Source organism: Cygnus olor, chromosome 2, assembly GCF_009769625.2.
Source record: "Cygnus olor isolate bCygOlo1 chromosome 2, bCygOlo1.pri.v2, whole genome shotgun sequence".
In the NCBI taxonomy this organism is placed as follows: Eukaryota; Metazoa; Chordata; class Aves; order Anseriformes; family Anatidae; genus Cygnus; species Cygnus olor.
In genome coordinates this window covers 67,835,169-67,907,257 of record NC_049170.1, presented here as the reverse complement: position 1 = coordinate 67,907,257, position 72,089 = coordinate 67,835,169, and the positions used below count along the sequence as shown (strand labels likewise).

Genomic DNA, 72,089 nt, shown 5'->3' with positions numbered 1-72,089 from the left:
AGATGACACACAGATTTAATATATTCATCCTGGATATTACTCTGAAGTAAGGAAAGGAATATGAGCCCCATTTCACAGCTGATAAAGTATGACAGACCAGCTAGTGCCTGTATTTAGAGCTCCTGTCTCCTAATTTCACTGTCTGTAGAACCCTGGTGACACTGAATAAACTTATAGAGGGACCTATAGTAGGGACTTGAACTGGGTTCTACAATACAGCTGCAAACATCAAACTTCTTTTTTTCCTATATATTTTCTGAGAAAATGTGCTGGCTCATCCTTAGTTTAGATGGCATGTGTTTTTTTTCCTTGGAAGGATTATGCTAACCTATTGGATACATCAACAATATTTACCTACATCTCTAACATAGCCTGCATAATCATCTAGTTTTAAGCAGAAAAGTGAATATAAATGACTTCTTTATTTTGCAGAGGTGGGAGACAGGAATGTTTTAAATACATATATTGTTCCATCTTACTACATTTCTTTTCTAAGTTTTTCCTCTCTTTTTATTTCTGTCCCAATTTTTCTTTCTTATGTCTTGTTTGCTCCCAGACGTCATTTTAAATGGTTTTACCAGTATATTTTTCCTTTTATTGTGTCTTCCTATGTTAGTACCATCAAATATGTGCACCGATACTTACGTTTTTTTGTTTAAATCTGCTTTTCAGTCCCAAACGTAGTGTGCAAAGTCATTTGGTTTTAATTTTTTTCCCAGTTCATTCAGTGTTTTGAAAGAGACTTTTTCTAGTTGTAGCATCCCTTACCGAACTTAGCTGGGATGAACCATGCTCTGTCTCCTCCTGTTGACTATGGGAGGGATGCAGCACTTCACTGACATGACAAGGGTTTAGGTGTGATGGGCCAATGAGTCTCTAGCCATTTAATGAGATGCTAACAAAGAGTTACCTTTGTAAAGGAATAGTTTAACAAGGAATTTAAGCAAAGATTTCTTCTTAATAACTACATGCACACACACACACAAAGTGCTCTGCATGCAAACACTGATGCTGGGAATGTTTCAATTTCATATAGAGCTGAAATCAGCACTGATCTTCCTAAATCTATCCCAGTAACAAGAGATATGTGTATCCATTGTATATGAGATTAATCATGGTTCTAACAACATGATCAGAAGTTTCCCATTGATTTCAGTGAAGCCTGGGTCAAATTCTGAGCTACTAACTTAAGTTAGTAGCTCAGGAACTTAATTTTTTTTTTTTTGGTTAAGTCAAATTTGTTAAGGATTTAATCTGGTTTACCTTCTTCTTTTTTGTCATCCCAGGACTCATGCAGTAGAAATGAGACTATTTAGCTTGTACACCCCAAGTTATACAACATGTACTTGCCCACGTACACATGGGCAAGTAGAAGCAGGTTAGGGACTTCTCCTCCAGATTTTCTGCTAATTTATGTTAAAACTTTGGAAATACTAAAGTAGTCCTGGCTGAGGACTGACTGGCAAGTTTCACCCTGCTGTGTTGTTGGGAGAGAGAGAGGAGAATACCATCTTCGTTTTGTAGCATCCAGCCCAGGTTTGGTAGGCACCAACAGGGGACTTCCAGAATCCCCTCAAAGGTTTGAAATGTGTCAGCTCCAGAGACACACAGCAAGACCTGCAGTCCCATTAAGACGGTGCTAAAATGTCTCCTGAATGTCTGTTTCTTTTCTTCTAGTGATGGTGGCAGGTTGCTGATCACTTCAGACCAGGACCTTTGGTCAGTAAGGAGCTTGCTTTCCCCCAAGGTTGAATTCCTGTCAACGAGGTGGTTCATTGACATTTTGCTGTGAAGATGGAAGAAATGTGCCTGTAGCAACAGAGCAATGGCAAGGTCAGTGAAACCGAGGGGAGAAATAAGAGAGTTTGCAAGGTTTTTGCTCTCACTGGGGGAAATTAAAGGTGGCTTATATTATAAAATATTAAATAGTGATTTAATCAGCAGTGAGATATGTAAGTGAGCTTAATTAGAAATACATATTATTCTTTGACTTTAACGCACAAAATGAAAAATTAAAGCAATCTTGGAGGATATGTAATCAGCGAGGAATAATATGTTGGAAAATGAGCCTGATGTTGTAATTGGTGTATGCAATTAAAATTAATTAATTTTAGTTAGCATACATGCATGCAAATATGAAATCAATGAATTTCAGATATTAAACTCATAATTATAGTGATACTATTGCCAGAGCAAGTGACAGAGGACTTAACTTTTCAATGGTAAATACTTCCACTTCAGATTTGAGGTCTGTTCTCTTTGCTATCGTGTCAAGCTGAAACCTAATGATTAAGACTATCTGAACAACCATGATTTAAAAAAAAAAAAAAAGGTGTTCAGAATCCCCCTCATTTTGACTTTTACTTCCTAGGCTTTCAGCTATATCAGTCATGCCCACCTATGGGATAACTGCAAGATACTTTTCCATCAAGAGCAATTTGAGTTTAAGAAGTTCCCACCTAGACACTCACTGGTTGATGTGCTTCTCCCCCAACAGATTGCTCTCCTTGTCTCTGCTGATATAGACTTGCAGAACTGTGCTGTAAGCCAACTCATGAAATCATCCAGGTTTAAAAAAAAAGAAATCCTTTTTCTGGTTTCTATGCAGATTATTTCATTCTTTAATAGCTACTCACCAAATAAAACAATTTTATTTATTTTACCTACAAGTAAAACCTACTGTGTCAGCAATAAAATTGCTCCAATGTAAGGAAATTATACAGAGTAGCAGCCCTCTCATCTCTGGTCAAAATTTGCTTCAAGTCTTTTCAGTTTCTTGCTTTGAAGCCTTGACATATTGTTAGAAAAAGCTTCTGCTTCTCTGAAAGTCATGCAGGGTAACGTAGGAGCAATTTTAGCACAAAATTATTATATTGCTGCTGAAATGAATAAAAATTCTAAAACAGCAGAAGCATAACGCCGAAACCACAGCTATTATTACATGTTAGATCAGGTATATCATCTCTGACATTTTGGATCCACTTTAGCCTAGCAATCAGCACCACATTAATCCTCTTCAGATTATATATGCTATCCAAAACAGTAAGCAGACCTCCATTTGCTCAAAGTGTCATTTAAAAAAGAGGGGGGAAAAAAGCCGTTAAAATACTTTTAAAGTAAGCTTTCCTGTTCTCCCATGATATAAATGTACATGGAAGGAGAATTCAAGGACACTCTCCAAGAGAAACAGAAATGAAAGATTGAATGATGAGTGAAAAGGAGGACAGAGCTTCCCCGCTTCCACCCATGTATCTCCATGTACACAGCCCGCAGGGCTGCCTAGTGCCTTTGTTTTTCAGTTACTTCAATATCCTCACCTCTTCTGGCATCAATCTGTTCATTGAAAATACATCCCCTTACCAAAGCTTCTAGCTACTTAAAAGCAGCCAGTTCTCATACACAAAGTCTTTGTGAAGGGTTGCCCAGGTTGCAGGAATGAGGTGGGTGGGGAGGGGGTAGGAATCTCTGTGAAGCAGTTACCCATGTGCTGTTGCCAGCACACCTTTGTGTTGTGCTCAGTGCTTGTTGACTGAGTGAAGACAGCTGAAGCTGCTTGCACTCCAGGTTCCTCTGCCTCTTTTAGGTACCTGCAGGTATTTGTCTCATTGTCCCTTCCCCCTCTTTTGCACTGTAGCATGTTTGTACGTGTTGTATATTAAATGCAAATTAATGTATTGAAAGAATGGTAATTAGGTGATGCAAGTAGCCTGTGCAGAAAGGTCATGTTTGTGTAAAAACAGCACCTTGTGAGAAGAGTTACACAGTCACTAGGAAAAATATCTGATTTGTCTAAACATTACCACTTTTATCTGCTGCATGCAATAGCAACAGGAATCAAAGCAGCTAACTTTCCATCATCTCAAGACAAAGGTGCCTGTTTGATTCAGCTTCAAGGGCTGCATGCACAATCAGACCCCTGGAGATACTGAAAGGCAGGAACCAGAGAGATGCTTCAACACAGTTCAGAGGGAGGAAGCTGCCTGCCTGGAAAGAAATAGAATGAGAAGGGAAATGAAAAATGGGATGGGACATGAAGCTGCTCAGAGGTCACGGAAAGGTCTAAAATGGGAAGACAATATTCAGAAAGACACTTAGAATGGAGGTATGGTTGCTGTTAAAACAAAGCAGTCATTACTTAGGTTTAATGAAGCTGATTTTAATCAAGAAGGAATTGAACAAACTGTTTGATGATTGCACATTGTAATGTAGTAGTGTAGTGTGACAGCGCTTTGCAAAATGGTGTGAATTCTGCCTCCCCACACATGGAGGTGCAGCAGGCAACCTGCACGGCAACACAGCTCCTTCCTCCGTGTCAGGAGTCAAGGCTCGGGGGCCTTCCTGCCCTGGCAGGTGCAGAGCTCAGGTGCTGGTATGGGGAGCAGAAGAGTGCCTTGGGCACCGTGTAGTAGTCAGCTAGAAGTGAGAGGAGTCAAATGGGGAGCAGCTGGGTGATTAAATCTCCTTTATTCATGAAGCTTCAGTGTTCTCAAATGATCTCTCTGCATATTTTTTTTTTTGCTGAGATGTGCCACTCAGTCTCCCACATGTGCATTGGAAGACAAGTGTGGTCATCCCAAATTCTGGGTGAAGTGTGCCTGCGCTTGTGCTGTAGAGTCCCTGGCATACAGAGGAGCAGACAGCTAAGAGGAAGTTTGGCACCCTGGCCACCCTGCTGTCACCTCTGACACCACAGAGTCACACTGAGCATCATCCTGGGAATCAGAACAGGACAGACAGGAGCCCAGGGTGCACAGAGCAGTGTGGATGGGCCCCTGCAGGGAGGTGCTTGAAAAATAGGATAATGCAAAAGTAAACACACAGCTGCAGTCCTCTGGGGTAAAAAGTCTTGTTATTATTATTAATTTGATTTTTCCTGAGTGAAAACAAAGGGACCAGTCTCTGTTGGTATAAGATGCAGATGTGTTATTCCCATCAAATTTTACTATCATGAGTCTGAAGGTAGAGTTTATGGCAGGCCATTATTCCAGTTTTATGCCCTGGTAACTTTTACATAGTTCCTTACGAAGGAATGCTTTTAAAGTCACCTTATTTTGCCCCCTCTTCCATCAACAACTGTTGTTGTTAGCTGGAATAAAACCAAATTCTGATGTGTGAAAATAACATGCTCTTTTTTCTTTTCAACGTAGGGAGATTAAAGGAAATAATGTGATAATTATTAATTTTGCTCTTTTAAGTGAATCTGCATGTTTTTCATCTGTCCCCACTCCTCATTTTGCTGCAAAAGATGTTTTCTTCTTAATTCATGTTCATCTTATATCTATATTTTACAAGGCTGGGAATCCCTGTCCTGTTCCTCCAACCAAAGAATAAAATAAATGCAAGAGACAGAATCTTGAGTATCCATAAGGACCTGAGGAAGGAAGAGGTGGGTCAGCCCGAAATGTCTAATATCGTAGGATATTATGGGATCACTGCCACAATTATATCAAGAGAAACAAGCTTTCCTTGCTATTTGTTGAGTCACCTGATCCCTCAGTCAATATCAACATTTTGTTTGTATGATCAGAAAGTACTTTATTGTTTGCATTGCATTGTGCTAGTCATTGGTAAGTTTAATCATAAACTTCTAATGCTAGGAAAAAGATTATGTAAAGGCAGGATGCAGTGTCATTAGTTCAGTGGTATTCTAGGAATCTAGCTGCTTTTCTCCTGCAGAGGTTTTGTGTCTCAGCCTTCTGCTGAGGTCCTATTGCCATAACTGGGACTGAGGCTTTGGCAGCAACTGAGGATTGCTCCTGGAGCAAACGTGTCTCACAAGCAAGAGAGTAGTATTAGCAAAACAACATGGGGGAAAGTTATATGGGTGATTGTACACTTATTCTTGCGTAAGTCAAGAAGCCAGGTGATATATGTAAGTAGACGATGGATTTTGCATCAATCAGGGATTGGAACAGACTCATATTTAATCATACTGTATTGTCACTTCTCAGAACATGAAACATGTAATGGCACTTTCCAAGCGTATAGGCTGCAGGAAAAATAGGTTTCATTAACTCCTCTTAAATTTGCATTTTGACCCTAGGTAATAGTGGAGAACAATGATGACCACAGATGTTGAAAAGCCAAACTCCTGCCAATCAAGAGATTTTCAGAAATTAGTTATCTTAATGTACTTTTACTTTTCTTCTGCATATATTGGATTAAGTCTTCAAAGTTTTCTTTGCTTTCAGGACTGCTGGAGAGCTGCTTTTAAAAATGTGTTTAAATTAAAACTGAATGGATCATTTAATCAGGTGCCTCCAGGAGTAAAAAGAAAATGACAAGTATTAAGTGACTAGTATAAAAAAAAAAAAAAATCCAGGAGTTGGCAGTGTAGTCTCTCCAGCCTGCACTTACTGAAATCCCTGGACCAGAATTGCCTTTTGGAGGAGGTACTTCCAAAAAGTGTCAAGAGCTGGAGACGAGGGAACAGAGGTGGAATGTGTCTTGTAAAAGAAGGAACTAAGGATTAGCAGGGGAATTGCATTCCTGTTACTGGCTGACTCTTAAGAGATTTGTAGGCTGGTTAACTAGTCTTGTGTGGTGTCTATGCCAGGATCCTAAATATTTTAAGCTATTCCGTTAATGCCACTGTTGATGAGAGGATGCATGCTTTCTTGACAAGTCTACATGCCTGACTGGGCACACAACCTTCTAGTCCATGCTGCTGGGGGCCGTGTATGCAGCTTCCCTGGGACAGGACCAATATGGGCCAGAATGTTTTACTGGTGCTTGAGGGAGTGTTCCAGCAGCTAAGCATTTCCAGAGAACAAAGGCCTTTTCTTTAGGGTGTGCCCTCTCACTAGATGGGCTTTGGGGCTGAGATGATGCTGGTGCCATATACCCCAGGATGCTGCTGAGTGTTTTTGCAGGCAGGTAACAGGAGACAACCAAAGGATGCCTGGAAGTGTTTCAAGTGGCACAGTGCATCTTATATCTAAGTTGTAGACAGAGCATTTTCAGCTGGTTAAAGCAGGTGTACGCACCAGACTCTTAGCTGGGCAACTACGGGCTGATTTACCCTAATTTAACTTCACTGCAGTTTTGGGGGCTGACACTTCAAATTGTGGCTACTGAGGATCTGGGGATCTTGCACTTCACATTCAGGGGTCTTAATAACCTTGGATTGATTTAAGATGCACAAAATGATAGTAGTAAATCATTAAAGAGCCAACCAAAGGGTACAAAGGACTACTGCAGCTGTGATGGTTTATTTAAAATGCATTATTATTGAACATAGAGGTGGCAAAACATCCTTTTGCTTTTTTTTTTTTTTTTTTTTTGGTAATTTTGCCAATCTTCAGCAGTTTGGGCAAAATTTTTTCATGCTAGGTGTCTGCCTCAGGGCGATTTATTGATAATTTTGCTGGCACTATGTTTTTGCTTTGTGTTATTTTTAAGAGGTTTATATACATTTTTACCTTCTCCAGCTGTAATGTTTCTGTTTGCTTTTAAAGCTGAATTTCTTTTACTGTTATTATTCCATACAGGAAGAATGGAAGGAAAGCCTTTCATTGTCACTTGAAGGTTAATTGGGGTGTTCTTTGGAGCATGCATCTTGGGACAGTGATGCCCAGATGACAAAAGAAAAATGTGCTCCTTCCAAGGCAACGACCTGGTAAAACAACAGTTCTTGATTGGGCTGAGAATTTGGGCTGAATTCCCACTTTTCTTGAAACAAAGGGAGAATTCTCCAACTGCAATGCAGATTCTTTCTCGTGTGTTAAACCCACCTCAAAGATCACATGCAAATCTGCTCATACCCCTGTGCCCATTTATCACCGCAGATCTGATCACTGCCAGCATTTGGAGTCTTTAATCTGATAAAGCTGACAGAAGATGCTTATGCATACCATTAGGAAGGCAATATTCCATATGCTCTCTAATTGGTTTGGATTTATATTATTTCAAATTTTTATTATTTCTTTTCAATTTTAATTTTTCAATTGATTATTTCAATTTATTGATTGAATTTATTGAATTTATTGAATCAATATAGATTATTTCAATATTTAAATGTTGTTGAACGTAATTTAGATGTGTCAGACTCATAAGTAAGCTCTGGTGGAAGTTCGTTATTGAAAAAAGATGCATCCACCAAGACTTTATCTGGATCCAGGCCCAAACTCAGCATTTTGCTTACCTCACGTGTAACTTTTGTCCATTCACTGTACTCCTATGTCCACTCATCTCTGACAGACACATTTGTTTTATCATGTCCCCTTCATTATAATACCTTTCTCCCGTGTCACAGAGTTTGTATATATATTTGTTTATTTGAGAGATTGATAGCTGTTTCAGAGTGTGGAATCATCATAAGTGGAGTAAACAAAACACTTGTAAGGATGCTGAAAGATATGAACAGCATCATCCACTTTAGCGACTGCCAGTCTAATGACACAGAACTTGATAACTGCCATCTTCTAATCTGGCTGTAGGGATCGGCAGTAGTATCTAGTTAGGGAAACAAGTGAAAAGTGAGCTCTTTCTTCCCCTAACTGCGATGCTTGATCTGCGGACACTTTATGCTGAGAGTTTTTATTTCTTGTTAGTCCCATTTAATCTCTCATGTGAAGGGAAAAAAATTGGAAGGCAACATAAAGGTTTGTGACTGGATGTTTTTGTGACATATTTCTGTTATAACAGTAGAAGTCACCCTGAAGAAAGTCATGCACAATCACAGATCAGGTGTATAAACTGCTAATGCTTTTGACATGTATGCGCTCAGATGGCAAGGTGTGTAACAATTGGCTTAAGCTGCAAGAAATTCACTTATTCTCACCATGCCTCTCTGTGAGAGAAGTTTTCCTATAGTTGTCTTACAAATATTAGTAAGCAGAATTTAAACACAACACAGAATTTAAACCACAACTGCACTTTAAGGGTCCAAATGGTTTGTACCTACAAGGCTTTATACAGCCTTCTCCATTTATAAGGTGCAGAAATTCTGTCATGTGTTACAATCTTGCTTTGATCTTGGCCTTGACCTTTGAAAGAGGAACTACTTTTCCTGTAGGCAGTTTCCTTGATTCCAGTAGGTTTGTGCAGTTTCTTCAGGACATGATCACAAAGCAAGCTGGCAGTAATGGCAGAAATGCTATCTAAGGACAAATAAGTAAGAAAAGGTACATGGGTAGAGGTATGTATTTTACTAGACTTGCACAAAAAATGATTAAATAGGCAAGCGTGTGCCTGACAGCTTGCCTTGCTTATGATGACCATCTGATCTGAAGGGAAGACGCCTACAATAGATGTGTTGTAGACATCTATAGAACAGTGACCTCGCAGGCAGGCATGAAAAATGACAAATAGGACTTCTAAGCATGTTTCAGGCAATTGGATATGGCCTCAAACCTCACATATTTTTCTCAGATTTTCCATTGGTTTAATCTTTTGAAGTGGGAAGAAAAGAGCTCTTGTTGGATGCTGAGAGGGAATATTTAACATACTTTCTGTCTTAACAGTGATCTTCTACCATACACCATATCAAGGAGTTACAATAATAAAAGCCTTTCTATGCATTTCTTCTTTTCTTGAAAAGGTTGGTATATTTCATAGCCTGCTCACCTCCATCTCTGGGCTGAAGTAAACAGTCTTTGTTGCTGGGTCTTCTTTTTCTCTCTCTTCGCTTCTCTTGCAGCTTGACGCACTACTGTCAGTGACATTCTTAAATATTTTACTTTCTTCTCTGGCTTGAAGCTCTGTAATAGTTAAATAGTTTCTCATCTTGTGCTTAAGAATAGAAAACCACCTTCATATTCAGGTAGAAAGCTTTTTCCAAACTGGTGGCCCAGCCAAGTCCTTTGAAGATAAACCCTTTGAAGCTGTTCACCTAAGCTGTTTCATCTTTGCCTGATTTTGTTTATTTGTTGTTTGTTTCCTGAAGATTTCAACTCTTCTGTCCCTTTGGTTTAACTCTGGCCACACAGGTGGGATAATGTCACTTAGATAAATACATAATATAGTTGTCCTCACCAAGTTATTTAGGTTCCACCAGTGGGGAGAAAAGATTTCTCCCCATAAGAGTCTCCATAAGACTTCAATGACATACAGTCTTTTCTTTATATAAGGTAGGAAAAAAGCATTATATGATCTGCATTTGAAGTCACTTCGTATAAAAACTTTTGTTTCAAGTGACTTTTCTTACTGCTTGTATCATCGTCTTTGACTAACCAATTTTATCTGCTTTATGCGAACTGCTTTTCTTTCCTTCAAATATATTAGACTGAAGTGCATTGCTTTTGAAATGGGTACTACAGAATACAACCACCATCACCCTTTAAATATTATATTTTTAAAGGTTTTTCTTCCCCTTAGTTCATAACCAGGGCAATCTTTTTTTTATTATTATTTTTATTTTTTGGTTGGTTGTTTTTTTTGTTGTTGTTGTTGTTGTTTGTTTCTTTGTTTTTAATTCTGAGAGGTAGATATACTGGACATTTTGCAGATGGTCATCATAGCAATAGTGTCAGAAATCACAAGGAGGTGCTGGAACAACTCATTTTCCTCACCCTGGATAAAACTCCATCCCTCTAGATGCATTTCTGCATGTGTGATGTGTATATGAGTGGAAGATAAACTTATCAATAAGTAGTCATGATATATGGTAAGTTTGTAGTAGTAAAGACTGATTTGCACATTTTTAGTTACATATAGCAGCATTTTAAAATCTGCTTGCCTGTGGGATATATCAACTGCTTAAGAATAAAATGACTTCTTCCTCGGCCATGGGGCAGGTTGCATGCTGCAGTCAATAATAGCAGAATTTAACTCAAGCAAATGGCTGCGAAAACAGATATTTTCTCCAAATAGCAACAGTTTGATCATAATATTCCAGGCTCATCAAGGAATTTATAACTCACTAAGATAATTAATGACTTTAAATGGGGGGAAAGGGCATTTGGATTTAGAAGGAACCACAACTTAGATTTCAGTTTAAATTAATCACTGCTATTGTTTAAAGGTCTCAGTGACACTGGGGAAAAGGATGAACTTATTTGTGTTTGGAATTTTAATAGCAGTTAGAATTCTCCATAATAAACATAACCAAAATACTATCTCTTGTCAATCAAACTGACTGATCAGATCAGCAAGGGTGGATAGCCAAGGAACAATACCCTCTTGACTGACAGATGCCCACAAACTCTTTTGAGTATATGGGCAACACAAAGAGAAATTAAAATATTTTCTAATTCTTTAGGGAAAGGATTGTAAGAAAATGTTTTCTTTATTCATAGTAGGATGATGCAAGTGAAGTTCATCTTAAACAGTGAAAGGTGAGGGAGCTTTTCCTATGGGCCTCCAGGCATTTTGATCTCTTATATTTCAAGGATGTATTTTTGCACGCTTAATCCAAATTCATCCATGGCAGAAGGGACAGCCCTCTAAGGAGCACTTACTTTCCCCATCAGCTTTCACCCATGAAGTTCAATGGCAGGAAGTTTTGTAGGAGCATGAGTACAGAGGTGAAATACATAGGACCCCTAATCTTTTTGAGTGTACTGGCATTCCCAAAGTGACTCTGTGTGTGGCAAACTGTCTTTTCTAAATGTCACAAAATGGCTGGCTGGGCTCTGTGGTCCCATGAGTGGCTGCACAGCTCTTACGCAGTGCTGTATATTGCAGTCCTTGTGTTACCTTTCAGTTACACTGTTAAAAATGCTAAACCTCGTAATGCAGCACAGGAGAAAAATTCATCCAAGCTGATTTATTCAGACAGCTCTATCTTCAAATAGTTCTGAATAACAATGAAACTCAAAGCATTACATTTTGCTTGGTGTCAAAGCAAATAATTTGCAGAATCATTAATATCACAGAATTTCCACATCCACTACTGGTGTAGCAGGAGCTGATTGAAATTTTTCTTAAGATTACTCCGATATCCCCAAAAACAAACAAACAAAACTACCAAAGTTGGCAAATCTGCTGTGATCTCTAAGATCATAAAAAAAAAAAAAAAAAAAAAAGTTGATTCTGGACGGTTTGAAGGATTTGACTTGTATGACAGAAAAATCAAGAGCACCTGAGCCATGTGGTTCCAATCAAATACTGTTTTTTAATATAGTCAGCTGAAAGACCACAAAGTTGAAAATAAACATAGATCGAATGCATACTTCAGACTGTGAGCAAAGGGATGCACATGAAGCACAGTGTAATGCCATAGGCAGAAAGATTGGATTTAATGCTGGTCTGTTTTGTGATAGCACTTCTCAGACTGTGTATATCCTGGCAACACAGCCTCTGGCCCCAAATACTCATAATCTTAGTATAAAATGTGGGCGCAGTTCTTTGATTGCTGAGAAATGGAGTCCTGAGCAGGGCTATGGAGGTGCTGTTCCCTTTGTTCTATAACATTTGTGAAATTGCTCCAGCGATTCAATGCCAGGTTAAAAAATGCAACTCCAATTTCTCTTTCTATGTACAAAGAAAACACCATAAATGTAATTGCAAGTAAATCGCAAAAAATTGAGAGCGAAGGTAATTAATCAGTGGGATGGATTACTAAGGGCTGCAGTAGAATTTCCATGCTTTAGAAATTTTTCATCAAAGTTGCAGACCTTTAGGAATGTTATATTTAACTATGAAGCATTGGGCTTGATTACAGCAATTACTGGGAGAAATTCAATCTGACGCAGGAGGTCAGACAAGTTGCTCTCAATAGGCTTGTCTAGCCTTAAATTCTGTGGCCCTATGGATTTTTTACACAGCTGTAGTGTGTGCAAACTGATGTAATCTTACTGATATTGCTTCCTGCATTCCTTCCTGCCTCTCATGAATAAACATCTCCCTCACGGAGGACTTTCCAGTGCAACCAAGTATGAGTTTATTTCTAAAAACTGAATAACTGCAGGTGGGAAAACTGCTGTTTGATTCGTGCTGGGAAGCTGTGACCACCCCCTTTCTGCCAGAACACAGGGTCCAGCCCTGAGGCTTATAAGATGCCAGCCTAGTGCACAACTGGATTTGTGTCTTTGTGAGAGCAGAGGTGGAGGAGAAACAGATCTTCATGAAGTTGCTCCGTAGGATGCCTTGTTCTCTCGGGAAGCGTGGGTTGGGAAGTGAGAATTAGTCCCATGGTAGATGGATTTGCAGCCCATCAAAGATTAAAGAAAGATGTGATACAGAACAGAGTTGTGCTGGCTAATTATATGGCAGTGTGATTGCTTCATCTCTCTCTCACTAGCCAGCCATTTGACATGTGTGTACATACACTACCACATAAATGCTTATTTTGTATGTACACTGCTCACTGGCAGAGGTAATAAACACTGACCTCTGTGTCCTCTGGTCATTCTTTCAGTGGACACCTAAGGACATAATATGGCATACAGCTTTGGAATAAGGCTAGCCTGTAAAAGCTGCAGGATAAAGCATATTGCGAGTGTGAAATTAATTACCTTACTAAGGCTAATGCCAGACTTCATATTGGAAAGCTAAAGTAGGCCAAGGTGAGCTAGGGATGTAATTACAATGGAGATACAACTGCTGTTTAACTCAGCAGTAAACCTAATAAGAGTCAAACTGCAGGTGCTGACACAACTGTCATAAGCAGTGTCCCGTTTTCTTAACCATGCATGAGGATGCAGTAGAGAATGTGATGGCTATAAATGAACAGATGAATTAAACATGGTCCTGGATTGAAATTGAGGTCTTCCTTTCCTGCAGGCTTAATTCTTGTTAATAGTTTGCCATTTCTAAACTGTCATTGTTTTGATGAAGGAATGCACTTGTGTTAATCAGGTTGCCAGTGTGTGTTTATGGCACAGAGGAAAACTCACTGTTTTGTTACCAGGTCTGAGGTACCCTGGAGAACTGCAGGTGGTAGTGTGTTTAAACAGATTTGATTTCCTCTTTTCTAAAAGAAAAAAAAAAAAAAACTATTGTTATTATGCTGTTTATTTATTCTTAGTTTTGCTTTGTGTACATGTTCTTGCATTTCTGAACTTTAGTTGCAAATGTTACAAGAATATTTTTGGTGATAAGTGGTTTCCCTCAAGCTGCAGTTTCCAGTTCTCACCCAGCTCTAGATTTGCAGGGTATCTGTGGGTGAACGTGAGAATTAGGAAGTGGGAGAGAAGTTTCTGAGAAATGGTTTATACAGGAAAGACCGTATTGGACTAACTGAGGTGTGGACAAAGACTTCAGCAATAAGGATATTTTTACATGATGAAACAAGATGCCTATAGACTCAACGAGATCTTAACTGAATAAAGCCTTTTCTCTGAAGGGACAAAATGTTCCTCTACACTTCTCCCTCTCTGTTAAGCAAAACAGTTCAGCTACTCTTTCAAATATTGGATTCAGGTTCCCAACTTTAACACATTCACAGACCACTTAAGAACATTTTCACTCCCATCCCCAGCAGTTGCACAGATCTCATTGACTTTGGCGATACGAGGTTATGTCATTGCACTGTGGTGTTACTTCTTGTCCTGCAAGAATGCCACTTACTTAAGCACAAAAACGTAACTGTTGTCAGGAAAACAACCATCTGCTATTCTGAGTGGATGTCTGGTGAACTGTTTGGTTTCTGCATGCCAGGAAAGGTGGATATATAGCCATGGATTTACTTGCAGTGGCTAACAATTTGTTATGTTGCAACAAGAAATAGAGCAGAGTCCTGCAAAACCAAACGTTTGGCTGGATTACTCTATTGTGGTATTACTTAATGCATAGGTATAGTATACCTGGAAAATACATCATTGTAGTCGGTATTGGAAAATGCTTCATTTCTAATTGGTACCTCTACATAAATCTAGTCCAGTGCAGCATTTCCTCTGAAACCCCTGTTAGTCTAAATGTCCCTCCTCCCCTGTGAATAACATAATTTGTCAGGGAAAAATTGCTACATCCTTCTGCTTAAGTGTTGTGAACAAAGACAGTACCTGCAGCTTGTGCCCAAGGTCATAACGAAATGCTAGTGTCTTCTCAGGCTGCATTGAGTACCCATCTGAGGGATGTGCACAGGTAAGCTGCTTGTGACATTAAGACCAAAAGGCTCAGTAGTGCAGTCCCCTAAGCACATGAAAAAGCTCTGAGCTATTTTTGTCAGCAGTCATAAACTGAATGAAGTTTGGCCAAGTGTATGCTGAAAACATTTCTACTCAGCCTGGACCATTATTAATTATGTGTATTTGAAGAAATGTGTTCATTGTACAACACTTGATAATAGAACTCTTGTGATATTCTATACTGGTGAGCAAACTAATACAGCTATAGTAGCTTCTCACTTGCATGGCCGACAACCAAGCAAAGCTGCCATTACCCATTACTTCATGATATTTAAAAATAAGGTCCTAAAAAAAAAAAAAAACCAAAGTGCTGCTCTGTCAGCAGAAAATTTCCTTTGTGTGTAATGCAGCTTCCCAGAACAATGCAGCCTTGCCCTGCAATCACCAGAGCTGTGCTTATGGTTCTGGAAGATAGTCCTCCACACTTGGCACGAGTCCTCTCCTCTCAATCTTTTTGCTTGGCAAAGTTGGAATTTTTTAACTCCATAAAACCTGAGCCAGGAAGCTCTCCCCCCCACCCCAGCTCTTGTCTCTGTGCATCAAATTATCATTTTTAAAAAGGCGCAGTGAAGCAAGAAAACATTTGCTTTAGAATGTCATTCTACGTAGCATTACTAACAAAGAGAGAAGTGCAAGCTAAACATTTATTTATTTATTTATTTATTTATTTTAATCTAGGATTCATTCTGGGAAGGGGAGATTTTTATCTTTGGGGAGTTTTTATTTTATTTTATTTTTTTAAAGAAATCAAAGTGCATGCTTTTGATGACTGCAAAAGAAACATTAAGTAAACGTCTCTTTTTTTAGCCAAAACTTTTTTTGGTGCAAATTGCACATATGGTGTCAAAGAAATATCAACTGAATAAGTGCTGCTTTCATCAAGTTACAGGAAAGAATGAAGGGGAAGAGAAGGAGGTGCAGAGGGAAGGTTTGTAGGCCATGTAGCAACAGTGCCAGGCGAGGTGCAAATTGTTTCAAGAGTTTATTTTTCAAGAGCATGGGTGTATTCTGCTTGCAGTAATGCTATTAGCTAGCAAGCTTCTCTTTTTCTATATAGACATTTCTGCTGCTGGTTTTCATTCATTGACCTAGTGTGTTTCACAAGGGAGTAAGGAGATGCATTTGTCTTGCATGATGCAATCTCGATCTCGGTGAGTGCCTTTCAAATTTGGGATTTAACTCAGGCACTTCAGCTTTGCCTAAAATTAAATATAATTAGCATAGCCCCACCAGCTGTATAATTAACTAACTAACACTTGTGACCTCTTCTCTGCCAAAGTTTGGGAATAAGCATTTCTTCATGTGTTGTTAATGTCTGCAGCAAGCAGGTAGGAAAGAGCAGAGGAAAGTAAGGTTATCTGGTTAACAAAATTATGCTGCCCATGCTCTCAGCATCCATTCAGTGTGCATCGCAGGTTCCCAACCAGCATTTAAGAACTTGCTTATCCTTTAAAAGCACCGAGTTGTGTTTTTTTTTGCAGTCTGCAGCAACAAGTGAAAAACCCTCAGTACCACTGCTTGTTTCCCTACGGCTCAACTTGTGTCACCAAAACCCCGAGGAACATATTCCTGGCAGGAAGGTGAAGGTGCAGGCCGAGCAGCAGCCCTGTGCTGGTGATATGGGCTATACCTGGAAGCCAGCCAGCACGTGGGCTAAGTGGGAAGTCATGTTGGCTCCCTGCAGGCTGGCTGCAGGTGGCTTGGTGCCGATTGACAGGCTGCCCTTATGCTGCCACTGCTGGGCCGATTGACACTTTAGCAGGGCTTTCAGGTGCAAGAAGCAGAGCAGCAATCTGTTCCCTTCCCCGGCCCTCCTGCCCCAAGCAACCTGATTTCTTCTTGCTTGAGGCTGGAGCTCCTTGCCTTTGCTTTGTTTGCGCGTGTGAGTGTGCACTTTGTCCCTCTTATATTCTGTGACGTGTGGGTGGCACTGGAGGTCACCACACTAGCTCCGTCCCTCTGACACACACCAGGATGTGGCAATCCACCAAAAACTAGCCTGGCCAAAGTGTTCCCTGGCCACGCTTCCTGCACCCTTCCACCTCCAGCATCCTCCCTGCCCCTGGTAGGAACCTAGGGCTACTTCCTTGGCCACTGTTGTCAGAAAACACTTGTTTGCCAAAAATGAAATATTTTGCAGAAGTGCAGCTCAGCCCCACTGTTGGCAGGGTGTTGTTTAGATGCAGAGCGCAGTGGAAGGAGGCTGATGAGGGGGCAGGCAAGGAGATAAAAGGATGAGAGATGAGGGGCTTGGTGTCAGGAGATCTCATCCCTTCACCTTGCAGTTATATGTGATTTTTTCAGGCATGGGTACACTTCATTCAAATACCTTGTGTCTCTGATTTTCAGTAAACTCTGGACATATATGCATATGGACAAAGGAGGAGGAAAGGCATGGGAAACGATTCCTGTTTTTTTCACAAATGTTTTTGAAAGATGGCTGTTTTTCTTGGCATCCTAGTAAAAAAAAAAAAAAAAAATCTGAAGACTTCCTGTATTCCACAACTTTTTCACATCTTTTCCCTGACAGCCATCCAATGCTCTCATAGTAAATATGTCCACTTGCACAATATGTATTGTGAAGAAAGACCTAGCAGTGCACAGATAAAACCCATCATGGATAGTCTGGAAGCAAACATCATCAGTCAAACACTTTGCACATTGCTGGAGTGCAGTTTTTACCACTGATATTAATGTCTGAAGTGCCGGATTGATGCTGTTTTCTTTGATTAGATATTATGTTGCAATTACATTTCCTAATCTAATTTTCATCACTGAAGAGTATTTGAATTTTAGGGTTCAGAGTTGGTTTTTTTTTTTTTTTTTTTTTTTTTTTTGGGGGGGGGGAGGGTGGTGGTCTTTTTTTGTTTCTTTAATCCTTTACATTCCTGCTGCTGCTTGATTTCACTGTGATCCAGGCTCTTTGTGTTACACTGTTTTCAGAATTAAATTATTTAGGAATGTGCCTGGATTAGACTGCACAACTGCATTGTGTTACTCATTATGTAATTAATAATTGAAATTTCAGTCTTATTAATATTTTCTGAAATGCATTGTAAGGTTATAATTAACAATTTCACAGTCAGTCCTGACTCCCTCTTTAGTACAAGTCATCAGGAGCATAGTGACACTTTCATTCTAATGACATATCAGGGGAAGAAATAGGCTTTTGGAATTCTAAAAGGACAGACTCTGTAGGTATTAAATGCCTAAGATAATTGGTTAGTGCCATTTTATACATTGCATTGTACAGGAGAAGAGGTGTGCATTTGAATGGGATTTGCAATCAGAAAGAGAAGATGAATTCTGGGAGAAACGTGTAACATGGAAACATATATATTAGAGGATAAAACATTTTTAGGTCATCTGGCCCATCCATGGGATTAAGGTAGTTCTCTGCTGCACCTCTTTTAATGCATTCTGTCCTGTACCTTACATGTTTCCAGTGAGAGACTTCTCATAAACTCCTAGGGATTTTATGTGACAACATAATAGATAGCTAGGCTTCTATTATGCTGGTTTTCTAGAGAAATAATTTATGCTCTGACTGTAACAGTGGATCAAACCGTATGAAAATAAGTAAGTATGTGACTTGTTCTTCCCATGCACTTCTTTGTTAAAGCTTGCTGATGGTCACTGCGCAGTGAAAAGCTGGGAAAAAAGCCATGAGCAATGAAGAAAAATGAATATAATCCATATATGCTAACTCCTAAAGATATTTGATATGGTTTCATTGTTACATACTGTTGATGCTGGGCAAAGTTTCAAGGAATAGGGTTTCAGCTCCACGTTTTGACATAGAGATTTTGTGTACACCCTGGACAACAGAGACATTTTGGAATATGTAAGAATGGCTAACATTCAGGAACAACCAGGAACAACCTTACTTTTCTGTGCCTCAAACTGAAAAAGGAAAATCAGATAATTTCAAGTGTACTATGCCAAGAAAAAATACATTCATCATAAAAATGACTGTAGCTAGCTTCAAAAATAATTGGCAGTTAATTTGTTCCCTGCTTTTTGTCATCTGGGTGGAGGTCAGGCAGCTGAGGGCAAACCACGGGTAACAAATTATCTGTGTGTCTTGGAGATGGCAATGCTAGGCTGTCCTAGGCTGGAGGAGAAATCAGGCAGCAACATTGTGTCCAGGGCTCCAGCCCAGTTTTTACTAAGTAAGTGTCACGTATAGCAGTTACATGTCTGCGTGGGAAATAAAATGACGGTTGACCTGAGGTGTCAGAAATGCCATTTCAAATGGCTTAGAAACTGCTTTTATTCCTGTCTCACTTCAAATACCACCTAAATGGCAAAGAAAGTCTGTAACTAGACTCAGATAAACTCACTTTAGCAGTCTGTCTGTGCGTCTTCCCAGTAACTGAAGCTTCCTTGTCAGATCGATATGCAACAGAAGCTCCTAGTTTATTTAATAGCTCATTAAATAAGTCCCATGTTCTTTTACCAGCTCCTTAGTTCATTTCAAAAACCTACTGAAATGACCACTGCTTTGACATTGCAACTGCCTCTGCATGGAGGCAGCAAGCAGTAGCCTCACAGCTATTTACAGCCCAGTACGTCAGCCTTGTTTCACAGCATGCAACACACTTCGTATGCAGCATCGCGTTCCCCATCTTGCTTTCCAAACAGGTTTCTTCAACAAAGTGCCCAGAAAAAATGGGTGCTGTACTGTACAAATAAAATGAAAAAACAACCTTGACCACTTTTACCTTCACTGGTTCTTAGTTCCTTTTCAAGTAGAGATCACCTTGTTGTCTAGCAAGATGCCTCAGGTTTTGCCAGACCTGTGATTCAACATGTCTCACCATACTTGAAATACCTGATAAGACTGAGAGTTAAACGAGACATGCTTTGTTCTATAAGTAAGAGCTAAACATTATACCTGTGGACCCATTGTGTTTAGCAGCCTGCCGTTTTAGGGAAGGAGGCTGGTAGCAAGCATGGCTGGTTCCTTCTTTTAGTGTATGTGACTGGGTGACCCGTGCTTCCCAAGTTATTGCTTCTCAGCTGAGGCATGATAAATGGGCATGTCCGCTTACTGGCCAGTTGTGGAGTAAAACTGGCCTCATAAGCCATGCTAATGAGCATGCTGTGAACCACACCAAAGGAAAAGGTATTCTGCTTCGCAGCTCAGATGAAAAGCACGCGTGCAACCAGTTTGTATGTCTCAGCTGCTAAGCAAGGGCTCAACTATTTTTGTTCAAATGCAGGCTCTTATATCTTCTTCCACATAAAAACACTGATCTCTCCCAGTTGCAGGCAGTGTTTCTTCCTATATTATGCTATTTCTTTCAGACTAATAGAAGAAATATATACATGTATATGTACATATGTACATACATATGCATGCATACATTTGCACAAATATATGTATTTAAATATATATAGAAAGTGTTAGGTGAATGTGGTATCTGAAAGAATCATATGCCGGGTCAGAGACTGGAATACTGCATTAGTTGTGCATGCTTCTCTGAGTTTCCCTCAACTAGTTTTTCACACTGCTTTTGTCTATGTGTGAATAAAAGCTTAGTTCTGAATTTGATGGGTATATGGAAATGTGAGTCTTTTGTCTGCAGAAGACATGATGTACAGACAGCAGCAAAGCAGGGATCCTTCCCAGGTTCTTTGAACAGGTGTGGCATTGGAGCTGTATGGGGTTAGAATATGAGCTTGGCATTAACAGATAAGTTGTTTTTATTTTCTGTCTCAGCTACTGAATTCCTCACAGCTCTCCAGTCCTGAAAGAGAAAGTAATTTTCCAAAACAGTTAATTCCTTGATTTGTTACTGCCAGCAAGGCATAGTGAAGAGTAGAGTAATAGAGATTCATTCAATACCATAGGACAGAGAGGAACAGTGGCATGTTGAGCACCCCTTTGGGATTAGGATGCCTGATTGCACAGATCCCAAGAGCAGAGCTCCCACATCTGTTTGTGCAGGTAGGAATGCTGTTTGACAAGGGCACAGAATGACGTTACTGTCACAGGATTATTGGGTACAGCTTGAATATACTTGGCAGTATCCCATGACCTTCTCATCTGCTCCAGGTTCTCCCCTGATAGCAGAACTGTCTCTAGCTACACGTTAATTTTTCTGATGGTTTCTAACATTTCTGGATAGAGGATGTCATTGAAGATTGCTGAAGAAAATAAATAAATAAATAAGAAAGATTGGTAAGCCCTGAATCACGGACAGAAACTTTTGTTCTGCTCTCCTCCTGTGTGGACCACTTCAGCTGTAGCTCAGGAGACTGCTGAAATCTCCTCTTAAATGGTAAAAATGTAAAGTTGATTTCCCATTGACTGGGATACTATACAGTTGTTCACACCAGGACAAAGCAGACAGAAAGATGTGGCATTATGATTTGATACAATTTTTATTTAATTTCTGCTGATTTTAAAGAAATTATGTAAGATTTGGGATAGAGGAAGTGGAAACTGTGTCTGACTGCGCCTATGACTGCCTGCTACTGCATACAGTAGAAATGCTTTCAAAAGTGTCTGTGTCTAATTAAAAGCCACCAATGATATTTAGCCGACAGAAGTCTGCTTAGCAGACTGGTGGTTCAGCAATGGATTAGGAGGTAGGAATATTAAGAATAAACTTTGAAATTAATAAAAGGACCATTAAGTATTGTTCATTTTCTCTAATTGTTTAATAAAAGAAAAATGTTAAAATAACAGAAAATTAAAATGGATAAATATAGTTCTGGTGTGACTTAGTGTGCCAAGCTAACAGAATGAACAAAAGCAATAAGGTTTTTGAGCTTTTGCAGAACTGAAATCCCCAGAGATCATAAGTGGGAGAATATCTAGTCCAATATGTGGATTTTTATGGATTTTGGAATATCTGGAGGAGGGAAACTACAGTAAAAATGAGAGCTGCAGAAGCTGGGAGGTCAGCAAATTCACTGATTGCAAATTGTGCAAATTCACTGATTGCCTTACTTTTTTTTTTTTTTTTTGTAGCTGTTGTTGCTCTGTTCAATTTTAAATAAATGAACAGCTAACCAAGGAGCTTTATTTAGCCTGTTTCTGTATTCTTTGTTTAGGCAAAACCACCAGCAAATTTTCAATATAGGAAGCAGGGAGGCTCTTAGCAAAAAAGACTGTATGTTGCTATATGTAACCTCACAATACCCTGTGATAAAGATAGTCCAAGCAGATCAAATTATGATTTTACAAAAATAGCTTCTGCCCTCCCTGAAATCCTATACTAGATTCTGACACGCTTGTCTCAAAGAATTCCACTGTAAACTGTGGGATTGTTTATGTAGCAGTCTGTAAGATTTCTCAATGTGAAGAGAAAAGTGGCAGAAAAATGCAGTCTTTACTTTGGCTTTATCAGCTTTAAAACCTCTCCCTGTTTTGTAGAATAATGGTAGGATGGTATCTATTCTGCACGTTCCCTTTTTTTTAAAATCTAGTCTTGTTTTCATTATTGAATCAACTCTTTGTAGGGATTTATTCCAGAAAACCTGGAATTCAGATAGTCAGGGGAAAATTAAAATCCTGGGAATTCTGGGAATACACAGGCAAGTCACATAAATGGGAGCAAAATATGTCTTTTAAAACAGGATTTCTGCCCGTGTGTGCAGTGTGGAATAATTTTCAGCAGATGGATTGGACAACGTGTGAAGGAATGGGCTCTTTGTTTCGACTCCAGCCCAAATCAGTAATTGTTGCTCTTCTGATAGCAGCTAAGCAGTCCATGGGAAATGACTTAGTGGTCTCAGTCCAGTCTTATGAGTAGCTGTTCATTACATGAAGGCACTAATGAACTGAGCAAAGAAGAAAATGGTGGGGGGAATTGTGGAGACTGAAATTCCTTTTACTCTGCGTGTCAGGCAGGATCAGAGTGATGTAGAACCTGAGTGGGTTGATGTTGGGTATTGTAGCTGAGACCCCACATCATGTGGGTTACTTAGGTATTGTAGCTGAGAGTGATTTGGTACATCCCACAAGCATCAAAATCTCAGGAATGGTAAAGAAAAGGTTTGTCTCTGCTATGTCTTGCCCTAGTTTTCTTTGTCTGGAGCTAGTCTCGATGAGATGTGAGAAAGGGAAAAAAAAAAAATCTTCCTATCTTCCTCTCCCTACTCTGGGGCCACCCTGCCCACAAATTCAGTTGTGATGTGGTAGAGACTTCTCCAAGCCTGGTGGTGTCTCTGGAGCTGGACAGGCCGACATGGATGAGGATGTGACCAGCTCTGTGCAAGTCAGGATGATGCCGCCTTGACCACCTGCCCCTTGAGTCATACACTGCTGCCCATGGCCAGCTCACAGAAATCACCACATCCTGTGAGAGCAACGTGATGGGGCCAGGCATTTAAAATCAGAGCAGCTTGGCAGCATGAGCAATAGATGCAAAAAAACAGAGGAAGATGATGTGAACCACACACCCTCTTTCACCACAGGCTGCCACCGAGCAAACGGGGCTTGTGCTGCTGTCAAGAGCTTCAAGCACAGCAGCATTGGGGTCAGCTCTGGGGGCACCTTTCTCCCACCTCATTACCGAGACTCTGTCTTTCTGTTTTCTCTCGGTTTTCGGCTCCTCGTGCTTCTGAGGAGGGTGAAGGACAAGAGGAGCCTCCTGGCTGAGAGCCCCAGCGCCTCCCGGGGACAGTGGTGGTGGCTACTCCCCCTGCATGAAATCCTTGCAGGACTGGCTGCGTCTCATGACAGTGTTGCTTTCTATAGGGACTCATTTGGGTTGCTTACATCATGTGCTGGATTTAGAAGACCTACAGTGTTACCATGGCAACAGTTTCTCCTTAAGTATAGGTGAGAATGTAAGTTAATTTTAAATAAGGTGAAATGAAGGAGGGGAGTGAAAAAGCTCTCACAAGACGTCTGAAGCCGCAAAGATGTATCTTGTCTAACATGTTTGGTAAGAAAGTTTCCTAAGTTAATTCCCCATCCTTGAGGTTACATCCTCCTCATAACTAAAAGGTAGTTCAGGGCCAGTTTTTTGGACGGTCAATATTTGTGGTAGTGGCAGTCCTGGGAAGCTGTCATTTCCATCTCTGTGTTCCCCGCATACATGCGCAAGCCAGCGATGCATTGCTGAACACTCTGTGTGCAGTAGGCTTGGAAGATGAATAAGCCCTGGAAACAGCACATTGAGCTGGATGCTCTGAGGATTCAGGGAGTGTGGGATCAATGCAATTTTTCTGCTGCCACTGGTTGTTAGCAGGAGAGTCCAATGGGACCTCCTTTGTGCTGTGGCCCAAAGTCTGCCTTCAGCAGTAACCTCAAAATCTAAAGCTTATTTATATAAGTAATATATATATATATATGCAAATCTGTATGTGTATGTGTGTGTATTTATTGCATTTTATCATTGGAAACTGAAAAAGAAAAAAAAAGAAAAAAAAAAAACAAAATTGAAATGTTCTTTTTATACAGAAATTATCTGGAGAAGAAAAAGCAACGTGTGCCTGAGAGGGCACAGACACGAGGAGTGCTGCTCGCAGATTCATTGCAGGATTGGCCCTTTTTGCTTTTTATCAGCCCAATCAGAGCGCTCTTTCTCTCTCAGCTCTGTAATTGGCACTTATCGCCCCCATGTGCAAGTGTCTTGTCCTTTAGATTAATATCAGGGTAACAGTGAGAGATCCAGAAGCCACTTAAACGTTCACCTAGTCATTTAACTCTCTGTGATCCATGCTGTGTGGGAGTTACCTTCTTAATATATACAATTTACGGCTTAAGAGTGGGCATCTTAAGAAAAAGTGAAGGGTGGTTTATGCAAACCCATTTGTGACACTGATGACAATTGCACTGGGAGAAAAGCTATATCCTACATGACCTTACAGAAGCAGTGGGGGTTGAGTGCTGTGTTCTGAAATCGGAGTTACAAAAGGATGCTATTGAGATTTTTGTAATAAACAGTTGCTTGGTAACCAGCTTCTGTAAATCTTTTGGCAGCACTGGTAGAAAAAATATCTATGCCCAGGTGCTTGTCCCTTCCATTTACCTAGAAGTGACAGTCACACAAACAGAAATAAGACTGCTACCTCCTACTGGTCCTTTCATGGCCAGCAATTTACCAGGCAGTAAGGCACAAAAAGCTGAGGTAAAGTTATGGTGCTGATTAATAAATAGCATAACCTTTTAAAAATTCCCTTCCTCGCCATGATTTTCAGAGCTGCTTTTGCACTTTTTATCTCCGTTTCATTATTTGTTTTGCCATGAGTCACTTCCGTACTGCTGCTGCTTAGCGCAAGAAAAAGCATCTCTTCTGGAGCTGAAAGACAAAATTTCTAGCATATAAATGCTCCAATACTACAGAAGAGCTGTGTAATGTTATGAATTCACTTGACGTTTCCAACTTTTTACTCTGAATTTCTTCAGTTGCATTTGGTGAACTGATTTATGTTGGTGATGAGATCTTATATCTGTATGCAGATAAGTGGTGTATGCAGAAGGCTTAATTAGAGTATCATGTGATTTCAAGCTAGTCACTGTTAAAATCACAAGGTAAGAAAGGAGTTGGCTGCTGACATAATGATTATTTTATTTCCAAAACCATCTGGATTACATGATGCCTTCATGTGGGTCAGACTTTCCCGATCTGCAGGGACTGTGTCGTTTATTATGTGCTTCACAAAGAGACATTCCTAGGTATTATATTAACGGGGGTACATGTTTTAGCAGGTATTCTTACAGCCTAAGCAGCCAATATACAACTGGAATATTAGAAATCTTAGAGGAAAGAGCTTCTTTGTGTAGCAAAAGTATTATAAAAAAGGGATCTGAAGTAAGGAAGGTAAAGCAGTGGTGGGAAGAACAAAGTAGAGCCCCTAAACACACATATCTGCCTGAAAGAATAATGGGATAAACCAAGAGGCTAGATAGCTCTGAGAGTCAAAGAGAAAAGAGAGAATGTTGTTTTCATGGAAATCTAGAAACAGGATCCTGTTTACAGAGAGCTCTTGTTACATGGCATTGACAATGTGAATGGTGTTGGTGATGCCTTCTGAAATGTCTCACCTAGGAAGGATAATATAAGGGTTATTTTGTGCTGTGTTCAGAATATTACAGCGTTTCCTGAATGCAAGGCTACTGCTATACCACAGCATCTGTCCTCCAGTCAGAGTAAGAGAAGAGGAACTCATCTAAGTGTGATGAAGGCTATCTGAAGTTTGCCAGTCAGACAAATGGGCAAGTTCCCTAAAGGAACCAATTTGGAGTTTCTTATTTACCTGTGACATAAATGTGGGACAGGAAAGAAACCCATGAATGGGGGTTTCAAGGTGTGTGTGTGGATCTCTTATGGCATCTGCCCATTACTTCCAAATGGTTGGCAAAGGGGGACTAAGAAAAGCAAACGTGTTACAGACTCATAGTCTGTATCCACTGGTCTACAGCTGCAATAGAATAGCTGAGTCTACAGAAAGCTGCTAACATCTGCTGTAGTTATTTCTGCCCCCAAAAAAGATCCCAAAAGGGACTTTTTATTACATTCATAATTGCTTACATTTAACAGTGCTTCCACTATTAGCCACACTTACCACTTATTTTACACAGAATGTGCTATTTAAAGGATATGTAATGGCCTTAGGTAATTTCTTTCACTGTGTTGAAGTATACCTCTCCTAAGTAAAGGCTGTGTAAGCTGGAAAGAAGTCAGAATCCTTAATTTTTGGTTGCTGTTACTGGTAACTCATATAGTAACAGAATATAAACTGAAACCATATCTTTCTCTCCAATGATGGCTATCTCAAACTGCAGAAAAATAATCTGTCTGGGGATCATATTGGAGAGAAGATAAAATTAATGTGAAAAATCATCTGATGGGTGAGCTTGATGGCCTCCAGCCCAGGCAAGAATGGCAGTTGGGAAGAAAAAAAGAATAGCTGTTCTTAAGGGTGAGGGTTGAGTGTCAGGGGTAGGAAGAAACAGGGATTTAAATTACTATCTGAAGTAACAAGTGGAGAATAGAATGGTTATAGGAATGAAGACCACACAGAGAAAGGCTCAAGTATCATCTACAGTTGTATTTTTTGTATAGGAAGTAATGAAAAAAGGAAAATGAAGAGGAAAACCAAACCTGCTGGCCAGACTAGCAGAAAAAAAGAGACAAAATACCCCAACTAAAAGTTTGTGTGTCTAACATGTTGTCCCACTTCACGGCAGGGGAAGAGAAGGGGTCTTCTACTAACCTATGTTTTCCTATTTGCTAGAATGAGCTGTTCAAAAGCATTTTCCATAGTACCAGACTACAGACAGTCTTTGGGACAAGTGGTGCCTTTCTTCTGCAGTAATTTATTCCATGTGTAGGATTTTGGAAGAAGGCTGGAGCATATTGAATGATTTCCACACCACCTCTTTCATTACAGTGTGCTGAGACAGAGGGGAGATCAGCTTGAATCTGTAGAAAGTGTCTGTATATTAAAAGTTGTGACGGAATATGGAGTAAAACATTAATGAACCAGGGGAGATGTAGTTTACTAGGAAAGTAGATTGACAGGAGTACATGAAACCAGGAACCACAGCTCTCAGAGCAGTATGGTGACACCAGTGGATACAAAGTAGAATATTGATCCAAAACAATAGTTTTTGTTCAGGTAATTTTCAGGAGGTAATGGTACAGAAAAATGTAGGTAAATTCTCATTTGGCATTCAAAGTAGGACAGTGTTATTGTTTATGCCAAATTACAGCATAGGATTTTCACAATTGAAAGTCCACATAGGGAAAATGTTTTCTCAAGGAAAAGTTGTTTCATTTTCTGATGATAAATCTTCATTTTATTCTTGTTGAGCAGTCACAGAGAGTCCAGTTTCCTCACAGCTTTGTGCTGTGAAGAACTTTAATGCCTCAGGCAACCTTTGTGTAAAGAATTTCTGTAATATTTCACAGGAACACTAATTCATATCCAGGATTAGAGTATACTGTTTCCTTTAATTCTTATATGATCCCCTGAGCCTATTACATATTTCCTTTCCTGCAGAAAAGTTTCACATCATACCGGAGAGGAGAAACAGCTCTCAGCCTGTTGGAAAGGGCAGTAAGGGACTGGTGGCTGGAGCCTACCCTACTGATGAGACCTTGCTGCATTGGACAGAGTGGAATTATTTGCTCTGTTTGGCAGGATGCTCCGGCCCCTCTCAGCCAGAAGCCTGTGAGGAAATCCATATGTGCTACTCCAATACTGAACCAATTTCCATACATCTATGCAACACTTCCTTGTACAGTTTCTTGTACAGTTTGTACGTGCATCTTCTTGAAGTACCTGCTGCAAGAATGAGTGTGGCTTGTCAGACTGCCGAGGGTTTTAAAAGCCTACACGAATTGTAAGCCTCCTTTGCAATATTTCTGTCTGTAGCTCTCCTTACATGCTAGTGGAATTAGCAAATGTCTCGCTATGAATCAGCAGAAATTACTCAGCAGCTTTAAACAGAGTTATAATTCTTTTGAACAGAGAGACAGAAAAAGTGCTTGCCCCATTGCACAAGGTCAGAGACCTCACCTTCTTTGCTCTGTTGCTGAGCTGTTCTCAGTGGGTTTAACAGTAACTGGTCTTGATTTGTGATACTTTCGTAGTGGACTTGAGCTTCATTTCCTTCTCATTGATTTTCAGATCACCCACCCACTTTGAAAGAGCCTTTCCTTTTCCTGAGCACCACTGGCTCCATTACTTCATGCTTTCGTTCTATTTGCTTCTCTAAATCCAAGGTGCAGCAAAAGGTTTTGATTTCTTATGTGTTACTTCCTGGAGCAATTCAGACTATATTAATTGCACGCTTACTCCCCATAAATCACCTTTGGTTTGCAGTGCTCTGTGAGAGATAACACTACTTCCAGAATCATTATAGCTTTTCTTCAGCGTAGGTTGTAAGCTTCCTTATTCAGGCCACTGATGATACTTGTCCTTCCAACTTGCAGTCTTTTATTTGTTTTCCTTTGTCTGAGATGCTCCCTGACTTCAAGAAATATACCTGTATGACCCAGAAAGCAAGAGGGGAACTGAAGAATAGCTTGCCAAACAGAGACACTGGGAAGGTATTTATTCTCTGTCCTCACCTGCTGACATTTGAGTCCTCCAGGACCAGGGGCAGGTGTCTTGAAGAAGCGAAACCTAAGGAGCTCATATTACTTTGTCTGAATGATATGGTAGACTGGATACTAAATAAGGCTAGCTCCTCAGGCCAGTGGCACCAAGCCTGCCACTCTATCTGCAGCAACATACCAAAGTATCTAGTGAAGCAGGTCAGCCTTCTTTTCTCTTGGCTTGTTCTTCTTTACTGGAGACCAAAAGCTGGGAGGACTTTAAATACTAAAGGTCTGACAAGAAAATAAAAGCCTGAATAAAAATGCATATGTTCTATTGAAACCTCCAGCCAAAAGTTGATTTAAGGCTGGCCTCCATATGAAACCAAAATCAGTGAGCCTGGGTAGGCCTTCACTGAATCCTTATTCCAGCATGGACCCAGCTGCTTTTCATGTTCCCCTTTGGCCTTCCCTGTCACCATCAGCAAAGAATGCTAAGATGTCAAAGGGAACCGAAACCTACCATGTTGCAAAGTCTGCCAAACCTCAAATGTGTGGCACTGGGCTTTTCAGTGTGTGACATGTTCCAAATGAGGAACTCGACTGAAAACTGTATTAGAGAAAATTGAAAAATGATGTGAGGGTCTCTTTCGTGTGATAGCATCTCTGCCATCTCATTTGAAGAAGAGGTGGGTGGGAACTGCTTGTTTTTATATCCAAATGCGTATGTATCCAAAGTTTTTGAGCTTGTTTTTGTGTTTCTCCACCTTAAGTGTCCACAGAGACTGAATGCAAAAATTTTTGAAAAGCTAAAGTAAGGAAATTTAGGGAGGGAGGAGACTTGGATGCAGTATTTTTTTCCTGATTTTTTGATTTTTTCCTGTGATATACCAAATAAAATAGAAGAACTTGAGATGAAAATTAGATTTGAAAATGGATAGTCAAACTATGCATTCCCAGAAAGCACCAAAATAAAATGTTCTCAAAACAATACAGTTCTGTGCTATGTTTAGCTATCCACAAATTGGCATTTCCTGCTTAAAATAAATAAATAAATAAATTGCAGCTAGCTTTGTGATTGCATGAGATTCCCAAAGCTGCTGGGTGAATTATCCATCTCCCAGGTTCATGTTTGTGCTCCAGCTGCATCAGTATTTTGTGTTAGCATAGCACCCTGAGCACAGCACACAACCATATTCCCTCCCCAGCACTCCTACTCCCCAGTTTCCATGGGAGGGGACTAAGATGAATCAGAAGAGAGCTAAGGCACGGCAACAGCCAGATCCCTGATGTGATGTGGAGCGTGTCTATCCCGCTGTGTAAGAGATGTGACAATAAGTGCTATACTCCAGTGCTTTTATTATCAGAAGCTGCAGATTTCACATTACAGTACTGAGCTGAACAATTACAACAATGAGCTGAGTGTAAATTTTGCTTGTAAACGAGCACTGTAGGTCACGACATCCAATTGAAAGAGAAATATTTGTCTTGAGATGGAAGACAACAGAGCAGGCAGGCGTATCTCTTGGACCCAGGCGGGACAGAAGAAGGAGTACCTCCAGCCCCCAGTCTCATAGAGGGAAGAGCCCACACCTGACTTTTGTCATCGTAACCTCTTTGCAAGTAACGTGTGGGCTCAGTGGGTTTAAAGCTGTGGGTTTAAAGCTTATTTTACTCCAGAGCTAGCTCAGATTATGACTTCAGCACTGTTAAGACCTATCCACATCAAAAATCCACACAAATATCCCTTCATTTGAGTGTTGAGGAGTATTTAACACAGGCCTAGCATATAGCTTAACAGATCCTAACAGTTTTATACTCTCCACACAAGCCTGAGGTTTTTGTGTGGTCATCTGGTTGCCTTGTACTGCTCATGATTTATGTCACATGTGTCTGCTGTCACCTTGATCTACAGTAACTCACATGAATCAACAGTGAAGACGTATCTTTGGAGTTAAAAGCTGTGGTGAGGAAAGACTAACCCAGACTACAGAAAACACTATAGGAATCAAAACCAAGCATTCAGTATTAACTCCAGATGCTTCTACATAAGAGCTAAGGATTAAAAGAAATAATGGCAAACACTCTGTAAATGCAGGGAACAACTGTAAAAAAGCCAAGGTTGAGCACACAGCCACAGTATTGATCGTCCGCCCCAGTCTCCACATTTGCTCTCTTTCTGATTTCAGTGTTGACCTTTGGGACATCAAAGAGGAGAAATTTCTCCTTCAGCTCCTCAAGAAGGAAAATCTTGATAGCAGGTCACATGACACATTTCACAGACCACAAGGGTATCATTTAATACATCTTTTTCTTTCCTTCCTTTTCTTATAGGACCACCTAACTCCCCAGCCTCAAGCCTTGACTCAGAAGTTAAGCTAAAAACATCCCAAGGAATAGCTTGTAATAGATGGAAGAAACTGATTGATAACAAAAGTGATGTTCATTTATTGTACAAAAAAAAAAAAAAAAAGTTAACTTCTATACCATATCCTGTATTATTTTCCCATCCGAATCTTAGACGTCAAAGAAAAGTTACTGATAGGAGCAGGAGCAGCAGATTAGAGGTTTTCATAAATGGTAGTTGCTATATTACCTATCATTAATATTGGATATAATCCTGATCCTATTAAAGTTAATGAAAAATGTGCTTCTGATTTCAGTGGGCCCAAGGAATCAGTCCTAAAACTTGGTGACCTGTTGCTATTTGTTTCAGGTCCTCCATGCTGTTGTTACTATGTTTAAATATAACGTGTATCATCACTTAGATCTATCAAATTCTCAAAAAAAATTCTTTGGGCCTGATCCTGATGATATCAATTTGCATGATATATCCCACTCTAAAGTAAACATTTTCTTTTAATCCCATGTTTTCAGGTATTGAGGTTATTAAAACCAACTGTGCACATGGTGCAACTCATTGTTCTTTTTTGCAGAATAGATGCTCCAATAGCATCTTTCATGACTTTCAAGTGGTTGTTCTGCACTGTCAGGGAAATTCTGGAGTCACCGTCCCTGAGGGTGTTCAAGGAAAGGTTGGACCTCGTGCTTAGGGACATGGTTTAGTGGGTGACATTGGTAGTAGGGTGATGGTTGGACCAGCTGATCTTGAAGGTCTTTTCCAACCTTAATGATTCTATGATTCTGTGAAATACAATGGGTATTTCAATTAAAATGTTGTAGCCAGGAAGCTCTGTGACCTCACTTCTGAGTACATCACATCAGATTTGTTTGACAAAACCAATTTGGCATTGCATTCATTCTAGAGTTCACAGGAATGCAATTATTCATCGAGCTCTCTGAAATCTTCAGGGAACTCTGTATTAGACGGGCACTATACTGTTTTGTCATCCAAATTTTTATCCACACAGGCACACGTAGGGTTTTCTCAATTTTCTCTGTGTCAATTAAATGTAGTTAAAAAAAAATTATGAGAAATTTTTCAGGTGGCTTACTATTCAGAGAAAATCCATTTAAAGACCTTTTTTCTTGATAATACAATCTGAAAGAAAGGATGCCAAAATATCTGTTAAAAAAAAAAAGTAACTTTTACAGCTCCCACACATATGGCTGAGTTATATCAGTGAATAGACTCCATGTAGTATTAAAAGTCCATTATCCTTTTCAGAAATCAAATCTGCTGTTTGAGAAAAGACGTCTGGATATAATTAAAGAGGGATCTAGACGTTCATTTCGATTGTCTACTTGAAAAATCACAGAACTGTTACAGAAAATGGAGTAGTATTCTTTACTTAAAAACTTGATGATACTCACATATCCAAGCTTCCTTTAGACATCATTAAGGAAATTTGAAATAACGAAAACCTTCACTTTCACACATTTTGCCAATTAACATTTCATATATACATTTGTGCTTTTTTAACAAATTGTTAATCATCTTATAGTGGAAAATGTATAAAAGCAATTCCTAAATATAAGTGTATTGCCTATTCAGTATGCCAAAACAAGAATAATTTATACATTGAAAGCTCTTCAAAACAGGGTCTGATAATTTCTCATTCCTTTGGTTGACATTTTAGAATCTCTCTTTATCATGATGGTATGTAAAAGCCCTGTATCTGAGGCTGTATTGTGTTAGGCAGTACCATGCTTCTTCCTCACTGATCTCATGCTCTGAACAGATGTGCCAAAGATGTGCCAAGTATTGAGGGTTCAAGCAGAGATTTGATGTGGCTTTTCTGGACATAAAGTTTGAATCCTCACTCTGAGACAGCGCTTATGGATAAGAATCAGCTTTACTTCAACTAATCTCTGTATCTATTACTTTCACAAGGTATGTTTTACAGGGTTGGGTTAACACACTCGAACACCAAAACGATTCCTTAGCTATTTTAGTCCTTTTTGTGTGTGTGTGTGTGTGTGTGTGTGTGATTTACTTATTTATTGGCATTTTCCATATTAGTTTTAATTAGAGAAAAGGATGCAATACAATACAGTAGAGTACAGTAGCTGGATGCTGAGTGATTTTGGTATCATTTGCCTAAGCTTAGCTACTTGTTTGTAACCTTAATAGCATTTGTGGCTATTCTTTATACATCTAAGCATTGTAGGTAGATGGTCTGTGGTGCCCTGCTGGTCAAAGAACATTGAAATTGCAGGTAATAACAAGAAAAGGTTTTGTTGTTGTTATTTCCAATCTATGGTATCTTTTAAGACAGTTACAACATGTAATCTTATCTTTTGGTCAGTGAAAAAGGCACAGAAATATCTGTAGAAGCTTAGGATATCCATTTAACCATCACTTTATTTCTTTTTCCCTTCATCGTGCTCTGGGTCTTTCAAGTGCTGTGCACTGGCATAGCTGTGCTCATTTCAAAGGAGTGATGCTGAGCAGCACTGAAGGAAAGCTTCACCTTATTTTCTATGCTTTCTTTCCTTTTCAGTTTGTCATTTTATTTCTTCTCTCAACTTTTTAAATAGACAGAGAAATTTGCACCTGAGAGATGAGTGCCATTTTTCCTTCTTAATCTTTTCTGAAAATTCCCATTCGTAATAAGCAGATGGTCATGACACTTGTTTTGCATTGCTGGATTTAGACTACTGCGAGCTAATGTGTGTGGTAAGCAGCTGCCTTCTGCCTGCGTGCAATCAAAGTCAGTGCAAATTCCTAAATTCAAAGGTGGATTCGCAAGCTCAAATACGCATTTGCTCTCACTGTAATCCATAAGATGTGTTGCTAGCTTCAGTAAGTCTGTTAGTTTTAGGGAAAGTGGTTCGCTTTAGACAGATGAGAATCTGTCCCTGAGCACTCAATTGATTCCTGAGTGTTGCAGTTATAGGGAGGCATGTTATATCACTCCAGCTTGTAGCAGAAACAACACAGCTCACTTTTCTGACAAAGAAGTCTCCCCACCTGACGTCTGAAGTACATTGATATTATGGACTGTTGCAAACCCACTCCACAATTTGGTGCGATTGGCAGTCACCACTCAGAGATGCGAGATCAGGGATGCAGGAGGTCAAACCAAACGGCATTAGCAGAGCCGTGCGAGGGGGCTGTCAGGCTTCCCTGCACAAAAAGCTCAGATTCCTCTTCTTCTGCTCCGCTCGAAAGCTGGGAGCGCTGTGAAGCAGTTGCTCTGTGAACAAATAGACTGAGCATGTTCCTAACGTGAGTAGTATTCACCAGGCTCTCATGAAAGACATTCACACTCCCTGTAACTGGGTAAATGAGAGGTTGATTGGTGACTCAGAAGTGTATTTATTTGAACTTCTATTTACCTGTAGCTACACAACAACTTTCTGAACTTACAGGAAATTAAGCAATTCCATTCCCTGTAGTTACAAAAGCGCAACATGGCAGCGTGCATGTTGCAATGTGCTTATCCCATCTGACAGTATAGAAGAGCTTCATGGTTTAAGCTTCCTTACTGCTGGAGTCTTCGGGTCCTCTCCAGTGATTTCCCTCTTGAATGATTATTGCTTTTCTGTACCAGGGCACGTGGTGGCATGTATTCTTCAACTTGCTGCATGTGTTTTACTCAATTATTATCATTATTATTATTATTTGTCTTGGCTTTAACAAAACAAGGCAAAAAAACAGGCAGAGACAGTTTACCCCAGCAACTGTGTGTAAATAGATTCTGGTTTTAGTAGCCAGCCTGAAAGGAAATGTGTTTCCAATATATCTGCTTTGCTATGTATTGAGGAAATGTGTATCGCCTCCTGAGAACTACTTTATGTAGTCTCTTTACATTAGCAACATTAGTTCCTGTTCCTTTTCTTGTATTAACAGGGATGTGGAAATTGCTAGATCATTTTAGTTTAAAGAAAAAAAAAAAGAGTAAATGCATCACTTGAATACAGGTGTTCATAAGCTACACAGGGCTACCTCTTACCTAGAAACTACAATATACTCTGGTTGTAAACATGAGATATATGTGTATGTGTGTGCCTGCATATATCATGTGCATTTCTGTTGCCAGTTACAGCTGAAGTAACTGTCATTATTGGCATCTACTGCTTTTTCCCTACCATGTAAATATCTACTTAGTACTTCAGCTTTTCAGATCTTTGAGAAACAAGGTTTAACACAGTTTGTACTTACAGAAATTTTTATTTGACCCTAAAAAAAGGTCCCACATGAAAAACAAAGAAACTAAAGTATTTGGGATTTTGTAGTCATCACATACATTTTAATATATGCAGATTGGACTGGTAGATAAAAACATTAATTTGCAGGTTTACGACACAGTCCATCTGTCTGTCCTTCGGAGCATGGCCATCTGTAGGAGGACCAAAAAGTAGTCCTCAGTGCTCTGTATGTTCTCTTTTGTTCAATGTATCCTTTGCTGCTAATGTGTCTGTGGGTGTTGACTACTATAATTTTAACTCAGCAGTATTGTCAGAGATACACAGAAAGCCATTAAAATTTTTTGCTTACATGTGCTTTGAAGCACTTGATGGGGTGATGTTGGATGGCTTGCTGTCCTATAGAGCTGAGTCAGCACCACCATATTCCTCACAGACCTCCAAGACATGACCTTCCTCATGCTTCATGTCTAGCTTTATTGCTAGGTGGCCCATGATGGAGTGGTCTTGCTACTCTTCTTTTTTTTTTGTGCAGTCCGGGAACAAATCATAACCAAATCCATCAGCACCTCTGAAGTAGTCTCTCCACATATCTCCTCACACCAACATGTATGATCTCTGTAGAAAAGCATGTCTCTGTATTCTCTCAGTAGTCAGCTACTGGAGAAATATTCACTGCGAATCTTCCTTCCCTTCCTCTGTCCCTTCCTCTGTCCCAAGAGTGATGCTAATAATTGGTATGCTTTAATGGTCTGGATTGTAACTGCACCTGACTGAAACAAAGGCAGAAGATAGAGACCTGGAATGTGTTTACTTGGAAGTGTTTTCCATAAATGAGGTGTTAAATTAAGATCATTTTTGACCATTAATGCAAACAGGGCAATCAAGTTCTGTTACAGCAGGCTGGGAAAGCATTCACGAGGTAGCTTGTGTCACTGCAGCACTACGTTCTGCAGTGTCTGCCTCAAAAGCCCTTGCACCCAAGTCAAAGTAGCACACCAAAAGTCAGTGCAGTTTTTATGGACGGCGCTGCAAAGCGGCCTCAGCTAAGGTAGACTGTCTCATATGGCCCAGCCTGGATGCTCAACCCAACATTAATAAGTGCTGTCAAAGTAATAATGGAGTACACAGTACACACTAGTACACAGGCAACTCATTGGCTCCTTTTGTTTTGTAGTGCTTATTACCTTCAGCCTTGTTGTAGCACAGATGCTGAAGGCAGAAGAACTTTTCTTTTTAAGCCTTCTTCCTTCCTCAGAGGAAAGACTATTACAGTGAACTTTGTAAATCAAAATGTGCCTTTAAAGTTTGATGGAGAAGGCATTCTCCTGTGAGTCACCAGGATTTTTGTCATGGATTTTAGAGGGAACAGTGCTTCGGCATGAGGCAGACCAGAGCTCTGCCCACTCACCTTACACGTGATAAGTGAATGAAACAGGCCAAGAAGAGGAGACCAAGAGCTTAAATTTCTTTGCCTTCTCCTGGCACAAGTTATGTGATTGCGCAAGTAGGTTGATGGTTTACTCATGTTATTACCAAGTTTAGGTTGCTGTTCTTCGGTTCAGTGAACTAATTTCTCATCAGTGGGTGCTCACTAACAAATTACTGTAGACAGGCTATGTAGCAACCTTATCCATGGGTCTGTCTATGAGTATTCAAAGTCATCCTCAGGTTTCAGTAGGAATGGCATCTTGGAATCCAGGATCTAAAAATGTCCCCAAGGTTCCTCTGATCTCCTCTAATCCTGAGATCTCATAATGAACCCTTTCATCAGGCTGATCCCCTAATGCTCAGTAACTGTACCCTCAGCTGCTTCAGAGCACTCACACAGCTTTCTTCTTCGCTCCCTCTGCCTTTCCCTCCCTCTCTCTTTTAATAATAAGAGGCAAACAAATGGGATAATCTGGTTTTGTCTCTGAAAGGCACGTAAACATTTCTTAAAATACAGCTCAGCAGTTGTCAGCTGTTTCACTATAGGGATACTTCCTATTAATCTCCAGGTTTTTACTTTCACAGTTGTTCCTTGTAAAAATAAATCTTTGGAAATACTATGAAAATATGGAGACCCCAAATCTTGATATTTTGGATTTTAAAAAGCATTTTCCATGTGGGAAGCCTTCTCTGTCTTTTTGTATGTCTGCCACATCCTGTCTTCTGTATATGAATATTGCAGCCTGAGTTAGTACCAACTGTCTAGCTCAGAACACACTTGATGCCAAACTAATATCGATGGTTTGATGCTACATTCCCCCACACCACCACCAAATCATAGGCATTTAATAACTCCTAGTGCCATGAAGTCTAAGCATGCTACCATTCGACCTGCACAGAGCTGCATGAAGTGTCCTCCTTTTGGACTAAACTGATTTGTAACTCCACTCTTTCAAGAGATGATGTCAGCCTCTAAATGGAGAGCCAAACTGGCATCAGGCTGTAGGTGCACAGCCAATCTGCTTTCCATATTGTTCTCTTGGTTTTAATACATAATGAATAATCTGTTCAAGACAGTCTGAAAACCTCAGCACAAGCAGGGTGCACTTTGTATCCCTAAAGTCACTTTTCACATTTGCATAGGCCTCCTGCCCAGTGAGGAGTCTGTATGCGTGAGAGGGAGAAAATAGAGAGCAATCTCAAAGAAAACAGCTCTGTGATTTTATTTATTTATATGATACTTCTCGAAACTATGACTGAAGACTGTGATTTTTCCACTGACATATGCATGCAATTTTTCCTGAGATGCAGGAACTGAATCTGTCAGCCTCCTGATGAGCATTACAGAGAGAGAGACACTCAGGATAATTTAATTAGACCCCAAGAAATTACCCAAACTGAAGGACATTTTCTGGTTGTCAAGGACTAAATTCATCTTTATAACAGGCAAAAACACCACCCTGATTCAGAGACTCTTCTGCTCTCTGATCACCTCTGAATTGCATTTCCTCCATAATATCGAGAGTTCTGTGACCCTTAGTAGAGATTTGCTTCAAGGTCTCATCTGCGTCAGATCCATAGTGCACCTAAGGAAGTGAGGAAAAAAGTGACCTTATGCTATAGTGCTAAGTGCTATAAAGAATGATCCCGGTCCAAAGAGTAATTTAGAGCAGCATCAAGATGTCTAAATTACCTTGACCTGCATTAACTATTGAGGAATAGATGCAATAATAAACGATGACCTAGTTACTTGGGGACGGCTGATTCTTTCTCATTGTCTCTATAGTTCCCAGCTCTGGAAGAAGTTATAATGCTGCTTTAGCAAGTTACGTAGATTCATTCCTTCCTTCCCTCCTTCCTTCCTTCCTTCCTTCCTTCCTTCCTTCCTTCCTTCCTTCCTTCGTTTTCCTGCAGGTGAGCTTAGTGCAGGGGAAAAAAACACACAGCAGTCTGTCTTGGATAAAGTAGAGTTGGAGGAAAGGAAAGGAAAGGTACAGATAGAAATAAACCTGGATAAGTAGGAAGATGTATCTTCCTCCCTTATCATGTCTGAGCTGTCAATTTTGCAAGCTGGGACTGATGGCATACAACCCAGGTTTCTCATTATGGCTTGATCCCGTGTTGCATTGCTTGAGAGACCTGTGCTACTAGGTACAGATGCCAACTGAGCTCAAAAGAATAGGATCTGTTCATAGCTGTGCTAATGATTCCCTGTCTGACCTTTGCCAAAATTGTGTTTCCTTTAAAGCCAAATTTTCTGATCTGAGAATGATGGAAATAAGACCCTTTAAAAATATTTTGATATCTTCATATGCAAAGCTGTTGTAGAAGGGGCAATCTGGCATTTGCTACTCTTCTGAGATTCTTTCTCTTCTGAATAAAGCAAGAGGTTAGCATGACCAGAGCCCTTTACTGAATATGAGAATTATGCAACTTGCCTACTCAGAATAATATACTGTTATTAATAATTATACATAAAATAGTTCATGAAGTCTCTATTTTACAAAAACTAATATATTAGCTAACTAAAAGTCATGTTCAATGACCCATCTGCTAATTGTCAAAATCAGAATTCACCCTCCATCTGTTCAGAAACATACACAAAACAAGGCATTTAAGTCATCAAAGAATAATTGATCCAAACAATGATGATGGATGTGGCTTTGTAAGCTGCTCTGGTTTATCACAAGTGGTGGAATCATATCAAATAAATGTTGTTAATTTCTGCCAGGCAAAACTGATATACAGACTATTTCAGATATTGTTGTTATCATTACAGGTAACTTTTTATTCCCTGATGCAAGTGATTTACATTTTATGCTGGTTCTGTTAATTTAAAAATTAAAGCTCAGTCCTATGTTTTCAGGATTCCATTGATGGTACTGCAATTTAGAGATCTGAGATCTGGGTAATTGAGATGACACTTTTTAAATGTTTAGTATAAACATAGTATATGGAGTAAGTAAACCTATTATTCACCTATGCAGTATAAATATAAATGGCTTCCATAATGTCATAGATTCTCAATTTTCCGTATGTAGATTTATCTCAAAGCATTAAACTTGAATTTACAGAAGCTAGCTTTGAAAATGGATTTACTGATAGAAAAAATGTTGACAGTGGTGAATATTTTTTAAAAAGTTTGTCAGGTAACATGAAAGGAAGTGTTGGATTTTATTCACTGTTATTTTGTGAGGAAATGGAGCAGTGGTTGGAGGGGATGGAATGAAATGCGTATGAGGTCAAATCTTATGGTATTTAGCACCATTTCTGAATCTTGGTGGTCTTTCTATAGTGTAAAATGGGGTACATTTGGGAGAAACTGCCCAAAGGTAAGCTGGTTTGGAGCACTAAAGAAAAGAAAACAAATGCTCTTATTTACATTAGAAATATTAATGGAAGTGAAAATAGCTTTTTTTTTTTTTTTAAAATCCTTTCAAATTTATTGCTTCTTTTGATACTTTTCAAGGATGTATACTCTATGTGGCCATTAATGCTCATTCAGATTGAGCAGAAATCTGCTGTGTGTTGAATGTAGAAGCTGCAAGGTGACTCCTCAGCAGCTTGTAGGCATTGATGGATCATGGTTTTTAACTTCTTGAGTCAAATTTTTAAAAGCGATTGGCATGTGTGAAATTAAATCAGCAAAAGCTTACAAGCTTATTAAATCACAGCTCAAGCAACAGGAAAGTGATCTTCTGCAAGTCTGATGTTTTGACAATTAATATCTGTCCATATTCTACCGAAACCAAGGAAAAAGAAAGAGGCTTTCATTCTGAGCAGCCAAAGCTCAGCTATAGGTTAAGATCTGAATTAGGTCCCACTAACAGTGCAATCATAAATAGAAAACAAATGAATGGCCTCAAATAGGAGTAGACACATAAGGTAGACACATTTTTTTCCGCTTGAGAATTACCCATACTTAAGCTTTGCTGTTGGAGATATTGTAGATTTTATGATACAAAGCAGTTTGTCCCTGTCTATGCATTATGGTCATTTGTGCTTGACACTGTCATATTTCTCAGTCTTAGGCATTTCTTTGGCACATCAGAGAAATAGTTTGGGAGAGCAATGAACGCATTAAATGGGAGAGAAGTTGAAGGCAAGTTCATGTCCACTTCAAGTAAATATTATCTTAATTTTTTAGGTTAAAGTATCTTTGATCAATAATAAACTGAGTAATTCATTCCTTAAACTTTAAACAGGATTACTTGTAATTGCTTGTAGTATGATTTTCGTAATAATCTCAAAATGCTAAATTTCTATATACATCAAAGGGGAGCCAGTAAACATGGGAGAAGATTATTTATTATTTATTACTTCTGCATGACTCATGATATACATATGTGTTTATAATGTAGAAGATGCCCAGCATGTCTCTTAAAAATAGCTGGAAATGTAAATCATATTTTCAGGGGTATTTCAGTAGTACATAAAAATTATTTTCTTTGAAGAATTAATGAGTAAAGATTAAACATACTTGTAACACAGTAATTGCTAGTAATTTATTACATGGACTTGAATATGACTTAAGACAGAGCTTAACACTTTAGAATGAAAACTTCAGGACAGGACGTCTTCACACACCCAGAAAAGATGAAAAAATTGAAAATGGTTCCTTCTCATTTTTAATGTGATCTTTCAAAAAGTCAGTTCAAGCAAAATAACTTTTAAAGGCTGTTTTGATGACAGTCTAAATAAACTAGTTACTGTTTATTTTTATGAAAGTTTTCTAAAATAGATAGTGCATTTGAAATGGGTCAAACTCCTCCAATTAACCTTCATCACAAGGAGTTTCTCTCTTTGACCCAGCTCTAACTACAAGCATCAAACTTTATATGTAAAATGGCAGTCTTAAAAAAGGAATCTTAAGAAAATATTATTTCTGCCAAGAGAAATCTCATTATTTTAAATTAGAATGGTGCTGAATGGAAACAAAAAAATGCAACTATGTGCAGGACAGGTCTTGCTTAAATGTAAGTCTCTGCTTTTGAAGACTGTGGGGAATGAAATGAAAAGTGTGGCTCACTTGGAAAACAGTTTTCCTGCATATATTTAATTGTGGGTGACTTTTTCCTGTCCTAGTTCCGTAAGCCAAATGATACCCTGATGTGCACCAAGTGCAAAACTAACCTGGTGATGATGATGTATATAGTTCATCTAATGTGTCCAGTCCTTCTGTTTCTGGGAGTCATCTGCTTATGACACCTTTTGCTCTGCTTTCTGCACTGGGCACAGCAGGGATTTAGAGGTGATACCCATACCATTGAACTTTTGTTGGTTTGCCTCAATACTGCAATATTATCATGAGTTTATTAGAAGTTAGGCAGCGAATAACTTTTCTTCTAAATATGCTTGTTCATCTCCTTGCAGTATATGTGAAGCAAAAAAACACTTCTATTCTCATACAAAGGAGTTTATTTTCATTGATTCTTTCCTTATCTTTATATGAGAATATTTTATCCTAGAGCTTAATTAATAGCTGACCTTTTCTCCGTCTGCTTTAAGCCAAGGAAATATGGTGTTTCTCTTGTAATTACATATCTGCCACAAGGTATTTTTCTTCTTCTAGAAGTTCAAAATGTTATTGACAGCAGGATGCAGTCTTTTCAATATTTTAATCAAGAAGCCCACTAAGTTTGTGTGATGCCTTTGCTTGCCAACAGGAGTTTCTTAGTCTTCTGGAGCATTAACAGCAACTGATCGTTGGTTGGAAGATCTAACTAGCTCCAGGTTATATCAACCTGACAGACAGGACGTTATCTGAGGGCTGCAACTCTTCATTAATTGTTCATGCAGATGACCCTGTGGTGGAAAGGTGGACATTTTATGATTTGCCTTGGGCAGTGTAAACAAGCCTGAAAAAGCCATTGAAATTAAAGGATGTTAATGAGGAAACAAAGAGAGAGCGGGTGGCATGGAGAGCGCTAGTGTGAGCACAGCAAGGGTTTATTCTATTCCCACTGCAGCCAATGGTCAAATCTTTATTGATTTAAAGTGGTAAGGGAGTAGCACTCCTGGCTAAGATCCAGCACGATAGCTTCCTGTACCTCATATAAGCTGCTGTCAGGGAATGACGGAATGATGTTCTGTCCTGTGTGAGGCTGACACAGCAAATGACTGTTCTTTCTCTAATTGCTCCTGCTTTAGACACTTGGGTCTCTGAAGATGCAAGGACAAACTGAATGCTTCTCTGCCCTATAGTCTGCTCAGAGAGCCAAGGACTGAGAATATCAGTTGGTTCATAGGTTGAGATCAGTAAGGGGTGTTTTTTTCATCTTCTGGAGGAGATGGCCATGTACTATTACACTTGAAAACCTCTAGTATCCATAGCCAGAGTGGCTGAATAGCATGAAGTGAGTGCTTCAACACTTATTGCAACGAGCTGAATGGACTGAGAAATCTGAATCTCCCCATTATGGAGTTTTTTTAGCAATAGTAAGGAGGATTATCAGGAAAAAAAACAGATCAAGAGTAAGATCACCAACTGAAGGATCTGACTCCATGGGATCAGGATGACATCACTGTTGGCACAACTGACAGCAGTGTAAAAACTGCTTTCCATGTTGTGAAAAAAAGAGTCCCTAATTGCTTTTGTTTCATTTTATCAGAGCAGAAAATCAAAGAGCTACTGCCCGTTCTGAGCTCCATTTAGGGTAAAGGTGATGACAAAAGGTGATGGCAAAAACTTTTGCTCCATTAATATAATAATATAATATATATAATATAATATAATACAATACAATATAATATAATCAATAGTGTAAATCTAACAGTATTCCTTTCTGAAAGCAAAATCAAATTTATGTCAGAGTCTGCTTTGGCACTAAAAAGGTGGTACTGTTCAATTCTAAGGACATGCTATCAGGAAGCAAATATGGTCAGCTTGAACTTATGACAAGAAGAGTCTAGGAAATTAGGTTGTGAACTAATTATTATTTATTTTTAATGTGTAAAATTATGACGCTCTTCTAGCTTACCTTAAATTTTTAAAAGATTTTTTGGTGTTCCTAAAAGATATCAGATTGATAGCAAAGGAGATTAAAGTGTCCTGGCAAAATCATTGGCAACTTCCTGATGTGTTCTTGTCTTAATGCTCCTTGTGCCACATCCAGAAGCGGACTCATGCAAGTGAGTTTTGTGCCCTTGCAGTTCTCCTCCTTTTTCACAGATCTTTGAACTGTGATGATCCCTGTCCCTGCTTTATTTATGCAGGCAGTTCCTAATCCGGAGTAAGGCATTCCTAAATACTTGTATCCCTTCAGTGCCTCTGCCATCTTGTGTACCTGCAGATCCTGAATCTCCAATCTGGATGAGGATACTTCATTTTAGCAATAAAATAGGGGATTTGCTAGGGGCAGTTTGGCCATGTTTGGATGAACTGGATATTAAGATCAAAACTGGGGCCTGAACTAGCTTCTAAAAATTACCTCTAGCAAATGGTTGCTTTTCTCAGAAGGCTTTTTACCTATACTCTGTCCTTAGATGACGAATCCTTTCTTGGAAAGAGGGCAATCCCTCCTGGCCCAGCCCCAGGCTCTGCCTGTGCTCTCTGGCATTGCCATGAGAACCAGCCAATACGTAATGGACAGCACACTGACAGATTAAAAAATGGTTAATTTAAGGGATAACATAAGTAACCAGTAAGACGGGTACTGAACACTTATTATACAAAGGTTGAAATGGGAACAAGAAAAAAGTTCATAGGTAAACAATGCCTTGCTGCTGAGGATGGAATGAAGGTAGCTCTTCTCATCCTTCAGAAAATAACATTTTCCTGCTGCAGAAGCTGTCTCCCCCATTTCCTCTCAAAATCATGTATTTGTTTTATAAATATTATTATTAAAAATAAACATTTGTCTTACTCCTGCCTAACAAGACCAGATTTCTCCAATATTGAAGCTAGGATAAGACCTTTTTTTTTTTTTTTAAATGAACCTTTCATCTGGCAACAAGCTACATTGTGTCTCGGACTGCATACCTGCAAAAGAGGCTGAGAGGGTGGAAAAATTCCCAGTGCATAATCCAGAAACACTGAAGTGAGACCTTCAACCTGTTCATATCATTCTCTCTGTCTGTGCTCAGCTGGAAGCACAGCTGATCTGATCGAGGGTAGATGAGGGGAGGTGGCTAATAATTGTCAGCTAGCCTGTACCTTCAGTAAATTACTGCGAGACAGGAACAATGAGGAAGCATAAGGGAACGGTGACTCAGCCGTGTGTGTCTGAGTCACATGTGTGTCTGAGTCACGCCTTCTGGGTCTGCTCTGCCACCGTCGGTTTAGTGCAGGGTTTTAGGGTTGATTTTTTTTTTTTCCCTAGCACTTTTTCCCTAGCACTTTTTCAGAGCTGGGCCTAGAATCAAGCTAGTGCAAGTTATCTCCTAATGCTTCCTTTTATCTGATTTACAAATGAGTAAGTGGTGTAAGGTGAGGTTAAGAGGTTTTTCCTTAGCATGGCAGCTGTAATACAGCCGATTTAGATATGATGGCTTTATTTCTGTAGACTGAGGTTAAGTGCAGTTGACTGGTTCAGTCAAACAAATGCGGGAATTAAAATAAATAGGCATCATAAATTGGATGTATCCTAATCTCTCATCTTTATGGAGATAGTACATATGAGATCTATTCTCTGCCACAATAGCCTCTAAACTCTGGTCCTTAGAGAGCTAGAAAATGGTCTCAGACTCACCAGTCCAAAATGCCACGTGTGCTTCTGTGCCAAATGTTTATTATCTCCTGCAGCTTGAAGAGCTTGAATGAGACAGTGGGAAACACTGTGCACAGGACAGGAGTTGGTTATAGGCCTATCAGAGCTTGACCTTGCTTCTGGATTTTCTTTCTCTGGCTACATTTCTAGCCCAAAGCCTTCTTTTCAAGCAAGTGCCTAGATGGTTATAAAAAGTATTTGGAAAGAAAAAGAAAGATCCAATGTGTCTTTATTCAGCTACTGCTATTGCAGGAAAGGAAAAACTATAAATGCTGCTAGTATGACAGTTAAAACACCTGAAAAATTCTTGCATTTTCTCTGTCTGCACCTGTAATAGTCACCCTAAAATGCCACACAATTATGACTTGTTGGATAGGGTGATTTTTTTAGGTAATGGGGAAAAGGTATTGTGGCCCATTTGTGTTAGTGCTTGTGTGTCTTTCGACCTTTTGCACATACAGCCCCCACCAGCACTGTTAGCAGTGTGCTTGGACAACTCAGCCTGTGCATTTTCCTGTGACTTGCACATAGCTGTCTGGCACATGGAACGTGGATTTGATGATACCGAGAGTGGCTGTGTTATAGATACCGTTGCTTTATAAATTTTCAATCCCAGTACATAGGTGTTCAAACCTATAGCATATCTTGAATGCTAAGGCAGTGCTGGGGTAAAGAGGGATGTGATCTGCGATAAGGCTGTGGCTTTGCTGTCTGTGGTTAGTGCTACAATGGTGGCAAAAGGGGAATCTAGAACAAACTCCGATTCCTGATTTTGTTTCCTGATTTCATATAAATTCTTTATGTTTCTGCTATCTGAACTAAGGAATTGGCCTCTGCCATTGCTTATGTGTGCTTGACTTATGTGACAAAACAGGCTGCAAAGCTGGCAACTGTCAGAACAATCTTTCCATTAAACTGATGGTCCTTTTTAATATAGTCTGTTTTCTTTTAATGGTAGATGGTATAGTAGTGCAATGGAAAGCAAATTATTTTTTCTTTTTCATTTAATCTTCTTAGGGAAAGAGCTAATCCTCTGCTAATTTCCTCCATCAGAGCAAGCATATGTCTCAATCACATTTGTAGCTGGAGCAGAACAGCACTCAGCTCTCAAATTATGCTAATAACCATTTAGATTACTTCTCTGGCATTTATTCATATTGGGGATCTAGCAAGTAAGTCTTTCCAGTACGTGATTTTATGCGTTAAATCCGCGTTATTTTCTTTAATGCCTCTGCAAGCTTTGGCATGCAACTGTCCATGTCCTTGGCTTCTTGTCAAGTAAATGTGAAGCAATACTGCAGTCCCACCTTACTGCATCTGAACCCTTACTTCTTGGTCTTTCGTACTTTGACCTGGCAGAGACAGGGATCAGAGGAAATTCCAACTTTTACTTCAAAAAGGAGGCATATTTTATTTCAACCGTTATGTAAGTAGATGAGGTCCAAGTCCTGTTTGTATGGCATTCATAGGAGATAGTGTAGTATGTCATCAAAACTGTTAATATCACACTGGGGAGGGGTTGGACTGTACTGTGTGTATAGATGAACATAAAAAAGCCAGAAGAAACCTAATAAAACATGAGTTATAACCTGCAATCTACAATATAGATTCCCATGTATTCTGAATACTAGTTTTGGAGCACCATGCTTATATACCATACAACTTTTACAATTTCATTTGTTCCATGTCTAAACTGAAAATTTATCAATTCTCCCTGGTTTTCTTATCATATCAAAGTATGAACACTGTTCTGTGGATGTACATACAATATAGTACGTTAAGAGTGATTGGGACTAAGTCAACAGGATTGTCACTCATGTTTTGATGTACCTCTCCCTTTCTTGTCAACTTCCCCTTGGAGTACTTCTTGATGGATTTGTTCTACTGCTGATAAGCACAGCTGAGTAGTAGCTGTGTGAGTAACACTAAATACAAATTTCTTTGCAGCATCTCCTTAACAATGCAGAACAACAGACATCAATCATTTGTAATTGAATTCTTGGGATGAAAGATCTCCTTTTGCATCAAGGTGCACATGAATTGTCAAACTCATGTACCACAGTTGTAAGGATCAGTTGTCATAACCTAGCCATTTTATGTTCCAGAAACCAATGGTTATTGTAAAACCTGACCAGAGCATTTCATGCAACTGTGTGCACCTCAGAAAGGGATAACTGAAACATAGGGAGGATTTTTCCTTTACTCAATCTCTTCCAAGAGGTACACTGAAGCCTGTTATGAGCTCTCTGTAGAGTGAAAGGTTTCTCGATGTAGATCTATGTTTTGAGCTACATTTAGGTTTATGTTTGTACACATAAACTTCAGTCCCTTAGTAGTTAAGCTTACAGCAGAAATACAGCATCTTTGACTAGAAGCTGGAGACTAGCTCTAACCAGAGAAAAGCATGCTATGATGTTACATCACCACCATAGTTAATATGAGGATTGCCTGTGGAACTAAGCCAAGAAGAAATCTTTGCAAATACATATTTTTTATCTATGTTCAATCTTTTCTCTCTCTCTTTTTTTTTTCCAGAATCAACCATCTGAATTCTTAATTGAACAATTATTTTTTTTTGCTTTTTTCTTGCTTAAATTTGAAGTTACTTTAAGCAGTTGAAAACAGTTGGGCTGCTCTTCTGTGCATAATCTTTGCTTAGCCTTCTGTTTTCTGCATAATATTCAAAGTCAAATCTTTGGCAACATTAGGAAATATTTTCTTAATTATACTATGAAGAAAGCATTTGATATACTTTATTGTCAGTGTAGCAAAGCTGTGAAACCATTATGTATGTCCTACCATTGGAGCAAATCTTCCTCTAAGACCCAAGATCAACAAAATACTTAGGCATCTGCTGATGAGATGAAATGCCATCCCAAGGCAATTTTTTTAAATAACACTTTTCATCACCATCTCTGGGATTTTCCATTACTGTTTTATTTAGTTTGCTTGAGAATTAAGGAAAATTGAGAGAATTTTGTGACAATGTTGTTCACAGATGGAAAAAAATCCCTGAGGAGAAGCACAGCAATATTTTTTAGTTTTCTTCCAGTACTGCATGGTTTAGCTGAATGGATGTTGAAATACAGAGATCATTTACTGCACCAATTACTCTGTTTACTTTATTATCTTTTTCCAATATGCCATCAAGCTAGTCCACTAATAATTTCATCAATGGTGTTCTCTTTCTCTGAGTCACTAACCTAATTCTTCAAAAATTTGTTTTTAAAATAGGAGAATTTGTATGAGGGATGCATTGTCAGAACTGATTTATGTTACTTTGGTATTGATTGAGACTGCTTAGATATTCAGCAGAAATTTTCTTTCTTTCTCACTTGCAGAGCACACAAAGAATCACCTTCTTGAAAACTCATCTGTTAACAAATGGTGTAAATTATTGTCATTAATGACATTACCAACAGAAGGCTCTGTTTAATAGGAGGGGTGGTTGTGTTAAAAACCTGTAGAAATACCTAGTGAGAGATGACCATGGTTCTGAAGAACTTTTAACTTAAACTTATGGAAAGGGGGTAGTGAAGTAAATTAGAGAAATGTCTTGTCTAAAGTTACATGCAAGTGGCAGAATTCAGGTTAGTATCAGCAGAGCCACTGAGTCATCCTGTCTTCTCAGGACACCATCTGTTTCAACGAACATGTATTTTTGTCTGCATACATGCTTAGTCTTTGCTAATGTGCAATCCTCTTTTTATAAATTGTTCTCTTTCTGGATATTGTAAAGATTATCACATCCTTAAGAGGATGACTGAAATACCCAATGATCTGTTGGGGGATGCCAATTAAAGTTTTAATGCTGTAACAGCTCTTGTCTACTTGTAAATAATTTCTCCTAATTTTGGGATTTTCTGTTAGTACATAAAATGCTTTGTTATTAAATGTGAAAGTCCCCAAGGAATTCTTCGCATTAAACTTTAATAATTGAAGAGTGCAGAGGAAAAGCTGAAATAGAGATGACTACATTCTAGAACAACTTTTAAAAGTGCCACGTCTACTGAAGATATAAAACCCCATGACACAGCATGTATTTTTTTTTGTCTTCTGGAGGGACCAGCTCTCAATCCCTAAAACAAGTTGGCCAGGATAGATTATTTGGAAAATTAGAGTTCTCTTAAAATCTCTTTACACCTAGTAAGACATTCTGATAAGACCCAGAACAGGTCTACTAGCCTCACCAAAACTACAGCTATTTACATCTTCTGAAAATTTGGCTCATTGTATGCATAAGGCTATCTATCATATACTATTCAACTGTCGTCTTGAGCCATTTCCTTGAACTTCTCGCATCAAATCAAATATGACACAGTGCTGGAAGATGCAGGCCAGGCAAATGTGTAGCCTGGAGATGATACAAAACATACATTGGAGAGGATTATTGGGGGTAAAAAAACAAATAAGTAAATAAAATCTATATTCTAAGGGACATACTATAAGGAAGATTAAAACCTCAAATTTACCCATGATTTAGATGACCAGCTTTCCCTGAAAGTGTTTCTTACAGTAGGCATTTAGCCTATTTTACCTCAGTATTTGCAGGGGCTATAGAGGTATAACGTGATGATGATAACAATAATAATAACAGTAGTAATAACAGTAATAATAATAGTAGTAGTGTAACAATATATATTACCAGAAGTAGTATAACAAGAACAACAACAATGGAAAGATATTGAAAGTAATATAACCAGATGTAATGAATGAAGTCCTGCATATTCTAAACTAGTGTTAAGTGTAGCCAACATGGGACTTTTGGGGGACTGATCACTTCATTAGCAGACTCTAAGCTCATCCTGTAATACTGACATTCCTTTTGTTTTTTTCTATCAAGGCTGGCCACAATTATCTTTTTCCTCACAATTTCATACACCTTGTTCTTCAGAGAAGTTAACACTAGCTGTTGCTCTAGATCATGCACCTCTGAGCTGTTGCACAGGGAGCTCAATATATTGCATGTTCAGCAGTTGCTCCAGTGTAATTTTAATTTAGATGAGTAAAACTGGCACATATCTTTTCCACTACAGCACTCATTTGTGTACTGAATCATCTCGGTCTCTATGCTAGTCATATGCATTATGCACATAGTACATGCTGTCAAATCATTGCAAGGCCCAGGGATAACCTCTGTCACAACCACTAGCAGATTTAAAACCATCCTTGCTTGCACACAAGGGCTTTCTCCATCAGGATCTGTGCCTGGGTGTATCGCTGTAGTCCCCAACAGCTTTGCACCCGGCTGGACACTCAGGAGAAATAGCCTGGGCTTCCCCAGCTGGGAGGAGCAGTGCCTTTCCCTTTCTGCTCCTTCAACAAAAAGTGGAGCAAGAGTTCTGCCACTAGGTTGCCCAGAAGAGAGGTGCATGACCGAGCTGAGGGGGGCTGGATCCACGTGCTTTTCTCTTGTTATCAAAAACAGAAACTTGAGGAACTGCATCAGCAGAGACCATCCAGCACAGCGGCTGTTCAAGTTTGCACACCACCAATGCACACAGGGAATTTTACCTCTCCAGAAGCTGTGTTTTGTGCTCTGTGAAATTCAGGCGGATGAGTTTTCCAGTTTTGCATTAGAAGCACAGCTTTAGGATTGTATGTTCTTGTAGGGGCTACACAGAGGTTCACTGTCTGACAGAGAGTGATACCTTGTATAGAGAGACCAGCCTGAGTTGAGCACGTCCAGAATTGCTTAGCATGATATAGGGGATATTTGTTTGAGTTCAACTGTTTTGCTTAAGTACCAATCTTCCTTCTTCCTTCATTTAATTGCACACTTCAAAAGCTTTTACTTTGAAAAAAAAAATTGTTAAATAACTTGATGAAGTAGGATTTATTGGACTTTTTTTTTTTTAGTTAGAACAAAAACAAATCAGCACGGCAGTGTAATTATGAGTTAATTATTCTAATAACTTTCACTTTTAATTTTTATTTTTAATCTTGATTTCTTTTTTTGTGCTGAAGAATAGGAAACAATCCAAACAATGAATTAATTAATTACTCTCAGCTCCTTGATCTCTTCCTTGTTCTTTCCACCCTCTCTTTTCAGATCATTAGAACTATGAGATAATCAGGGCAAGATTTTATTTGCTAGCTCCTTCCTTTCTCCCAACTCCTCCAGTTTTCCTTTCTCCTCTAAATCCCATTTTATCTCCTTTTTGTATGCACACCTTCCTATCAATTTTCCATTTTATGCGTTAAGTTATTTCAAGAGCAGGTAGAAAAGGAAGGGGGGAGTAAAAAAGACCCCTGCCATTATTAGTTTCTCAGTGGGTGAATTTTGGCGGTTTTGCTCTAGCCTGTTGAAGTCAATGGAGCTCTACTGAAATGTGCTTGGGCATCTCCAGTCTCCATTGGCGTTGTCAGAGACATCACTGTGCTTTGCTATTTGGATCTGGAGCATAGGCAATGCACTGTTATGTATTACTGAGTGCAAAAAAAATCCATGCCTCCCACATGGTACTTAATTAGCATCACTGCTTTTTCCTACCTGCTGCAGCTCTCACCCTCAACTTCTACTCCCTGGAAACTGGGAATTAAATCTGGTAATGGAGAGGGAAGTGTCTGTTGCTGGCAGCTTTGCAGTGCAGGCTTTTTCAGACACACCAGATTCACAAACTTCCCTCTCCCAAGAGAAAGCAGTGGGGAATTTCTGTTGGTGCTGTGCAGGACTGTGGGGTCCAGACAGGATCCAGGGATCTGTTCTGCTCAACACTGGAAGAAGCAGACATGAGAAAAGGTTGTTGTGATGAAGATCTCCTGGTACAAATAAACTGGACCAGCGAAGAGTGACAGGAGAAAAAGCCAGAAGCATTGCCTTTTGCAGGCAGACATAAGCATTGTCTGCCTGTGCTCCAAGTGGACTAGAAGCTAATATAGTTGATGTCTCAGTGGACCAGTGAAGTTTTCAGGGCTGACTGTTGCTACTTGCTTCTGTTCATAAGTAACTTACAGTCAGGAGCTAGGAGTTGCTTGGACTGAGCAAACTCATGCCTGCCACCACAGTGGGGACCCGAACACCTTTGGGGCTTGAAAATACTTGTTCCTCAGGGTAGTAGTGGCATCAGGGCTAATGCCTGAGCTCTTCTGATGCAAAATTCAGTTACCTTATTTCTGCCATGCATATCATAAATAGGTAATGATGTTTCTTCTCCGTTGTTGTGACATGCCATTTTCTATTGGTACTTATACCTCAAGACCACTTGAAAAAATACGTCCTGATCCTTCTGCCCTCACCAGCAGAGTTTCACAAGCACTTTAAGCTGGAATAAGCCATCATTTACACTAAGGAAGACATCCTTTCCTCTCCTATGCAGACATTCATTACTGACTCGATGTTCCTCCCTCCCTTCAGCTGCCCAAGCCCTGGCATGTTTATGCAGCAAGTTGAGAACCAATTCACATTAGAAACTGACCAGCAAAAACAGCTAGGTTGACTTCTTTTGGCAGCAGCACTAACTTATGTCTTCTGAAAGTGTACATGAAAATACGGTTATAGTTCTGCTAACTAGGAAAATGATTAAAGGTCCAATAAGTCTTGTGGTTCCTTTTAGCTTGTGCTTTTACTGGGTGCATTGAAATACATATCCTTAAGGTGATAAGTTATACTCCTGCAAGCTACTTAATATATGTAGTAGTACCTAATGACGCAGAAATTCAGAGCCCATTATGGTCAGAGACTTTTGGCATTAACTTCAATAAAGACAGGATTTCACATGGAATATCAGTATTAATGAAAAACAGATGAGAATAGTAACTATAAATTCTGCTAGTAAATGGTGAAATCGGTAAATCCTACTCAGCATTTACTGTAGTATATATTTTGTCTGAGTAAGATTTGCAAGATTTGACTCAAAAGAGATGCATATTAACTTTCAAAGTTTTTTGATATATTTTCATGGTCTTAAAAAAGCCATCATTATGCAACTTTATTTTTTTCAGCTCTTTATCTTGTTCTTAGTATCTTTCTCATTTTCTTGTTTAAGCCTGTTGGAATAGTCTTTCTCTCTTCTTTCTCTGCTCTACTTTCCCTTTCCTTCTTCCTTATCTTCACCCTCTCCCTATCCTTCTTCTTTTCCCTCCTCTCCTGCTAGTCAGAGAACACTCGTGTTTGTATACTAGCCATGCTGTCATTTCCACTATCTGAATACCCATATTAACTATGAGAGCTGTGTTTTCTAAGGCACAGCTCTGATATGTGCTCTGTGAATAGCTACCCCCTTACAAAGCAAATTGACATGTACTCTTTAAACATTGGCTTATCAGTGTTTCTGTGTATTGATAATTATACTAAAAGGCTGCACATCTGCTCCAAGTGGCTGAGCATTACAAATCCCATAGGTGTTGAAGAAGAGACATAGAATATCTGTAAGTAACCCAAGACCTCCTTCTACTCCTAATCTGGATGGTGTAGGAAAGAATAGATGGCATGCTTATCAGCTCTAGTAGAGTTGTCACATTTAAATTAAAATGCATCTGTAGGTGGCCTTGTGCTTGTTAGTGTTAAAAATAAGTCATGAACTAATGAGTCAGGGTGATCTATGTAGGAAATGAAAATGGCAGGTGATTTTTTTGTTATGTTTGACTTCAGTCTAAAAGTATGTATTGAATAATGACATGTAAGTTTTTTTCTCCACTTTTGCTCTACCTTCTTCCAACATACTTCACTGACTAACTTCTTCAGTTTCCCAAACTGAATCATAGAATCATAGAATTTCCCAGGTTGAAAGGGGCCTTAAAGACCATCTAGTTCCAACCCCTCTACCATGGGCAGGAATGCCACCCACTAGATGAGGTTGCCCAGGCTCTTATCCAGCCTGGACTTGAACACCTTCAGGGATGGGGCATCCGCAACTTCTCTGGGCAACGTGTTCCAGTGCCTCACCACTCTCTGAGTGAAGAATTTCCTTCTAAACTGGTTCTACAGTGAGTAGACTCTATGAAATTAACATTGAAGAGAGCCTGCAATTGCTACTTACACAAGTTATATCTAACCAAAAATTGATTTTAAAGTGAGAAAGAGTCAGCTAAGATGACAGATAACTGCAGTTTGGCTTCTGAGCCCTCAGATACTTCCCATTGTTCTCAGCAACCAATACTCTAACAGAGGAGAAGGCCATAGAGTAGAGGATGAGTCACATCACAGGGGAAGAGGTCATAAGTTATCTGATAGGAGATGGGCAGGGTCCTGACTTAAAGCTTCAGCCTTTGGTAATGCACCTTCTAGAGTAGCTTCTTGGAGCAAGAAAACCTGAAGGACAGAAACATCATTTCTTTACTTAGAAACCAGGTATAGCCAAAGAGGACCACTGTTTGGACCAATGACGTGTATCAGAGAGCAGGAGGGACAGAATGCAATGGTCCAGAAGTGAGATTATAGCCCTAGCTGCAGGGAAGGTACTGCCTTTAGACTTCTACTGTGTTGTAGATAAAATAATGATTATACTTGGGAAAGGCATCAATCAGGAAGAGGAGACTGCTAATCACAGTCTATGTACATATCCAGGGCTGAGGGGGTCTGGAGTATCATGAGCTCAAGGGTGACACCATCATGGGAGGTGGATTTGGAAGTGGAAGAAGTCTGTAAAATAGAGTAGATGGCGTCATGGGGACAAAGGGGTCAAGGAACTAACTCACTTTACTCTCTTTATGGGTAGGAAAGGGGATGCAGGGACACTGGAAAGTCATAGCCAGACTGAAATCATAGAAGGCAAGTCTTGGGGTCAGGAACTTTTGGGCACTGTTTGGATAAATTAACAAATCATCTTATCAGTCTTTTAAAAAATGCTGCTTTTAGGAAGTTACAGACAATGACTGAGGATGTTTTGGGTCTTGAAAATCAGAAAAATGTGCACATTAATGCTGAAAATAAGCTATTTTATCTGTGTCCTGTTAAATTAAACATAAGGTGATATTTTTCATCTTTGAATCTTGACAAATTGGTATTTTGGAACAATATGTGGAACAAAAATATGTAGCATAATAAATCTCTTTGTAGAATCTTTGCTCTTATTAAAATAAATGGATAACTAATTTTGGATTGTTTTCAGGGAGATGAAGTAAATATTTGTTTCTGAAAAGGCAGTTATATTTGAGCTTAGGTTTTCTACTGTTACTCTGAAATACTGACTTCTTTCTATAGAGTTTATCTTTTTCTATAAAGAGATTAGAGTTTACCTTCATAAACCTGTGGAGGACTTACACAAAAAGTGCATGGTTAAGGATTCCAATGACTTCAATAATTTCTTTCTCATTTTTAGTTTAACATTAGTGCAACAAAGGGAAGTGCAAAGTCCTGCACCTGGGGGGGAATAATCTCATGCACTAGTACTTGCTGAGAGCCAATCAACTGGAAAGCAGATTTGCAGAAAAGGACCTGGAGGTCCCGATGGACACCAAGTTGAATATGAACCAGGAATGTGCCTTTGCAACAAAGAAGGCTGCATCACGAGGAATGTTCCCAGCAGGCTGAGGGCGGTGATTCTTCCCTCTCTGCTCAGCACTGGTGAGACCACACCTGGAGTGCTGTGCACAGTTTTGGGCTTCCCAGTACTAGACCTGGACATAATGGAGAAAGTCCAGCAAAAAGTCACAAAGATGATGAAGGGCCAGGAGCATCTCTCCTGTGAGTGAAGGCTGGGAGAGGTGGGACTGTTCAGCCTAGGCAGAGGTTTGAGTGCTGATGTTATCAACATCTAAAAATACCTGAAGGGAGAGTGCAAAGAGGACAGAGCCAGGCTCTTTCCAGTGGTGGCCGGTGCCAGGACAAGAGGCAACGGGCACAAATTGGAACACGGGAAATTCCATCTGAACACCAGGAAGCACCTCTGTACTCTGTGGGTCACCCACCATCACGGAGCACCGGCACAGGTTGCCCAGGGAAGTTATGGAGTCTCCCTCCTTAGGGATATTCAAAAGCCCCCTGGACATGGATCTGGGAAACTAGCTGTAGGTGGTTCTGCCTGAACAGGGGAGTTGGACCAGATGACCTCCAGAGGTCCCTTCCAACCTCAACTGTTCTGTGATTTTGGAATTGTGAATTTCATGTAGGCTTCAAATCATTGGATTGTACCTTTGCAAGCAAGAGCAGAGCATGATCTAATTAAGACATCTATATTCACTTACTCATATCTGATACTATGTTAATATTTGCAAATTTTAGGAGAGACATATCTAAAATTTGGGGCCCTGCCTTCCATCCCCCCAATTTTTTTTTTTTTTTGGCTTTTGTTCTGTTATATCTTTTTCCTAGCTGAATTGTGAAGCCTTGAGGTCCCAGGATGCATCTTCTCCTCCTGATGACTAGTAGGGACTTTTCAAAGTGTCCATCATACGTCACCACACTTGGAGAAAACTGCTAGCTGTGGACAAGCAGCAGTCACATTTACTGTGAGTGCTGCCAGTTCTGTTGGAATTTTCTGTCTATGAGCAATGGTACTATTGTCAAAGTTGAGGGCTCGTGGTGGTATCTGGCAGGGAAAGACCCATCCTATGCTTCATTTCTTACCTTCAGTGTGACTATGGACAAGTCATCTGGTCTGTGTTCCCCAGGTGACAAATGAGAAGCATAGGCCTCTCTACCCCATAGATGGGTTGTGAAGATCATAATATGGGAAACCTATTAATATGCAGTATATAACATATTCCATTTAATATTCTTTTTATCAGTATCATAGGAATATATGCAACCTCTGAGTTCAGTCCCATCTTGTTGAACACATCTGCCAAGGGAGCCAGTCCCTAGGAACTGAAGCCATGAGTGCTGACTCTGCCAATACCGTATTCTGTCTTGGCAAAATGACAGAAATTGCACGTGCTTGGACATAGACCAATTCCTCCTGGGATGCCTCTAAATGAAAATGACTTCATATATATAATTGAAAAGGTAAAACAAATCAAACAGCCAAACAGCTATTCAGAGAAAGGAAATAAAATACATCTTTCTCTTCTCTTTCATATGCTTACATTGCTTTGCTATAATGATGCCACCTGCTTCCTTTTAGGTGAATAACAGTCTTTTATTTGCAAAGGTTTTTCTTGAACATATTCCAGTTCAGGAAGAGCATGTTCTTATGCTTGTAGAAAAAAAATAAAAATAAAGCATGGCAACAACAAAAACCCTCTCAAAGCCAAGACTTACGTATGTGGACAATCTGTCTGTCAATATGCACCAGATGTGTTAACCATAAAGTTGATTTAGTATTCTGCACCCATATTTTCTCATGAGGTGGACTAATGAGAAAGGAAAATAGATAAGGGAAATATCAAGGAGAATTGCAATGAAAATTTAGATTGTTTTGCAGACAGGTAAATAGAAATGGGGATAAAATGTGGGAACTTTCATTCTGCCACAATTGCTTCTGCTGTACAATACCACACACTTTGAAAAAAAAAAAACAAAATTTAGAATGGAAAAAAAACCTTTGTTACAGACACCTAGCTGTCTCCATCATATCTGTAGCTAAACATTCTTGCACTATGTTTGGCAGGAGAGTTAATCACAAACATGACTTGTAGCAAATATATGTTATTATCAAGTATATTCTAGTTTGCTTATGATGGGCATCTGTGAAAACTTGCACAGTTTTAAAAAATCCATTGGTGGAGCACAATTCTTTATTGCTGAAATACAAACATTATGTGACATAGCGACATTTTCAGTGATTCAAAAAAGAAACATTACTGTTGCAGGGTCCTGTATGCTGACTGATGTCCAAATTCCTTTATCAATAATCATTCAAATTAAATTGTCTATTCAGACAGCACATGCTGGTGAAATTATTTGTTACCAAAAAGTTATCCGGTATAACTGATCACTTTATTTCCTTCTAAATAGCTCCCGTCTCCTTTTATTACTAGCTTCAAAACAGTTGTTTACAAAAACAAACAAACAAATAAAACTTCTTTCAACCTTTTGTTATAGGAAGATGGTGTGGAGCAAAAGAGAGAGCAGTGAACGAGGATTCAGGTTACCTGGGGTTTATGTTAAGCTCTCCCATCCATCTGGTGACTGATGTGGGCGAACTCAGGAATCTTGGTCTCTCTTTTCTGTTTCCAAGATGGTGATGATGATACTGGCCTCCTTCAACAAAGTCCCTTGATACCTGCTTGCTGAAGATGTGCATTGTGTGAAAGTCAAATATTTCACCAGCTATGCAGACAAATGGTCAGCTCCTGCTGCATTCGATCCCTGCTCCCTCTAACTTGAATTTATTAAGTTAGATAAAAATACATGACAGTAGAAGATAATTAGTTGCCTTCTGCATGCATAGATACATAGATAATCTGAATCAGATGGGAACAAAGAACAGATGTTCTTTAAACATATGTGCAAACAAAAAAATGCAAATGTGAACGTTCATAAGCAGTGAATATAACAGGAGAACTGAATAACATACGATTTCAGGATGTAAGCAACTATTTTTGTGGAATGGTTTGGAAATTTTCAGCTAGCTCTAAAAATGGCACATGTAATAAAATTAAAGGATTTGGGGATTTGTTTTTGGAACTTTGAGCCATAAGGACATTTATCTAAGTGTCTTCGGTCTTTTCTGAACAAGAATAAGATGGCTAAATGGATGACATCCAAGGATATGCATCTGTTTGCGTCTAGACTTCTTTTTATATGGTTGAATTTGTAATGTAGACAATTCATTAACTTTCCTTTCCAGACTCTTTCAGTGCTCAGTTAATTTCTTGTGGTTCAGTTTCAGCTACCCTACACCCTTCTAGAACTTTTGGTTTTCTCAAAGTGAGCATTAAAACAACTGATTAAAAAATCAACTGTTCTGCTACTGTTATATTTTCTTTCCTTTGAAATACCTGCCTACATTTGACTCCAAATTTCTCTTAGCCCACTTTTAAGTTATTACATCATAATGCCATTGATTTCAGTGCAGATCTGCAACATCCTGTGGAAGAAAATTAGGTTGAAGTCAAGTCTGTAATTGTAAAGATATTTTTCTACTACGTGACAGGCTACTTATTAGCAATATTACAAATAGGAGACAGGTTGTTAAGCTTGGATTAAATGTCTTAAATCACTACATGCTATCTTCTTTTATTGTTGAATGGGAAGAAAAAGACAACAGTGAGCTTTCTAAAGATATGTAGGAAATATAAAATACAAAATAAGTAAAAGATATATATATGTATATATATATACATATTCTTTCTCTGTAAACAAATTTGTGTTTTCACTGTTCATGCTTCTGGAATTTCAGAGATACTGTGTTTTTATTCTAAATATGCAAAAGCAAACCTAGAGGACATTGTTTTTTGTCAGAATATACATTTATAAAGTGTCATGAAAATATGACTCTTTTCTTTTTAGAAGATTTTGAGGACATGAGTGAGAGACAGACGTGTTAAAATATATGTAGTTCTCCAGATCTTTTCATACAATTATACTCAAGAAATCCCATATACCATGCAAAACAGAAACATTTACAAGGGTTTTTCTTTGATGTATACTGACTTAAAATGTATTTCACTCTTGAGGAAATACACATATGATATATTTTATACACCATCAGTAGCAAATTCATCTTGGTGAAAATTATTCTCTCTATTTGGAAATCTTCATGTTTAAGTATGTCATCTGCTTCCTAAAGTCAAAGATATCACTTCTCTTTTTCACACTAACCTGAACAAAGCAAAGGGGAAAGCTGTAAAATATCTGCAAGTTTGCTTGGTACCAGATTAGCTCTGATTTACAAGGATGTTCATGTTACTGTCAGTGAATTAATATATTTGTACTAGCCTGCTTTAATTTAAATGTGTTCCAGACCAGCTAAGTGGAAGAGTTAAATAGGTGTTTAGTGTTTAATAGATATGAATATTAGTTTTATTTAACGTATTAGTAGAGCTGGGTATAAAATGGTTTTCTTCCACCTCTAGAGGTTTTGAGATTTAGCAAGAATGTTTCTATGCCACATGAGCAAAAAGTTATATAGTCTGTTGGGGTTTTCAAATGTGCACATGTGCCCTCACACATATACAGGGTCCTTTTAAGTAAAGAAGGTGGGTTTTTTGTTTTATTTTGTTTTTTTTTTTTTTTTTTTTCTATATAGTCTAGTGGTGAGGGTGCTCAATGAAAAATCTAAGTCCAGAGTGAGTGGGCTGAATTTAGGTAATTTTTATGTCTGCAATACTAAGTACTGTGGGATGGCTTTCTCTCCTGTCATCTCAAGAATTCTGCACTGTACCTGATGGGCCCTACCTGAGAAATGTTTAGTCATAGTCATGCTGTGAGAGGTTTGCTTTCTGTGAATCCATGAATCACTGAGAAAGCATTTGGTTGAAAAAAAAATAATCCCAATAATTTCCATTTAGTCATTCCGTCTGCTGTTGGTTTTCTTCTTGCATCTTCCCTTCTTTTTCTTCTCTTCTTTCAAAACATATTTTGCAAAGATGGTCGTTTTCAGATAAATCTGTTGAAATTTTAACAACAGTGATTTCTTTGAACATCTGGCATATCTGGGGTTGGAGTCCTGAGAATAACTAACACCCTCCCTCCTGTCCTCCTCATTCATACTTAAAAAGAAAAACAGGCATCTTGTGTTTTTTCTGCTACCTTTCTTAGCATATAACAAGTAAGAGACTCTGCAGGAGGGGAACCTTCATACAGAGAGCACACAAACCTCAGAGGTGGTCAGTGCAGTTGGCGAGCGGATGCTGGGATGCTGGGTGCTGCCTTTGCCTCTGCAGCAACTCAGTTTTCTGCCCTTGCTTGGCTTCTCTCTTGTTCCCTTGTAGTCTTTCCAGATGCTTTTCCCTATTCCCACAATTGCAGTTGATTCTTGTGCTCAGATTCATCTGATTTTTGAACACCAAGCTGCCTCTGATTGTTTAAAGTGGCTTCAAGCTTCTGTTTCTCTGCTTTTTCTTCCAGCTTCTCCTGTTGTGCAACTACAGGACATTTGCATGAAGGTCCAGATTGCCAGATGTGTCCAAAGCAGGGTGTGTCCCAACAGACTTCTTTTTCCCTCATGCTGAACTAGCTATTATTTTTGTTTTCAGCTGCATCAGCTCTTCTGGCTAGGCAGGGTTTTGCACGGTGTGTTTTAATGAACTCACCGAAAACTTCAGGCTGGTGCATCATATCGCATTTAGCTAACTTTTCAGTCATTACTCAGCACACACTGCCATAAGGTCCTAAAATGATGGCTGCTTTTCCAAGCTGAACATTCAAATCTACTTGGATCAACCAAGCAAAATCCATTTCTAAACAGCAATAGCTTTATATTCGAGAAATGTATTGGGATGCTGAGCATCAAGGAAAGAACTTGAACATATTAGTCCTATAGACCACCACACTGTAGTTGCTGAAGTCCATACCATTAGCTAGCTATCTTGAAATCACCTTTAAACCACTCAAAGGCAAAACTGGTAGAAGAGTGTATTTATTAAATGGGTAAAAGGCTTTGAGGCTTACAGGGGTTTATAATGGCACAAGACTTGCAGACAGGTGTGTTTTTTTCTTTAAAAAAAATAAAAAAAAAATAGAAGGGCTCTAGAATTTCATCACACACTCAAGTGACAAAGCATTAGATGTTTACAACCTCCCAGCTATGGATCTTGTTCTTAAGAACCTTTACTGCTTTTATGAGAAATGTTTGAGCTGGGAACACATCTCCTCAGTTGTTTACCTCCCCTCCCTTGTTCACCAATGGCCTGACCAATCCGGTGGCCTTCTATCATGGAGTGACTGCATCAGTTGACAAGGGGAAGACCAACTAATATAATCTATCTGGACTTCTGTGAGGCCTTTGACATGGTCACACATGACATCCTGATCTCCAGATTGGAGAGAGATGGATTTGAAGGGTGGACCATTCAGTGGATAAGGAATTGACTTGAAGGCCGCACCCAGAGAGTTGTGGTCAACGGCTCTGTGTCCAGGTGGAAGCTGGTGATGTATGGTGTCCCTCAGGGGTCCATCTTGGGACTGGTTCTGTTTTTGTCAGTGACATAGACAGTGGGATTGAGTGCACCCTCAACAAGTTTGCAGACAATACCAAGTTGTGTGGTGCAGTTGATACACCAGAAGGAAGGGATGCCATCCAAAGGGACCCGGACAAGCTTGAGAAGTGGGCCCATGTGAACCTAATCAGGTTCAACATGTCCAGGTGCAAAGTGTGGCACCTGGGTTGGGACAATCCCCGACATGAGTACAGACTGGGAGAAGAACTCATTGAGAGCAGCAAGAGAATGACCTGGGGGTTCTGGTGGACAAAAAGCTCGACATGAGTCAGCAGTGTGTGCTTGCAGCCCAGAAGGCCAACTGCATCCTGGGCTGCATCGAGGGGTGGCCAGCAGGTCAAGGGAGGGGACTGTGCCCCTCTGCTCTGCCCTCATGAGGCCCCATTTGAAGTGCTGCATCCAGGTCTGAGGCCCCCAGCACAAGAAGGATGTGGAGCTGTTGGAGCAGGTCCAGAGGAGGGCCACGAGTATAATCAGAGGGCTGGAGCACCTCTCCTATGAAGAAGGTCTGAGAGAGCAGGGGCTGTTCAGCCTGGAGAAGAGAAAGCTCTGGGGAGACCTCACTGTGGCCTTTCAGTACTTAAAGGAGGCTTATTAAAAAAGATGGAGAGGGACTTTTTACTCAGGCACATAATGATAGGACAAGGGCAATGGTTTTTAACTAAAAGAGGGGAGATTTAGATTAGATGTTAGGAGGAAATTCTTTACTCAGAGGTGGTGAGGCACTGGAACAGGCTGTCCAGAGAAGGTGTGGATGCCCCATCCCTGGAGGTGTTCAAGGCCAGGCTGGATGGGGCCTTGGGCAACCTGGTCTAGTGGGAGGTGTCCCTGCCCATGGCAGGGGGGTTGGAACTGGGTGATCTTTAGGGTCCCTTCCAACCCAAGCTGTTCTATGGTTCTGTGTTTCTATGAAATGTTAAAGGCAAAGCAAGGGCAGTCATGGCATGTGCTTGGCTAAACTATTACTGAACAGTTCCTTAGTAAGGGATAAAGAAGCTTTGTCTGCTTGGTGAAGCAATGAGCAAGTCCCAGTGAGGAGCCTTTCCACATACTGAACATTGTATTTCACATCCATCTGTGAACTGACAGCCATCTTCTGTGCTTATGTACAGGGCTAACACTTACTCATGGCACCATGACATTGCCCATTTGACAAATTTTTGGATGAATGGTGTTCCACATTTTCACAAAGAGAAAGGGCAAAATTCAGAAGGCTTCTATGTACATTAAAAAAAAAAAAAAAAAAGGTATACTTAATAAGAACATCTGTGCTGTAGAACCAACAAAGAATTTGAAAATAGTTACTTAGACACTGGTGTCTTGTGGCCACTGCTTATTCCGGTGTTCATTGTTCCCTTGTGCTTTCACCATCTGTTTGACATTTGCTCATAGACTGTTAAGTTTAATGGGCTCTTTTTGGTGTGGCAACATTTTCACTGCTGCTCTTGCACAGTTCATAACCACAGCAGGGTTCTAGGTGCTCACACAGGGATATTTTGGGGTTACATTTTTTCTTGGCACTGAAGATCTAGACTAAGACCCCCACGAATTTTATTATGTTCCAAGAATTAGGTTTGTCTCTCCTTCTGCCATCTACATAGGAATCAGTGATTTAAAAATTTGGAAAATTTTAAAAGCTGGAATCAGTGGTTTAAAATTTAAGTGATTTTTTTTATATATTTCCCACCTGCCCTTCCACCCAAGTCCCGTATTAAGCCAAAGCTACTTGGTCTCTTTCAGCTACTGTACATTAAACACATTAACATAACATCTGTTGTCAGTAGCTGACACATCTTGCTGTGCTGGGGTGGATCACGGTGCATATGGATGGTATTTACTGCTGAATAGATAGAGGGAGAGAAGGGGATGAATGGACAGAAAATTGTGAGCTCTCCAGCTCTCAAAGCCAGAGGTTTTAAAATCAGTAATTCTTTTGTCTTCCTCTGCCTTCTAAAATGCCTACTGACAACATCAGTGAAAAGAGTGTATAGAGACTTGCCATTGTTAGTAAGCTGCACTAACGCATGCATTATGAAAATGAGTAAATAAGTAAGAGAGCAGCCTTAGTTAACCTGGCAAAAGTGTGAATCAAGTGCTGCTCTCACTTGACCTCCTATTGTCCCCTTGCCTTTGTGTTTAAATATCTGAGGACCTTTCTGTATTGCACATTGTTATTTAGGCAGAAATAAGCTTTGTGTAGGGCTTTGTGGGGCCAAAAGCCACAGCCTGTGCCAGGTCCTCTTTCACAGCCTGGGCCCCATGGGGCTTGTCTTTGGAAACATCTCGGAGAGATCAGAGATCTCTGCCACTTCCTCATCTGGTGCCCCCAGCACGCCGCAGCATGGTAGATTTGCAATGGGGCTTGGCAGAAGGCTGGGACCATCACCAGCTGGACTCTGCCCGGGGCCAAGGGCAGTTCCTGTCCCTGGGATCACCTTGTACACCTCCAACATACAGCCCTCAGTCATAGGTTCAAACTTCTTCACCATGATCTTCAGCCTCACTGGTGCTAGCCAGCTTGCTTCATGCCTCAAAGTCTGCTATCCTCGTATGGCTCTTTCTGCATAGCCCTGGGTAGGAAAAAGCACAGACTCCACATGTGAGCCTTCACATGGTGTTTTCAGGGCCTCAATCTTTGAGAAGAATAACAGGCAAGTGTTGCCTGTTGCAGTTGTTGCTGTTTTAGCCATTTGTTTCTTTAATGTCCTCTAATAATAATAAGTGCTAGTTATTCCTAAGAAAGAAGCAGCATGAAGAAAGGGGTGAAAATATAATTGTTTGCTAGCACAGGTTTACTCTTCACTGGAACTGTAAATGTAGATTGATTACTTCTTTTTTTGTTTAGTTTAAGGCTACTTCAACTTTCCTAGCAGGTTGTATTTTATTTCCTTTTGACTGCCAATAGTGTGTGCTGGTCTGAAGCATCTTTAAGAAAAAAATTCCTTTTGTTTAGCATATTATATCCACCCCATGAGACTTTAGTCACTGTGTATGTACTGACAGTCAAATGGGATGCATAGAGAAATCCCAAATAGCGTAGACATTCTTAACACATGCCTTAACCAACTTCTACTAATGTCCTTTCCAGATTATTGAGAAAGAGATGTAAAAAATGTAAGTCAAACAAGGGAATGAATAAATTAAATATTTTACTATGAAATCCCAATCTATGACAACCTCTGTTCCAGAGGGACTGTGGCGAAATGACCACATGGACATCAGGGTATCTTTAGGGACCAATAACTTCAACAATCACTTTATTGAGGACAGGCTCCCTTCTTATACCATTAGCTCTACAAGCGGTACTTTCCCACTAGCTATTCATTGGTTAACAACTTTGTCCGGCAACAGCAAACATTTAGCAACTTCCATGTCTTAACAGTTGGAGAACAGGCAGTTTGAGACAGCAATGCGTCTCGTGAATCAACCTTCTTTGTTCCTTCCAACTTGTTTACATTCCTCATGGCCTCATCGTTATGAGTCTGGTGGTATCACCAACCACAGAGCTTGTCGACCCCCATGGCGATACTCCCACAGGGACCTGTTTCTAATGGCAAGTCCATCAGAATCAGTGGAAATGACTAATGGGTTAGGTCATATTTTTCTCTTTTCCAGGAAAGTCACCTTATCAAGAGAAACCTGAACGTGTGCTGATACACTCTCCCAAACTGGATCTGAAGTCAGCCAACCTGCACTTTACCTGTGCTTTGAGCACTCATTATCATCCTATCAGAGTTTCTGCATGTCTGAAGAGGAGAAGTTGAGGCAACTGTGCCAAGGGGCAGCAAAGAGCAGAACCAGGTGAGGAGACAAAGTGAGATGTCAGGTGGGAATGCTGGAGGTAGTGTTTCATGACCAGCTCTGGAAGGATTTTCAGACAACTTAGCTTAAGTGCCTAAAAGCTTTGCTGAACTGTGTCAAGGAGAAAAATCAGTAAAGAATGTGTTAAGAGAGAAAGAAAATGCCTGAGCACTGTAGTATGGCTACGCTATGCCTCTGTTGCTGGGTCAGGAGGGTGTCTACATGAAATTTCCTATTATAGATTGCCAGGCTGGAATGACATTTTTGTTTGTAAATTATGTTTTCATGCCATATTAAGCCAGACTGAAGCACTCTGATACACGTTGATGATAACTGTGAAGAATAGTCTTGTAATACCTCCAATTCAGGCAACACACAAAAAGGCAAGTCAGTTTCTGTATTTTTATTTGATTGTGTTTAAGCCAGTATTGACAATATCGAGTCCCAGATTTGCAGCCATAAGGATTGCCAGTGCTGAATTGGAGAACTTCTGCCTTAAAAGCACATGTATGGAGCTAATCAGATAGGAAACAATATGCACAGGCTGTGTTCTGCGTTCTTAGCAGAAACAAAAGAGGATGTCTTCAAAGTACAATTAGCACAGCATGTATATTATGCCTCCTGGACTATTAAATGTTAAATTCTGTAAGAGCTAGACCAAGCTTATGGGCATATATACATGATATTAACATCACAGCAAAGTTGATTTCTCTTTGTCTGGATGTAATGAAGAAATTTGAAGTTAAGGCATTATTAGTGCTGGTTTATCCATTTTTTTTTTTTCTTACTGTAGGATGATAATTTGATGTTCATTTAGCATTTTGTATTCAAATCTGTGGAGAATATCAGACCAGACAGTCCTTTATATTGTATTTTCCTGGAGTATTTAAGCTGCTGTCTACTGTTGCATTACTTTTCTCACAGACAACGTAACCTACATTATATAACAATATAATTATTAGAGTACAGCACTAAGTCTGTTTAGTGAAACATACAGCTCTTTAATGAACACTGGAATTTTACTTCATTAGAGGAGCAAAAGTGGTTCTTATTTTAATTAGGAATTCCTCTGGATACTAGAAGGGCTTTTAACAGAGGCTATATTTTCGGGGACCTTTGATCTCCAGTTAAAGTCCATTATTTTGTGTTACCATTTCACCTGTGGAGAGGTTGTCATCTTATCATCTTGGCACAAACACTGCGAATGTCCTGAGGTATTTCCAGGGAAACATTTTGGGAAAGTCAGAGCAGCTGTAAAGAAATCTAAAGCAAATGGATGACAAAACAGGAGAAAACGGGTTGAAAGGAACAGAGAAAAAAAATGGATAAAAGTAAAAATAATAATAATAATAATTCGGAAGATGGCTGAAATGCTTTGAAAGACTGAGGAGAAAAATGAACAAATGGAAACATAGAAGAAAAAAATAAAAAATGTAGTAAGGAAAAAGTTAAAAAAAAATAAAACAACAACAAAAAAGATTAAATGTGGAAAATAGGAAAGAATGAAAAATAAGAGGGAAAGAAAATGAATGATGGAAAAGGAAAAAGGAAAAGTGGATTGATATGTGAAGGAACATGGAGAGAGGTTATGTCCTTAGCATTGTCATGCGGGCACTACATGAGTTTTAACAATAACTTCAAAGTGCACTAGAAAAAAAAAAGGCATTTGTCTCTGGATTACAAAGATATTGCGTCAATTTTCAGGAGTCTGAAGCCATAGGTAGATCTATGTGGTTCAGAGCTGATGATGTCAGATTTTGGAAATAGGCTTGTGAGGTGTTCTGTGCATTTTAAGCAGAAAACAGATATACTGTTGAGACAGGGAACAAGATGAAGGATGTTGATTCCATAGGTCTTAGCCAGCACAGTGGTATGTCAACGACCCCAAAGATAAGTGAGTAAAAGAGTATGCATAGATAAGGGAACCAGGAAGAACTGGCTTGACTGCTGGAGTCTGTCAAAGAAAGGAAGGGTCAGGAATTTAGCAGCAAAGAAGACTCCTGGCCTTCATCAAAAGACCACCAGAGTATGCTGGATGACCTCCCAAGGACTCAAGTACGCATGCGAATAGGGGCAGGAACCTATGTTAATGATTCTTGATGAATATATAAGAGACTTACAGGAAATGAAATGAATATGTATTTGTCCCAGTAATATAAGCACCCTGCCAGTAACCCTTGGTGTGTGTGTGTGTTAGGTGGAGCGATCCCCCCCACACCCAGCGCCGTAATAAAGAATACCTGCTTAATAACTTTGGTTATTAAATTTTCACTGCGTCACTGTGACCAGTGCCAGAACTTAGTTTTTCGTTTTGGCTGAGAGAATTCACATTTCATGCTTCTCTACAAGTGAGTCAATGTTTATAGTCACAGCTTGGCCCTTCTATAAATTCTATAAAGAGAATGCAATTAGAGGTCAGTATTGCTTTGTCAGTTTGAGAAGATTTGTATTTCTGCAAAGGCGTATCCAAACTTCAGAGAATATAGGCCTTACCTAGACTCATTGAACCTTCAAAATTAAACTGGAAAGATTCTTTGAAGACTGAGATCACGTATTTTACAGAAAATTTTCTAGCCAATATTGGGGTAGCAACTCTAATCTGCAAGATCAGGGTTGGAGAATATCTGAAGGTGTTCATAGTTTTCCTTATCCTTCTTCAGTTGCACTGAATGCTAGTTTTAAACAGCCCACTGTGTGAATTTCCTTTACACACAAGGACAATGATTTTTTCCCCAAAATTATGGCATAACTGTGTGAGTCTAGCAAAGATATGCAGCTACTAAACAGAAGGAAACTCTTTCCTGAGAAAAAAAAATGCTGATTTTTTTTTAAGTTAGAGCTCAGTGTTAAACTTTTGTAAGGTATTTTGACTTAGAAGTGCTGAGTTGCCTGTTGTATTTATTGATTTGAAAGTATTTTTTTTTAAATCACTCAGTTTATTTACATGTTTTAATATGTATCTAAGATCTGAACTTTAGCCTTCTGCTGTTTAAAATTTAGGCTCACATTTATTACTAAATCTGCAAACTTTTACTCTTGCTATATTAAATCATATGAAAACCTAATGTAGTTACTTTTGGAACAGTTAATTGAGACAAACTAACCATACTTGCCTGTTAAACAAGAACTGTTATGCCCTTACAGAAAAGTTAAATTTGGGGCTGAGATGATTGTTGGTGGACTAATTATGCAAAAATCTTTATTTAAAAAATGCATAAAAGAATATTTTCCTAAATATACAAAGAATGGAATAGAGCATATTTCCTTGCCAACGTCTTTTAGATGTAATTCTGCCCAGAAGTTACTCTTTCTAGACTGTTCTTTAGAGCTACACTCCTTTTTCAGTCCATTACCTTCACTTTGTCTCTTAATTTGTGCTTTCCTGCTACTTTTACTGCTTCATAAGCAACTCTTCTAAATAAATGTCCTAGAACCAGTCTGTATTTGTGCATGTATGTACTCTCCATTGGCCAGAATCTAGTGTTTTGGAAGCTGCAAATTGTTCCCATCCTTTTGTCCATGAAAGAATTTCTTACGTTTGTTCCTTTCCAAATTAAGAACACTTGTTAAATCATTATGTTTCAATAGAATTTTAGCAAATCGTGATGGTATAATGAAAATCCCTGTTATGCATTACTGTCTTTTCAAAATAAATTATCTCTATGAATATTTGTTAGCAGTTTTGCAACAACTTCTCTCAACTCCTTCTATTAAAAGAATCAGAAGGGAGGGCTGAGCTTTACAGTAAAGCTGTGACTGAACTCTGGATAAAGTGCTGGTCTGGACAGGTCTGGTTGTGAGCATCATCAAATTGAGAATCCCTTCCCATATGCCTCAAAGCCAGTTGCTGAATTGTTTCATGCTTCAGTTCACAAGATAAGAATGCAAACAATCATTTTCTCCTGTTATTTGCATTGCCCTTTTAAACACTGTACTCTTTCCCATAAATATTTGGGGAAGGTAAGCCTTAGTTTATCTTTGGTTGTCTTGTACCCATATCTAAAAGCACATTTATCACAGATATTCCAAGGCAGTTCTCTTTGTGCTACTGTAATATAAGGTCAGCGTAGTTTTCATCTTCTCAGGAAAATGTTAGGGTGGTGACAGATGAAGTTCGGATGGTTCTGAAGTCAAGTTAAACACAGAGGAGTTCAGGCATATAGATGAATCTCCTGAGAATATCTTATCTACCTGGAGTATACTTAGGTACAGGCTCCCTGAAGAGGTAATCTCTCCAGTTTCAGACCTAGGTAGCAATGCCACAAGACCAGTCCATCTCTGACTAATGATGATTTTAGGTTTTTGTACTGGCTGAGATTCAGTGGGAATGCTTAAATGCAATATACCAGTAAAATAAATAAATCATTTAGTTAACTTAATTCAGTGTTCCTCTCTCTACCTGCTTTAGAATAGGGTTAATATTTTTCCCTGTCAGGACTGCAGTGCATTTTAATTAATGTTGGGAACACTTGTGGAGTGAATATGTACTTCGTGACCACCTCAACTTTCATGCTTTTATGCTTTTACTTCTATTACAGCATCATTGTTCTTGTTGGGAAACAGAAAAGAACTATAAAATATACCTGTGCAGAGTACTTAGTTTATATGGACTTTAAAATTGTTTTCTCAATCTCTGCAGCTTTTTAAATACCTCCACATACTGCTGTACAAGCAAAGCTTTTTTTTTTTTCTTAAGCAGACCCTAACAGTTCACCATGCTTTTGAATAACAAGTGGTTGATCATGTATCTTAATTGCAAGAGCAAATTGAAGGCAGTTGTAGTATTCATCAAAATAAATCATGTATTAGTTAACTAATGAAAAAGTCAACAGAAGAATAATGCCACAGCAGTGCTAATAAACATAGGGGCAAAATTTTTAGCTGGTGTAAATCAGCATAGCTTTAGTCTCTTCAACTGAATTGTGCTGAAAGACACCAGGTAAAGATCCACTGACCTTTTTTTTGGGTAAACATGAAAAATTTATGCACAGTATTTTTGCATTGAGAAGTTAGGGGCAGACATTCTTATATACTTGTTATTAAAATGATGCTTTTTATCTGTCTTCGGAAAAAAAGAAAAAAGAATCATGTTACTCATATAATGGGAGACTTCTACTTCCTTTCTAGAGAAAGGATGTGATTTGTGATTCCCATTTTCCAAACCAGGTTGATATGCTTAGGTACAGAGATTAAATGTCTGGGATCAGAAAGTTCAGTTATTATTCAGTTATTAAGTGAAGTAAGGAACTGTGATGCTGCAGATATAACATTTTGAGATCTAGCTAGATAAAAGATTAAAGGCCAAAGTTATTCGGTGTACAAGAGGAAAAACATTTCACGCATAAGATAATGATTTGTTTTTAGAGCAGGAGTGCAATAGCTATTTTTGGTGCAGTGCTGGCTTGCATAAACTGAAATGTTTTCTCTGAACACTACTTGGGTCTCTGTTTTTTATTGCTTTTGCTTGAGAATCTCTCCACTGCTTGCAGGTGCTTTCCAGGTGTACAAAGTTCTCATCACTCAAAAAATCACCAGTAAACAGGGGTCAGAGTGAGAAAGTAACAACATAGATTTTCTATAGGAATCAATAC

The 72,089-nt window shown here is 39.3% G+C and overlaps 1 long non-coding RNA gene across 1 annotated transcript; it reads left to right on the top strand.

The window, feature by feature from the left end:
* The first annotated feature begins 26,077 nt into the window (after positions 1 to 26,077).
* LOC121065624 lies at positions 26,078 to 59,151 on the top strand. Its single transcript, XR_005817202.1, has 3 exons — positions 26,078 to 26,282; positions 57,382 to 57,598; positions 58,637 to 59,151. It is a non-coding gene; the product is annotated as an uncharacterized LOC121065624 (long non-coding RNA).
* The last annotated feature ends 12,938 nt before the right edge of the window (positions 59,152 to 72,089 follow it).